Genomic DNA, 68250 nt, shown 5'->3' on the forward strand with positions numbered 1-68250 from the left:
TTACATACACCTATACTCAGGGCACGAATTGATGGGGGATGCAGGGTGATGGCTTCCCACTTGTTGAAAAAAATGACAAAAAGCATCCCCTCTGTAAAACCACCTTCTCCCTTACCATCACATTTAGATTAATAATACTGTGTAAAACTTGTCATGCACACAAAATTTTAAAATTAATTTTGTATGATACTTTACGAATTAAATAACAGCGATTGATAAATCAGAACTTAATATTGCAACAAGCTGTACATAAGCTCGAAAATGGTTCAAACACGACTTTTGACATTCTTAAAAACATGCAGAGCAGCACTGCACGGTTTTGTTTCTAAATGAATATGTTTTTAAATGAATCAAGTGAGCCAATAATTAATAATCCATTCTTAAGGGCAGTCACTTGCTTTGTTTCTAAATGAATCAGCCATTTTGAATGAATGTTTTGATGCAATGATTTAGTGTATCATTCATTAAAACAGGGACTTGCTGACACCTACTGCCAGTTTTAGTGTCACATTTATTCTTCCATGAGAGCCCTAAATCAGCCAAGGTACCAGCACAAAAACATATACAGCAAAATATTGTGTAATTAACAACAAAATTCCCTTATTTCAGGTGCCACAAAGAAAACAGCTTATAACTCACAGTACATTTAATAAAGCTTATTTTTTGTTAAATAAAAAATGTGTTTAAAATTTAGACTTATTTCAGAGACTGCCATAGACCTGCTGCGGCAGTAATAACAGCCTTTTTACAGATGTGTCCTAGTAGGATCAGCAAAGCTGAAAAAAAAAAATATTTCAAGTGTGCGACTTTGCCACTCTTTGCCCATTGTCACATACAAATCTATGGACCAATTACGAATTATCACCTCCGTTTACCTCTTTAAAGTTTGCTTATTTTTGTTCAATGATTATGTATATGTAAAATTGTAAACTGTATTACAGCACTATTACTAGGCTGGTTCAATTAAATAGAAATCAGCCAATAATGCATTCTCTTGTCCTACAGTCAAAACCCCTGACTCCCCTGACTCCATCCGCCGCTACAACATGGTGTTGGAGAAGATTAAAAAGGATCACATCAGCAAAGCTGAAGCTTATGCAAGGCTTGGGGTAGATCGAAATACCATCGTGTCTCCGATTGCGGAACTTGCAGCCACTAACCCAGATCTGTTCCACACGTTGAGGTCCACTTTTAAAAGGAAGGACAGCCTGAAAAGGTTTACTGAAACTAGCAGGGGGTTTTGTGAGCAGGAGCCTACAGCTTCAGCTATCCTAAAGAAAAAAGGCGACGGATCCTTACTGGATATTTACAAGAACTAAGCTATGTTCTGTATGCCATGCGTTTGTGTCATTTATTTATTTGTTTATTTTACTTTTGTTCAGCATTAAATATTTCATGAGGAGTCTACATCAGTAGCTTGAAGGTGGCTCCTTACCTTAAAAATACTAAGCTGTTTGTGAAGCCTTTTTTCATCTTTTTTTTTTTATTTTTTGTAACTCCTTTAACAGCTTTATGGTTTTGTGAAGTGTTTTCAGATAAAGGCACTAAACGTTCATGGTATATGTACCGAATTTCTTCTCAGCTCTTTTCAGGCATTGATGTTGATTTTACTGGGACAAGAACTGGGTTAACTGGCACTGCATGAAAAACAAAACAATAAAAAACACCTATTATACAGGGTCAAAATAGAACTTTAATTAAATATAAAGGTAAATGAATAAATAGCAATTAAATTGTATTATTTATAAATTACAGTTGTAGATCTAGACAGTTGGCTATGATTACCTATGGCTATGATTTTATTAGGCCTTATACAGTTGTCTAATTGATTTTATTATCTCAAGCATCCAGAAAACACACAAAAGAAAATTAAGCAGCTTTACTACGATAAAACCATAGTTAATTTTGGCAAGGGTTGTGATGTCCACATGTTTTTGTTGAAGAAATTATAGAAGCTGTAGCATTTCTATCACAAGATTAAATGGATATTTGAATTAAATGTTTGGTCAAATTACTACCGACGTTTAAACACGTTATTAACGTCAACAGCCATAAAAGTTTCTCAGGATTATGAACGCACCTGAAAGTGCGTTATTATTTATTATTTGCAGTCAGCCGCAAACATTAGGCTACCTGAGCAAGTGCGAGCGCGGGCGCGAATGCGGGAAAGGCGCGTTACGTGTGCTGTACTCTACTGTGTGTGTACATGTATATGTTAACATTACTATAGAAGTAATTTTTTTTTTTTGAGCAACTGGGACTGTGCCCCCCTGAGAGTTGGTGCCCTACGCAGTTTGCGTACTCTGCGCCGGTACTGCTTGTAAAAGCGTCCATTTTACTTTCACTTTTAAATTAGCGGCATTAAGGTAACGAAACGAATTTTTATTAACAAAACGAATAATAATACACCATGTTATATGCCTAATATAAATCAAAAACGTACACAAAGCTTAAATATGTATACACAACTGAAAAACATTGTGTAACCAAATAAATAAGAAACGTAGAACGTTTATTAGCAAAACGAATAAGAAAGCTTGGATATATATATATATATATATATATATATATAACACAGTTTAAATAAATAAAAAGCAGCAAACACTTTGGAACCAAATATATATGAAACTGCCATTATCACCTTAGATAAATGGCAGAAGTCAACAGGCTTTTCAAAATCCAAAGTATTTCTAAAACAGGCACTTTTGCATTTCGTTTTGAAACTCTTCCACCATAGTCTTGTCTTTCTCACCTCTCTCTTGTCAGTCAGCTCCACTCACTCTACACACTCTAAAAAGTGCTGGGTTAAAAAATAACCCAACCTTAACCCAGCTGCTGGGTAATTATGGGACAGAACACGCGTTGGGTTGTTTTGACCCAAGTGCTGGGTTTAACCATTTGACCCAGAATGCTGGGTTGTTTATTTGACCCAACCAGTGGGTCAGGTTAACTGTGTTGCTGGGTTAAACATAACCTAATCATTGGGTTATTTGTTGTCTTATTGCCTTGCTACCTTTATATTTACCAATAATAATAAATAATCACAAAAGAATGTAAAATTATTATTGCTTTTCTGTAATACAGTTAGAAAAACACACAAAAAATGCAAATGTAAACATCAATTTAATAAGTTTTATTTCTTTTTAAAACAATTTTCAAAAGGGTGCAGCTGTCAAACATTTTATCCAACCATTAAAGACACATAAAACAACAATTTTAGTAGATCAGTTACTTTAAAACACAAAACTGTGTAAACTAGGCACTGTAGATTGCGATTCTTTGTCAACATTGCAGCAGCAGAACACTCAAAAATATACTGCAAGCTGGAGAAATTCCCAGACAACAAGTCAGTGGCTTCAGTGGCACGGCCCTTAACAAAGGGCGAAGGTCTGGGATGTCGTTGTCTCATCCCCAATAGGCACAAATCCACCATGCTGGTCTGCATCTGTTAATTATACGACACTTAGTCTTGAAGACACTTAGGCCTTTAAAATATACTCATTTTAGAAGAAAATTTCAAACTACACATTTTTAGTCTTTTACATCTGAACACCTCATACAGTGGTGGCCAAAATGATTGGAACACTAGTATTTTCACCAGCTAAACAATTGTTTTAAGTCAGTGATTTCTATTTTTTGCTGTAGTGTGTCAGTAGGAAGTATCAGTTTACATTTCCAAAAATTCATTACATATATATATATATATATATATATATAAAGTAAAACATAACTTACAGGTTTGTATGTCAGTGAATGGCTTCCAGACTTCTGTGGTTGTGGTTCTGTGGACCCTTCCTCCAGAATGGGCAGGACAGAATGAGCACTCTCCCCTTTAACATCAAGACCACAAGAATAAAACAGTGCAAACTGTGAAACTTATCTCATAATCAAAACAACACAGTGAAACACTTTCATATGAAAATTTTCTATAGATTGACATATTATAGGAAATACTTTACCTGACGTCATGTCACCCAGGTCTTAATGCACCTTTCCATCTTGCAAATGTAGCCCAGTCTACAAAAAGTCTGCCTCTGGATGTAGCTTCCTGAAGTCTTGTGAAATCTGATCAAGTTTGAAAAAAATAAAATAAAATAAAAAACACACACAAATGTGGTTAAATAAGTAACTATGTATAATACCAGTAACTATGGTTATTTTAATGAAAAGATCAAATTCTAAATCAAATCATAGTTATTGAATGTTACTGAATGATATAACTTACCTTCAAAGGTTTTAACCAGGGTATCAAGCTGCCTTTCCTTCAACTTCTCTATTACAAAGCTGTCCATCCGCACCAGCAAGAATCTCACATATCTAGAATGAAATTTCAGATTTAGAAAATTAGAATTTCACAAAACTTATTTTATATAGAAAGCAGGTTAATGCGTTTGCAGCACATCAAACACAGATCAGGTGATCACGTGATTCTCCACAGTTTCTGATTAAATCGGTCGGGTTTTCTCTGTATCAGAGCCATCGCGTGTGAACAGCAGCATCTGGGTGGAGGAGCGGATGAAGCGGGCGCGGGCGCATTTAGGCGCAAATCATCAAATATATTTAAAAGGAAGCGCCACTGTTCTGACCGCATCACTGTCGTTACCGGGTGTTTTTAGGGAATATTTGTATATACTCATATGCGATTAAATTAGCTATTCATGTGGTGGACTGTCGCGATTTTGGCTAATGCAGGACATCTCGATGCGCAGCAGAGGGGATTAGAAGTGGGTACACGCAAAGCCAACTGATAAAGAAGTGGACATAAGCCGTATACCTGCGTATACCCTGCACTACACCACTGCTTATACACCACGAGAGTTAAAGTAAGGTGAATAGCGCAGCTAATGCAGCTACCTGAGGAAAAAAAGAGCGCGAAAATGCACAACATAACAATGACGGATTTAACGTTGGATTCGGCACGTCGCAAACATTGACTTGAAAAAAAAATGACCTTAAAAGATCAATTTTAGTACGAAATGACATAATTCTGACAAAACATTACAATGCCATACAGTAAGCAGACAGTAACTGAACTTACCCCGTATTTCTAACCTATGCCTGTTCTCATGAAGCGTTAAAAAAAGGGACATGTGTGTTATATATGAATAAAACTTTGCACGTGCACACACACAACTTTTATTTAACAATGAAGCGATTGTTGAGGCAAGAAAGTACCTCACTATAGGCTACTACTTAACGTTCGTTAATCATTCACAGAATAAACCCTAACCCCGCACAGCGACATATCAAATATTTCATTAAACAGTGAAATCATGTGCTTTAAACCACAACTTGTTAAAAATAAAGGTAAATAATCATATAATCAAATTATCTTACCGTATAATCCTGCTTGCTGCGAATTTCGTGACCGCCTGACGAGGAGACGAGTGAAGAATCCAGAAAGTTCGATGAAGTGGAAAAATAAACAAACCGGTTGGGTTAAAATAACCCAACCCGCGTGTTCAGTGGTGAAAGTCCATTTGACCCAGCATGATCAACCCAACTGTGTGTTTACAGTACCTCAAAAAAACCCAGAATTCTGACCCAGAACAAATAACCCAGTAATGTGTTTACAGAAATAACCCAGCACTTTTTAGAGTGCATGATAAATGAAATCTGCTCTGCGACTGTCGTTCGGCACACTGCATTGAGCAGCCGTGTTCAGTTTTAATTGTATTGTCTATTCTCTAACTAAACTAAATGATTTTTATTGCTATACAAAATTCAAAAGGACAAGTTCTTCTCCTGGTGACTGACAGATGAAGCAGCAAATACCGCCATCTACCGCGCATTTTTTAATGAATATTGAGCGACTTAAGCGATGTAGCACAGAAATTACGCCTTCGCTTCACTTTACTTTAAAATGAAACGCATGAGGAAACAATCCCTCACGAAAATGAATGCCATGATCATATGAATTTAACACTTTCTGCTCTGATTTAAGACCTTTTCAAGTCCTTAATTCACGGGAAAGTGATTTAAGAATTTTTAAGACTTTTTTAAGACCCGCGGAAACCCTGCAATAAAGCTTTGATTATGCTATTAGAGGAATTTTTACTGGGGGTGCAGTTTAAAGGTTGAATTTAACACGTTTCGACTAATTAATAGACTATAATTATAAATAATATAGTGTTTAATTGATTAATTAATAATTTGCATAGTTTAATTTGTAAATGAAAATACAGCACGCTAATTTATCGTCACATACCGGAGTAAATATAATCATAAAGTCAAAACTTTATGGGTGTAATTGTCTGGTGTTTACAGTTTTTGGACTGCTAGCATAAGTTTGCAATACTAGCATAATTAACAAAACGTTAATTAGGTAAAACATTACATGAATTGAGAGGGGAAACTTTTTTATTTCATTAGGTACCCCATTTTAAAGAGACCACAAGGGAAGGGTGGCTGGGAGGGTGGGGGGAAGTTGAATTGATGTGTGATTCTGGTTAAGTTGTAAGTAAAATTATAATAAAAAAAAAGCATATATAACTATATATATATAGCCCTAACCAGTTATTATAATAATAATATTATTAAAATATTACTATATTAAAGTTTAATAATAATAATATACATTTAATACTAATAATAATAATATAGAATTAAATTAAAAGACACGATCAGTTAATGGATTTGCAAGAACTGTGGGATGGATAAAAATGTTTTATCCGTCTCTGATAATCCCAGCTTACTATGGTCACGGAGGTTTGTTTACATATACGAGAATATACACGATATTGTTCCCTCAACATAGGATCTCGAGACCACGACTTCATATTGCGTGGCCAAGACAAAACGAAGTCCCCTCCTGGTCACTGTACATATGAGAACTCATGAATTGCTGTACAATTCAGATAACAAAATAGCTGCCTGTTATCATTACATTTGTATTATCTTGTTATGCTTCATCATGCTAGCTTGTGCTTAAGCAATGAAAACTGTGCATTGTATTTAGAGAAAATGTGTTTTCTTATATTGTATTTTTTCCACAGGATCCTCTGTTCCCAGACTCAACCATTCATCTGAAGGACTGTGAAAATGTGACAGAACCACCAGTGACAGTTTCCACAAAATAAAGAGAAAGGACATGGCAGAGAATGATAGTTCACTGAAGGGGTATTGATATTTCACTGAAATTAGCCTGCTGTACTCAGTGTTTCACACGTACATACAGTTGTGGTCAAAAGTTTACATCACATTGCAGAATATGCATAATGTTATTAAACAAAATAATATGTTTTTTTAATTAATTTATTATTATTTAGGACTGGCCTGATGAAGCAATTTCATTTAACAGATGTTTATGTTTAGTCTGCAAATCAGAATTATAGCTAATTAAAAAAAGGAGTAGTGGTTCATGTTTTTTTTTTGTGATAGTGTTTCATGAGTCCTTTGTTTGTCCTGAGCAGTTCAACTGCCTGCTGTTCTTCAGAAGAATCCTCAAAGTTCTGCACAATCTCAGGTTTTCCAGCATCTTTTGCAGATTTGAACCCTTTCCAGCAGTGACTGTATGATTTCAGATCCATCTTCACACTGAGGACAATTGAGGGACTACATAACTACATAACTATTACAAAAGGTAAACACATTTACTGATGCTCAAGAAAGCAACACAATGCATTAAGAGACACAGGGTGTAAGCTATTTGAATTGGATGATCAGGGTAAACTTATTTTGTCTGAAAAGCATACAAAAGCAAAAGTATTTTATGTAGCTTCTGAAGGGCAGTGCTAAAAGAACAAATATGATTTACTTATACTCAGCTCTTAATGTATTGTTTAATTCTGGAGCATCACTGAATGTTTTCACCTTTTATAAGTGAAAAGTTGGATCTCAAAATCATAAATCATTGTTGGACAGGGGCCAAATATGCAGAAGCTGCTGGAAATCAGGATGTATCTGGATTTTTCTGAAGAACAGAAGGCAGTTTAACTGCTCTGGGCTGCATTTCCCAAAACACTGTAAGCGTAAGTAGATTGTAGAACCTGCAACCCAGGAAAATCAGGATTTATGAAAAACTATCACAACACATAAAACAGCTGTGGGTCATCCAGGTAATGACACAGTATTAAGAATCAAGTGTATGCAAACTTTTGAAGATTTTTATAAATTACACATTTTCATATTTATAAATTCAGTTTAATTTTTACAAATTCAGTATATGTAAATATCTGTTATGTAAAATTGCTTATTCAGGACAATACTAAATAAAAATAGCATGCAATGTTTATGATCCCTCTTATTTTGTTAAACTGATTGCATATTCTACTAGGGGTATGTACATTTATGAGCATAACAGTAGCTTCTGAAGGGCAGATTTAAATGAAAAATATATGGCATGGTCCTGATGGTGCCATTAGTTGTAGAATATGTGTGCGTGACTGTCTGAGATGGAGCGATAATCACTGCCCTGACTTTGCAGTGTCCATTGTATTCATTATTGTGTTTGTTTTTGATTACATTTTTATTGTCTTTTTAAAAATACTTAAAAATAAAAAACAGTTAAATGTTGCAGTCCTTGAATAATATTTGCAATCCTGTTTAAATGTTTGCAGTCGTGCATTTGCTGAAAAAAATACAATTTTAGTTTTGTTTATACTTTGATGTGTTTGTGGCTTTCTTTACCGTTTTTATAAGTGTATATGACACATTTCTATGTAAAATGCCAGTAGCATTTAAAATATATCAAGTGCACGGTAATTTACAGACGTTAACTGAGATCAGTGGCGGTTCTACACTGAATTGCTCCCCGGGCGAGACTCCCTCCCGGCGCCACTGACATAGTTTAGCCCACCTCCTTGTCCGCTTCATTTGGGAGAGCTGAACTGTACTCTGCTTCCCTCCCCTCATCCCCTCTCCTCTCGCTCAGCTTCTGTGCGGCTCCTTCAGCAGCAGGGGCGGCACAGGTATCATAGACAATAGAAAACCGCTTAGCGGCACAGATGATTTTTTTTTTTTCCTCCAAGTTCGTGTGCCGCCCCCCACGTGTCATGAAAAAATGCCGCCCCCGGGCGGCTGCCCCGTTCGCCCATGCCTAAAACCGCCACTGACTGAGATATATGATCGGCTGTTTACGGAGATTTAATTGCTTGTACCCTGGATTTTGCGGGGATTTTACTTCTCGTGCAGAGGATATCGCGTTAGTGAGTGGACTGGAAAATTGCCGCACACGCAAAAGTCCGTTTCTGTCCGTGTCAAGGAATTAGAAACGCCAGAGCACAAACACGGAAACTGCCGTAAACATGCCGTTTACGGGTTTGTGCGCTGACGTGAACAGTCCGGAAACGCGCGTTTTCATGCAGTGTGGGTTACTGTTCAAGAATAAAGCAGAAAGTTAAGATCAAAGTCCCTTTTGTGTCCTCAGTGTATTGTGTGCAAAAGCTTAAACTTTCATGTTCATATTCATGTCATTTCACAATTATGCCAGCATTAATAACACACTGTTTTTCAGGATTTGAAAGAACCAAGTCACCACTTTAGTTGAGGGGCCACACACATGATGAACTCATGAGAAGTTAATGCTTAGTTAATGATGACTACTGTATTTGGATGTCAACGGAATATACAAGCTATGCGCTGTGATTGACCAATGTTGGGGTCTGACCATTTACTGCAGGCTACTATGAAGACATGTACGTGCTTGACAATTCATAATTAATATAAAACATTAGTTACATACTGTTTAATTGACATATACTGTTCTAGCCTGTATGCATGCATGAGGTAAGTAATCTTACATGTATGAAATAATCCTATTTTATGCATGAATTTTTGATGACAGTGAATAGTGAAGACCTTTTTTTTTGCGAACAAAAGAAAACATCATGATCACGTGTGATAAACCATAAATCATGGTGATGTACCCACCTTAGTTAATGTCGTAATTAAAGTGTTGATCATTCATGAAGTCATGATAGAAAGACTTTGAACTCATGTTAGTTCCTGATAATTCATGAGACATTAATGCATGAAGTAACACATAATTCATGCATGAATTAATCATGGAGTAACGCAAAATTGTAATGCGTTACTTTTAAATGCAACTTTCCCCAACTCTGCTCCACACAGAGTTCAATAAAAGTCACCATAAGTTGTGTTCAGTGATTTGTTTTTTTTTTTAAACAGTCAACATCTATCACAAAAACCAAGGTGACAAAATTAGTAAACATAATGCTATAATGTCATACCTTTTGGTAGATGTTTTTTTCTTACTGAAGTTCGGTCGCAGACTACGTCTCGAATGGTCACTCTTCACAGACACAGAGCTGGACACATGTGAGCCTGATCTTACACTAATGACACAAAGAACAGAGAGAAACAAAAGAAACAATATTACACAATGTACTTCAGTCTAATTTATGAAGTTTTATTGTTGTTAAAGGTAGTTAATATACAGATATAGCCATGCATTTGTTCTTCCATGCCTATAAATGTTTGGTTGCATGATCTACTCCGTTTTCCATGGTGAATTTATTCCTCGTAATGGCTGCCTGTATAATTGTATTATTGGAAAGAAGCTCCAGACAGAGTTCAATAAAAGTCACAATAAGTTGCGTTCAGTGATTATTTTTTTAAAAACAGTCAACATCTATCAGAAAAACCACAGTGACGAAATATATTAGTAAACATAACGCTATAATGTAATACCTTTTGGTAGATGACGTTTTTTTCTCACTGAAGTTCGGTGGATCATCATCTTTTGACCGGTCACTCTTCACAGACACAGAGCTGGACACATGTGAGTCTGATCTTACACTAATGACAAAGAACAGAGACAAACACTGGTTTTTCGTCCTGCACAATTTCTACTTCACTAAAAAACACAATTGGTTCAAAAACTGTGTTATAATACAACCATATTAAAACTGTTGACAAACTCTGTTGATGCCATGGACAGAAGATAAATTACTTAAACAAAAATAACTTGTATCCATGAATCTTGTATCTATAGCAATGAATATAATGAACAATGAACTGTGTACAGTGTATGAGTTTGGGAAAGAGTCAAAAATCTTTTAAATTTCCTTAATAAGTTTACACTTTAAGAGTTTGATGTATATTTTCATTTTTATTAATTTAAATTATATCTAGTTTGCCCATTATTGACATTTAATACACACTAAATATGCAACACCAAACATGTAATGCAATCAAATTTATATGGTACATTATGGATGATCTGTTGATGTCATTTCTACAGGTTCTGATATGTTAACAGTACAGATAATTCTAGCAACATACAAACATGGTGCTCTTTTTTTTTTTCAAAAAGTGTTTAAAATAATGATCTAAAAACAGACTCAGTGTTACCTCTGTTTCTGTGAGAGACTCATCTCAGACTGAGAGTCCTTTCCTTGATCTTCTGACAAACTGCAGATAAACTCCAGTGATCAGCATTGGGTTGAGAAAACAATCTGCTGTTCAGTTTGACCTGAAGATGATGATCGATAATGAGATGAATAAATATGTTGCATTAGCAGCAACAGCAACAAAAACACTATATAAAATAAAGTGAGTTACAAACAAACAAACTGCCATGTAGAATAATCAAATGGTCCTATTGACTGCGGTCACACCAGCCGTGTCTTGAAAATACATGGTTACGCCAGCCGCACTAATCGTGTACTTACGGTATGGGTGCTGGAAGCGGTCAAAATGGATGTAAAGACGCTGTCAGAACGGTATTTTCTTTATGCTTTAGCTGATATTTTCAATAGATTGCGGTTCACGAATATTACTGCACAAAAATGTAATTTAACTCTTAAAAGACCATAAAGTGACATCAAAGTAGTTACTTATTGCTATTTTCCATCAGAATGTAAAAAAATAGTAGTACAATTACATTTTTTGAACACTAATTTTAATTTTGATTGTTTTAGCATCGTCACTCCAGTCAAATGATCATTCAGAAATAATTCTAATATTTAAATTTGCTGCTCAGAAAACATTTATTAATATTATTATGTTGAAAACAGCTGAGTAGAATTTTTCAGGTTTCTTTGATGAATAGAAGTTCAGAAGAACAGCATTTATCTAAAATAGAAATCTTTTGTAACATTATAAATGTCTTTATCATCACTTTTGATAAATTTAAAGGATCCTTGTTAAATAAAAGTATTAATTTCCATAATGTCTTTCCAAAAAAAAAAAAAAAATAAATAAATATTTTTTTTTTTCAATAAATGCTGATCTTTGGATTTCTATTCATCAAAGAATCCTGAAAAAAATGTACTCAACTGTTTTAAATAAAAATAACAACAACAACAACAATAATAATTATAATACATTGTTTCTTGAGCAGCAATTCAGCTTATTAGAATGATTTCTGAAGGATCATGTGACACTGAAGACTGGAGTAATGATGCTGAAAATTCAGCTTTGATCAAAGTCATAAATTACATTTCAAAATATATTCAAATAGAAAACAGTTATTTTAAATAGTAAAAATATTTCACAATTCACAATTTTAGCTGTATGTTGGACTCTTAAAAATCTTTTCTTTATAGGTTTGCTCATTCCTTCACTTGATCCCTGTTCACAGTCACTCTGACTATTACTGTATTAATTTTCAAGTCATTTTACTGTAAAGTTTGGAGAAAATTAAAGACAAATTTACACCAACCGTAAGTGCATCCTTGCACGTAAATCATGTCCATTTTCAAATACTCATAAATTATTTTCCTTTATGGATTTGCTCATTCTTTCAATTGATTCCTGTTCACAGTCACCCTGACTATTACTGTATTCATTTTCAAGTCATTTTACTGTACAGTTTTGGAAACAATTAAAGGCAAATTCACCCAAGCATAATTTTTTTTAATCATGTCCCATTTTCAAATACTCATAAAATTCTTCCAAGCATGTGTGCTTCCTAGCACTACATGTCTCAATTTCACTATATATATATATATATTCACAGTCATTGTGGCTATTACTGTATTAATTGTCAAGTCATTAACTGTGCAGTTCTGGAAAAAAGTAAAGGGAATATCAACCCAAATATATATTCTTGCATATTTTTTTTGTATTTATTCACAAAAAAATAAAATAATAATAATAATAATAATAATAATAATAATAATAATAATAATAATAATAATAATATGCATAATTGAAATTATTCATGAAAAGTGACAGTTTACATAATCTTGCACTGTTATAGAAATGTTGCACTGTTTTCACATTGTAAGAACATAAATACATAGGGACCTGGATTTTCACTTTTTCATATATATATATATATATATATATATATATTTTTTTTTTTTTTTTTTAACAAATAAAACTTAAATAAACTGAAAAATAAATATATATTAAATAAATATATATTTTTATGAGCATTTGAATATGGGACATGATGCAAAAGAACTAGAATACAGACATGATTGGAATGAATTTTCCTATAATTTTTTTCCAAAACTATACAGTAAAATGACTTGAAAATTAATACAGTAATAGAGTGGAATCAATTGAAAGAATAAGCAAACTTATAAAGGAAAGATTTTATGAACATTTGAATATGGGACAAGATGCAGAAGTGCTACAACGCTCTTAGATGCTTGGGGTGATTTTTGCCTTTAATTTTCTCCAAAAATATACAGTAAAATGACTTAAATTTATACAGTAATAGTTAGGTTAGGGTGACCGTGAACAGTAAACAAGTGAAATAATTAGCAAACCTATAAAGGAAAGATTTTTGTGAATGTTTGAAAATGGGACATGATGTAAGAGTGCTAGAATGCAGACATGCTTGGGGTGAATTTGCCTTTCATTTTTCCCAAGACTATGCAGTAAAATGACTAGATTAATACAGTAATGGTCAGAGTGACTGTGAACAGGAATCAAAGGTCTTTTCAAAGGCGTCCTCAATATTCTTGTGGTTTTTCTTTCGAAGGCAGTCATTAATGGCATCAAGCAGTTAAAATTAAAGCCAACTATGTAGTGGGAATCAATTTGTGTCCATTTGAAGCTGGATTTTTCGTACTTCTTTGTACCAGCGAATGAAGCAGTAATCAGTGTTTGGTTACATTTTCCACCGCTTTTTGATGCGGCTGAAGAGTGGGCCTCAAAGGTGGCTGCAACTGCTGGATGATGTATTTGGATATGGCTGCAGAGATTAGTTGTCTGTGCGTCTTTCACCTGTACTTTTTTCTTGCAAAGCCTGCAGATAGCCTCCGTTGGATCTTCTAGCTCGCCATTTGCACCTGGTTTGAAACCAAAATACTGCCAAAAGATGGATGAACATTGTTTCTTAGATATTAGGCCATCCTCCTCCATTTTTATCGCGAAGAATCTGACGTCGGACATGAACGTAAATGTAGGCGTGGCAGGGCGGCGGAGAAGATATTATCGAATATCACAATATTTTTAAAGGCGATAATCAAAAAATTATTTTTGCCATATCACCCAGCCCTAGAATCAAGTGAAATAATTAGCAAACCTATAAAGGTAAGATTTTTCATAAGTATTTGAAAATGAGACAATGCAAAAGTGCTAGAATGTAGACATGCTTGGGGTGAATTTGCCTTTCATTTTTTCCTAAATTATACAGTAAAACGACTTGAAAATAAATACAGTAATAGTCAGAGGGACTGTGAACAGGAATCAATCGAAAGAATGAGCAAACCTATAAAGGATAGATTTTTATGAGCATTTGAAAATGGGACATGATTTAAAAACTGCAAGGATGCACTTTTACGTTTGGGGTGAATTTGCCTTTAAGAGCCCAACATACAGCAAAAGCAGTAATATTGTGAAATATTTTTACTATTTAAAATAACTGTTTTCTATTTGAATATATTTTAAAATTGTGACTTTGATCAAATCTAAATTTTAAGCATCATTACTCCAGTCTTCAGTTTCACATGCTCCTTCAGAAATCATTCTAATATGCTGCTCAAGAAACAATGTATTATAATTATTATTATTGTTGTTGTTGTTTGTCGTGAATCTGGTCCTGTTCGCCAGTCCGCTCGCCACCAGAGGTCGCCTTGCCATTTCACATTACAATGACTGTTGCACAACAACCCGGACTACATTCCCCATCAGCCATTGCACTGATCACCTGCGTCCAATCAGAGACTCTATTTAAGTCCTGGACTTCCTCTTGGACTGTGATTAGCACTGTCTTTGTGTTAGCTGTCATACGAAGCCCCTTTGTTATTCCTTAGCCTAGTTCAGTCGTGTTTCCTAGTCAGTTTATCCGAGTCTTGTTTTCCTGCCTGGTTATATCGTCTTCTCTGCCTTCAGCCTGCCCTGGACCTTTCGCCCGTCATGGATATTACCCTTTGCCTTGTCGTTCGGACTCTGCTCGCCCCTCGTATGAACTCAAGCCTGGCTATTTGGAATACCCGTTTGCCTCGCCCATTGGATAACATTCGCCCCTGATCGACCCTCGCCTGCCTCACGGTTTACTCTTGTGTCTTGCTCTTATATACCTGTTGGCCACTGTTCGACCCTGCCTGTTTTTTACTATGTCTCTGTCTCATTAAAATAAAAGCTCACACTTGGATCCACCCGCCCAACGTCTCCGTCTCCCCGTTACACTGTTATTATTATTTAAAATACATTTTTATAGGATTCTTTGATGAATAGAAATATCCAAAGATCAGCATTTATTTAAAAAAAAAAAAAAGTTTCTTTTTCTTTTTTTTTGGAAAGACATCATAGCAATTAATACTTTTATTTAACAAAACAAATATCCAAAGATCAGCATTTATTAATTTTTTTCTTTTCTTTTCTTTTTTTTTTTTTTGAAAGACTCTCCTCTTTTTTTTTGCTCTCCTTAACTTCTATTCATCAAAGAAACCTGACAAAATCTACTCCGCTGTTTTCAACATAATAATATTAATAAATGTTTTCTGAGCAGCAAATTAGAATATTAGAATTATTTCTGAATGATCATTTGACTGGACTAATGATGCTAAAACAATCAACTTTGATACAGAAATAAATTATATATATAATGTATTCAGAATCATTAAAATCAATTTTTAAAAAAATCTTAAATTGTACTACTATTTTTTACATTCTGATGGAAAATAGCAATAAGTAACTATTCTGATGTCACTTTATGGTCTTTTAAGGGTTAAATTACATTTTGTGCTATAATATTCATGAACAGCAATCTATTGAAAATATCAGCTAAAGCATAAAGAAAACGCCGTTCTGACAGCGTCTTTACATCCATTTTGACCGCTTCCAGCACCCATACCGTAAGTATATGGAGATAAAATAATGCCATAAAGATTTGCATGTGAAGAGTACGTGTTGTCCAAGTGTACATAAGACTGTAAGCGTAAATTAAATTTGCATGCGCAAGAGAAGCTTTGTAAAAGTGTAAAAGTGTAAAAAAAAAAATTTGCAGCATTTTACTGTTACTCGTAACTGTAATTCATGTATTGTGAAACTGCAGCTTCATGCTTTCGCAAAATAAATATTGTAACGTTCTCAGACAAGGACGAGGCATTTTTAATGCAAAGGGGTGTTTATTTGGGCTGCTGTCGGCCACAACCCACGCCGTACACACCGACTTATGAGAGAACCGCACTTGAACCAGCGAGGCACTCTTCTGGCTCCCCCTCTCTCCGTTCCCCTTACACACACACCAGGGGGTGGAGCCTCTTCTCATATCTACTAGAACATCCAATAACAGTTCCAAACGCAAAAAGGAATAAAGTGCAACTTTAACATTAAACACATTGTGATCCACAACACAATAACATTCTGAACACGTTACACTACCCCCCCTCTTACTGAAGTCCACGACCCCGAGGACAAAGTCTTTGAATCTGACTGGGGTTCTCCTCCTTTTTGGACGCCCCCTGAGGAGTGTGTGAGTTTGGCCTTCAGATGTTGATTCCTTTGAGCCCTGTGAACGATCGCACTGAGGGACATCTGGCAGCGGTGCCCCCTGCTGGCCGCTACTGGCCATATCAGCTGATTCGATTACCTCCTCTGGCCCCATAGGAGTCTCAGAGTTCTGTGAAGAAAGTACTGTGCTGCCCTGCGGTGATGCGGTGCCCCGGTAAGGGGCCAGCCTGTCCCTGTGCAGTACCACCTTGCGCCCCCAAGGAGGCAACTGCACACGATACACAACCTCCCCCGGCTTTTCCAGTATTGGGCATGGTCCAACCCAGTGGCTGTCCAGCTTCGGGCATCTCCCTCTCTTCCTCACTGGGCTGTAAACCCAAACTAGCTCTCCTATCCCAAAGTCGCGCCCCCGGGTATGCAGATCATAAGCCCTCTTTTGCCGCATCCCTGCAGAAACCAGCTGCTTCCGGGCATATGCATGGGCGCTATCCAAGCGGTCCTGGAGCTGTCTAGCATATTCAAGTCCAGCCGGAACAAGTGGAGCATCTGGGGGCCGACCAAAGGCCAACTCTGCAGGGGTCCTAATTTCCCTACCGAACATGAGCAGGGCCGGTGTGCATGATGTAGAGTCCTGAATAGCAGAGCGACATGCCATTAAGATTATCGGCAGATGTGTGTCCCAATCGTGTTGATGTGTAGACGTTAAGATGGACAACTGTTCAGCTAGCGTCCTGTTGAATCGCTCCACGAGTAGGGTTGGGTATCGTTTGGGGTTTTTTCGATACCGATGCCAAATCGATACTTTTAAAACGGTACCGGTGCCAAAACGGTGCCTGAACCGATACTTTTAAAAAAGCCACAAAGTGGTGGATGACACAAGAATATATTTTTATTGGACAAAAAAGTTCTTTAAATTGAACAATGTATTAAAAACAAAAAAAAAAAAAAAAAAAAAAAAAAAAAGTAGTACTATACATTATTAAGTCAATGCAAAACGCAACAACAATAAAACCTAAGCCACTAACCCAACTACAGTAATTTAACAGCTTAAAATTTCAGCAATTCTTTTGCAGAAATATGACTATATGTGATGAGATCTGGGAAAACCCGTCGGATGTCGCGGTGGGACATTTTCAGGAAATTCGTTTTTCATTAAGTTATTATTCTATAACATCTTGTCTATCATCTCTGAAAATATCTCTTCGAAATTCACTTGTTTAGTGCAGAAAAATAGACATTTATTGCAGCAAGCAGAAATGACTGTCTTTCTCTTATGTTAAGAACGTGCTCCGGAGGTGCTTTCCCTTAACACCACAAAAACAGTTAACCTATCAAAATAAACCACGTAACATATTTAGTAAAGGCCTATCAGTTCACATTCTCCACCAGTCCTGTGTAAAGTACGGCAAGCAAAGTTATTTATTTATGTATTTATTTATTTATTTATTTTAATATCGTGAGATGGCGGAGCACAACAACGCCGTCTAAAGTACTGCAGCTGCTCACTTAACCGATCTTACTCGTCTCAGTCTGCTCAGTTTTGGTGATGTCAGTGCCCTAAATGATGTTACGGGCTATTTCACATCCAGAGATGAAGGATCGGATGATGAAGTTACTAAAGAGGAGTCGTCCGGTGACAGTCTGTTTTATGCACAGTGCGCGAACAGTTGCGTTGCGCTCGCTTTTGCTACAAGGTAGGCTGCATTATTTACTAAACATAAAAAGGGTGATCAACGGAAAACAAAGTTAGTCTGTTTGTCTAATGATGCAGTAGCGCTCCTAACTTGACAGACAGCTCTCGTTAAACCCGTAAAGTGAAAGCTGTCTCACTTTAAAGCCGTTTTTCTCAAAATCCCATTCCTGAAAATCATCGCTATCAGCCAACCTAAGATAGCCATAACGTAGGTTATGTAAAAAATAAAAGTTTTGGAAAGGGGCCTGAACTCAGCTTTCATATGGTGTCAAAATACATAAATAAAAGGTTTAAAAAAAAAAAGGGTAAAATTTCACCATGTGTTGGGTTTTCCTAGATCGCATCACATATTTGCCTTCTCTGGCAAAATACGACACCTCTCCAGCTGATGTCTGCAAACTGTCAAACACTGTGCATCCCTCTGCTTTCAAGTTTATTCCACATACCATCAAATTTTTCATTAGGTTTGACGCGTTTTCCCCTTCACACGCAACTGCTGTAAAGCATTTGCTGCACGTCGCAGTGTCTGAATCATTTCTCGTGAAATATAGCAACACTTTAGAATGTTTAGTTTTTGGCATTTTAAGTTAGACGCGTTTAATGTAGCTAAGCTAACGGCAAACCACCTGCTGCAGTCAGAGCAAGTGTAACGATAGTTGCAGCATTCACGCGCTTCTCGGATGGTCTCATTTCCAGACGATTTGTGCTTTTAATTCGAAATGTGAAAATGGATAGTAACTACAAAGATGTCTTGGATTTCTATCATCAAATTTTTCCGACGTTCACGTGAGTTTTATCATTCAGTAAATAAATTTTCTGATCATTCTGACACCCCATGAATGCAGTATTTAAATTTAACTAGCGATCATGCATGTTGATGAATCAATGATTCTACATCCGTGTCATAGCACCAGAAGACAAATATTTCAATCGACAGTTCAGGCATTTAAGTGGCACCGAAATGAGGCACCGAAATTCGCGTTCTGATTCAGTCCGGTACATACCGGTCACATGGGTACCGGTGCCGTATTGGCACCGGGTTTCGGTACCCAACCCTATCCACGAGCCCGTCACTTTGAGGGTGAAGTGGGGTGGTGCGGGTCTTGTTGATCCCCAATTGACTACACATGCAAGAGAATACCTTGGATTCAAAGTTTCTGCCTTGATCACTATGGATACTCTGGGGAACCCCGAACCTACTAAACATTCCTTCCACCAAGGCATTGGCAACCGTCTCAACCTCCTGGTCAGGCAATGCAAAGGCCTCCGTTTAAATTGCCACAGCCCTCTACCTGTGCAGAAAGCGGTCTTGGGTCGAGCTTCTGGCGTCAGCGGCACTTGCCAGTACCCACTTCTCAAATCCAATGATGAAAACCAGCTAGAGCCAGCCACAAGGTCCAAACATTCATCCACACGCGGGAGAGGGTACGAATCTTTCCGTGTCACTGCGTTGAGCCTTCTGTAATCGACGCAAAAGGGCCACTCCCCCCCCTTCTTCGGGACCATAACTACTGGGGATGCCCAGTGACTCTCAGAAGGTTCTATTACACCGGCACGCTGCATTTTTGATAATGCCTGCTCCGCAACCTCCTGCCGTCCTAAGGGCATGCGTCTTGGCCGCTGACGTATAAGCGTTGCATCCCCTGTGTCGATATTGTGTTGCACCAGGGAAGTCTGACCCAGGTCTACTTCATTACAGGCAAAACAGTCCTGGAACTCCACTAACAGCTCCCACAACTGTTCTTGTTGCTGCATATCCAAGTCACCCGAGCTCCGCTGCATTATCTCCCACAGCTCCCCCATTATGTCTCCCGCACTCCCTGAAGCAGACCCAGGCCATGTGCGCATTAGCAGGGGCTCTTGCTGGGACACACTGGGTGGCATTGTGCATTTTGAGTCATTCCCATCTTCCAAGTGACATGCCCTGGACCCAACCGCCAGTCCATTTGTATGACGAGCTCCTGGTGGGCTCATCTTCACCACCTGGCCATTGCTGAAACTCAGCGTGGCCTTTGACAGGTCCAACCGACAGCCATAGTCCCTCAAAAAGTCCAACCCCAAGATACAGCTGTCCTGCACATTAGCTATCCACACTGGATGCTGCATGTTCACACCTGCCACAGACAGAGTCAACAGCCCCTTCCCCTTCATTGGTGCCAGCTCGCCGGTAACTGTGCGAAGCTGAACTGCTGTGTCCTCTATCTGCGTTCCCTCTGGCACCACCTCAGGATGAACCACAGTCACTGTAGACCCTGTGTCTACTAGGGCAGTGCATTCAACTCCCTCAATGCAAATCGGAATATGGCAAAAATCTGATATGGCCGTTCTTCCCACAACCACCACTCCATGTTCACCCGTTCCGCTGCTCATAGTGGGCTTATCTGCTTGTTTTTGCGATGAGCGGGACATGGACTCGGGGGTTTGCAGCGTCCCGCCTACTGCGCCCCCTTGCTGTTTCCCGAATTCTTAGCTAGTGCAGGGCATTCCTTAACCAAATGCCCTGGCTGACCACATCCCCAGCAAAGGCGGACCTGTGTATGCTGTGTCTGTCGCCTGGGTGAAGGCAGCGCCAGCCCCCGAATCATCTCTGTAATCTCCTCCAGCCATTCTGGCCTTGCTGAAGCTGTTTCACCCCCCCCCCCCAGCAGCCCTGACAGTGGGAAAGGGGTCCACAGCTGACCGCATTGCTGCCTCGACTGCCATTTCCCTCTCTAGAGCCAACTCCAAAGCCTCAGCTAAATCATGTGGGCGTGCTAGCTGTGTATGTATGCGCAGCTCTGCTGGGGACTGGGCTCTGATGAACTGATCACGGGCAAGTTCACTTTGCACCGATGGGGGAACATGGGCATAAGCTCGCCTTGCTAAGGATTCAATGTCGTTGGCCAGAGCACGCAGCGGCTCCCCTGGGATTCTCTGACGACTGTGTAATTCAGATCGCAGAAGCTCAGATCGAAAACACTGTCCAAAGCGACGTCTTAATGCACCAACCAATGCACCATAATCAGCCCTCTCACTAATGTCAAGCAGCAATAAACATGAAAGTGCATCATCTGTCAGGCAAAGAGCAAGCTGAAGGGCTTTCTGTTCCTCTGACCAAGCATAAGCATGAGCTAATAACTCAAATTGTGCATGAAAAGCCTCCCAGTCAGATCTGCTGGAGTATTTTGGCGTTTTTATTCCAACCGGCTTATTCAGTTCATGGGCGCCGCCATTATTGTTTACATTTGGTCGCATCGCTTCACACGAGATCGACGCTGCTACGTCACGTACGCCTGACGTCGACATCAACCGCAACCGCAACCCGCGGCCTCACGCGGCTCGTTTTTCACTGAATTTATTTTATACTGACTGGAAGTAGCCGCTGCATGCGCACCAAACATATGCACTGCCCCTGCACCAGCGTAATTGTCATCGTTCTCCATCTTAATACGAACTGGATTATCCATTCTCACCAGCGGAAGAAGTTGCTCGTCTCGTTCAATCAGCGACTGCACTTCCAGCTGTTACTCAGATTCTTTTTACTTCTGACACCAGTTGTAACGTTCTCAGACAAGGAAGAGGCGTTTTTAATGCAAAGGGGTGTTTATTTGGGCTGCTGTCGGCCACAACCCACGCCGTACACACCCCGACTTATGAGAGAACCGCACTTGAACCAGCGAGGCACTCTTCTGGCTCCCCCTCTCTCCGTTCCCCTTACACACACACCAGGGGGTGGAGCCTCTTCTCATATCTACTAGAACATCCAATAACAGTTCCAAACGCAAAAAGGAATAAAGTGCAACTTTAACATTAAACACATTGTGATCCACAACACAATAACATTCTGAACACGTTACAATAGGATCTGCATTCTTCCGACTTCCATTTCTCCGCGCTTACACTTTTGGCACGTTCTTTTCGCTAAAATACGGTCAAAAGCACTGCAAGCCTGTGAACAGTGATTTGCACACGAAAACAACAGTTTATAGATCTGCAAAACAGATTGACTGCGTAGAACCAATCTGTATGTGTAAAAAACAAACTGTTGCAAATGTCTAAATGACTTGTTGTGTAGGACACAAAGTTGCCGAAATAATCCGATATGTACAGCTCCGTCTTTCTTTTATCTGCGCTTACACTTTTGGCACAATTCTCTCACTCACTGAGTTTTGCAAGCGTGAGGGGGAGGGCGGGGCCACCACCTTTTCTAGCCAATCAAATGAGACTCTCGCGGACTCCGTTTACTCTTATCTGATTGGTTAAATAATAAAAGAAAATAAATAAAAAACACGATATAAGTTGAGTACCAGGCTGTGTTCATACTGAATTTCGAGCTGTGTACTTTTCCTCCTCAACAGGCAATATATGATAGTTTACTGTAATATTGTAATTTTGATGATACTTAATACTAAAACTACCACGGGGTATATGTTATGCATGGCTGTTTTTTAAATGTAGCCTACATAACAGACTTTGAATAAAACATTCAAGTCTCCCAGTCACTGACTTTTACTAAAATGGTGTAATTTACAATCCTCTAAAAATGGTTTAGATAAAACAAGATCAAAAAACGTGGCATATATATTTATATGCCTATATTTTCGCGCTGTCATTATCTTGCTACTTATGTTTTAATTGTAACTACATTGCTAGGCAGCGTCTTTTACTCACTGAATTAGCAGTTGAGATTCAAAAATAAAGTCAAAATTAGTAAAAGAAGGCAATTTATGGATGCTGAAGAGCATAGAAGCACTAAATGCCATTAGTCTGAGTCAGCATCTGAATTTGGTTGAATATAGTGAATATATATATTTTTTTTCTTCTTTTTTTCACTTTAACATGTTATAATTTAAGGGGATTTCACAATTTTTTTTCAAAATCTTCAAAAATTTCAAAGTATACAATTGAGTGTTAAATACAATAAACAGAGACATGGTCTGGAAAATCGTCAAATTCAGATGTAGCTTTATAGTAAAAAGGTTTTATCAAAAGTATAGCACTCTGATACTATTGTTGAGCATTGCCACATATAATTTTGTAATGTTTAACATCAGCTATATATTAGCCCAGCAAATACATTATAAAAACGTTTTATTCACGTTGTAAAAAGGTTGTAATTGTAATTGTTTTTAATTGTAATAACGTAATTTTTTCTGACGTATTTAATACGACAAATGTCGGGTTTTTTAAACGTTATAAATACGCTTTTTCACAACGTTGCAAAAACGTTTTTATAACGTTTTTAAAACGTTGGAAGGACACGTTGTAAAGACGTTTTTGCAACGTTGTGAAAAAACGTATTTATAACGTACTTACCAGGTCCAAACTGGTACTTTACATGCTGCCATCAAAATGTTTTCTTTACAGTGTTAAATCTGACTATTGATCCTAAAAGCACTTATTTACATTTCACCTTATCTTGTAGCATTGCTGACTTCATCGGTTTTATAAGGCTAGGATAACATATATAGGCCTAATACTTTATACTACACAAAAATGATCACTCGTCGTATTTATTCACAAAATATAAAAAGTAATGTGATATGGGTAGTTCACAAAAATAAATAAATAAGCCAATAAACAAGACAAATGCATGAATATACACCAATAAAGCATAATGGTTTCAAATAAAGTACAACATATGAAAATTATGCAATGACTGGCAAAGTTGAATATGACTACAAAGTCCAAGAAATTTCAATGCATATTTCAACAGAAAAAAGCAACATTTCATTTGTAAAATGTATTCAATTTCAGCTAGTTACCAATTATTTTATTGCAGTTATAATAATAATCACACTGCAATCTTATTACTCGTTTGCACTAAAACTAATGATTATATAGTTAGAGATTTATTAGCACAAATTACAGGTATATGGCATCCAATTTAGAACTTGTTCAAATAATATATAATACATACAGTTTATAATGGCTATTGTTGTTCAATTAATAATATTTTATAATACTGGAATACCTGAGATTTTGAAAAATGTATTTAGGTAGCGATTATACAGTGCTTTAATTGTAAGTTACATTATTATGCCACTAGGTGGCAGCAAGAGACCGTCTTAATGACTTAGTTAGAAAACCATTCTTTTAGTGCTGATTCATTCAGTTGCTGAATTCTGTGACCCACCAAATTATATGACTCTACTGCCGAGGGTAGTTTAGAAACATTTAAAATATTTTATGGTAACCACAAATTAATAATGGTTTTGCTACAAAAACATAGTTTTAACTATGGTTATACAAATGGTAATCAATATGGCAAAAAATGGTAGGACTATAGGGTTGGGTTTAGTAGTAGGTCAGATTAGCTCACTGCAGTGCCTAGGTTCACAAAATTAGGTGGGTCACAGAATTCAGTACAACCCCAAAAAGAAACAAGGCTGTAAAGAAGTGAATTATCTAAACAATGGGGTTTTCAACTCTGACTCGTGAGATCCAGTGTGAATTGGCTTATAGGTGCTTTGGGTAAAAAACAAACAAACAAAAAAAAAAAGTAAAATAATTTTAATGCTTAAGAGCAATTAACATTCATATCTGAAATATGGCACATTCCCTATTCTTGCAATATTCGTGTTCATGTTCCTGAGTAATGTCTGCATGCACTAAATTCTGAGGAGAACAAATAATTTTTGAAGTCAGTTTATAACAGGTTATATAATATAATATAATATAATATAATATAATATAATAATAGCTTTAGAAATTTTATTTATTTACTTATTTGACTACCTAACGAAAAACATACCAGAAATTGTAAACAAAGTGTAGAATAAAAGTAGGCTATCTATAGCAAAACACAATAAAAACAAACATCACTTACAATGGGAGTTTTGGCACGGTTGCATACTGTCATGACGTTTGTAAAAAATAAATATTTTTTTAACCAACCAATCATTTCTGTTCATCTGTTAATACCTCTCTCCCACCTTTCCATAGACTGGTTTACACACTGAGCTGTTAGCTCGTGATATATGAATATACGGTATTATTAAATGAGCAAAGACAACTGAAAGTAAGGATTCACATATTACTTTTAAGTCCTTTTGATATTGCACAGACTATCTGGTACTCAGTCACTAAATCGAGTTAATGTTAAAATATCACTTATTTTACTGATATTTTTACACAAACAGAACAGTTTTGCAATGTTCTATTTTGGGTACTTTTAGGACGTTTTTAAAACGTCTTATTCCAACGTGCATATTACGTTAATTTAACACCTGAATAAAACGTCCCCTGAAAGTTGTAGTTTGGTCTGGTTTCATTTTCGTAGTAGACGAACGTGATATTATTAAACGAGCAAATACAACTGAAAGTAAGGATTCACCTATTACTTTTAAATCATTTTAAATACCTTTTTCAAGTACTTTTAAGAACGTAGTTTTTGCAAGGTTGTATTTTGGGTACTTTCATGACATTTTTAAAACGTTTTATTCCAACGTGCATATTATGTTATTTTAACACCTAAATAAAACGTCCCCCGAAAGTTGTAGTTTGGTCTGGTTTCATTTTCGTAGTAGACGAACGTGATATTTACGTTTTTTGACTACTTAAAGAAAACGTTCCAGGTTGGTATTTTTACAACGTTTCTCAAACGTTTTATTTTGGTTACATATTTTTTTTATTAAAAAAAATTTTTTTAAAACGTTTTTAAAACGTTGTACTACAACATTACCTAATTGCAACCAAAATACAACGTTGTGAAAAGTTGTAAAAACGTTTTGTGTTTGCTGGGAGGGTATATTATATGATATGCATTTCAGTGTAAGGCCAAACCAATCCAATAATGTTAACACCAGCTAACAATTCAGGATGAACACATGAGAGTCTATCCTAATGGTACACAACTTATAAAGTATCATGTTTTAATTAAGTTGTTGTTTATTTATTTATTTTAATGTATGTGTACATTAAAAGTACCATTCCACCGGAAGCGAGCGGCAGCGACAACTAAATGAAAAGGTGTGTTCGACTTAATGCAGCGCTGCGCAGCTTGATCAAATTCTGACTTGAAGCAGTGCATGCCGGTTAGAAATTTTGTCCGACTTGAGGCAGCGCCGACGCTTCGTGACTGTCACGTGTGGCATTAAAGTACCGCGATAGCGATTCGAGAGCAGCGACTGACTCAGAGGGCGCAGTTTCTTCAGAGCGGCTGCAGGAGTCTGATGACCACATGGCTATTTCACGATTGGCCAGATTCACCGCATGACAACGATAACGTGTGTTTTGGGTTTATTCTAACGCCCTCAAGTCCGCTGACAAATCTGTTTTTTTAGAACAATAAAAGTGTTTTTACTATAGTCGCAATGTTATATTGAGTCAGATATATCATAAAACACTGATAAAAGCATATATAACCCCACTTTATTAGTATTTAAACAGTATATGTTTATGTTGATCATTATTTTTGTTCAGATGGCGCTGTATTAAGCAGTATATGAAACGTGTTTCTGTTGCTCATGAAAACGCTTTTGAAAAGTTTGTGTATTTGATAAATATTACATTTAATTCACTTCTACTGTGATAGAGCATGCAAACACCGCGAGAGCGCCACTGACAAGAGTAAAAAGTGTCCGTCTTGACGCCTCCGTTTTCAACTCCGCCCGACTGCTCTCGGCTACTCTCGTTGATCGCCGTCTGTAGCCATAGATGAAGTCGAACACTTTCATCTATGGCTAAAGACGGCGATCAACGAGAGCAGTCGCGGCGGCGGGAGGAGTTGAAAACGGAGGCGTCAAGTCGGACACTTTCTACTCTCGTTAGTGAAGCTCTCGCGGTGTTTGCATGCTCTATCACAGATGATGTGAATTAAATGCAATATCTTTAAAATACAAATACTTTTCAAAAGCGTTTTCATGAGCAACAGAAACATGTTTCATGTACTGCTTAATACAGCGCCATCTGAACAAGAATAATGACCAACATAAACATATACTATTTAAATACTAATAAAGTGGTGTTATTTATGCTTTTATCAGTGTTTTATGATATATCTGGTTCAATATAACATTGAGACTACAGTAAAAACACTTTTATTGTTCTAAAAACACAGATTTGTCAGCATTATCGGACTTGAGGATGTTAGAATAAACCCAAAACACACGTGATCGTTGTCATGCGGTGAATCTGGCCAATCCTGAAACAGCCATGTGGTCATCAGAGCAGTGGCGGTTCTACACTGAATTGCTCCCCGGGCGAGACTCCCTCCCGGCGCCACTGACATAGTTTAGCCCACCTCCTTGTCCGCTTCATTTGGGAGAGGTGAACTGTACTCTGCTCCCCTCCCCTCATCCCCTCTCCTCTCGCTCAGCTTCTGTGCGGCTCCTTCAGCAGCAGGGGCGGCACAGGTATCATAGACAATAGAAAACCGCTTAGCGGCACAAATGATTTTTTTTTTTTCCTCCAAGTTCGTGTGCCGCCCCCCACGTGTCATGAAAAAATGCCGCCCCGGGCGGCTGCCCCGTTCGCCCATGCCTAAAACCGCCACTGCATCAGAGCTCCTGCAGCCTCTCAGAAGAAACTGCGCCGGCTGACTCAGCATGCACTGCTTTAAGTCAGAATTTGATCGAGCTGCGCAGCGCTGCGTTAAGTCGAACACACCTGAAGTCGAACACACCTATTATAAATGTTTTGGCGTGTGATGTTTTATTGAACCAATCAGATAAGAGTAAACGGAGAGTCCGCGAGAGTCTCATTTGATTGGCTACATAAAGGTGGTGGCCCCGCCCTCCCCCTCACGCTTGCAAAACTCAGTGAGTGGGAGAATTGTGCCCAAAGTGTAAGCGCAGATAAAAGCAAGAAGGAGCTGTACACATCGGATTATTTCGGCAACTTTGTGTCTTACACAACAAGTCATTTAGACATTTGCAACAGTTTGTTTTTCACACATACAGATTGGTTCTACGCAGGTAATCTGTTTTGCAGATCTTTAAACTGTTGTTTTCGTGTGCAAATCACTGTTCACAGGCTTGCAGTGCTTTTGACCGTATTTTAGCGAAAAGAACGTGCCAAAAGTGTAAGCGCGGAGAAATGGAAGTCAGAAGAATGCAGTTTTGCCAAAGCATGAAGCTGCAGTTTCACAATACATGAATTACACTTACGAGTAACAGTAAAATGCTGCAAATCTTTTTTTCTTACGCTTGAAACGCGATTTACACTTTTACAAAGCTTCTCTTGCACATGCAAATTTAATTTACGCTTACAGTCTTATGTACACTTGCACAACACATACTCTTCACATGCAAATCTTTAAGGCATTATTTTATCTCCATATAAGTACGCGATTAGATGCGCAAGTGAAAAAAGTGCGGCTGGCGTGATCGTGTATTTTCAAGACGCTACTGGCTTGACCGCAGCTGTTTCGCATCACAAAAACAACAGCATAAAACAGAAGACAAAATACGGGAAAACCTGCAGAAACACATTTGTTTTCAATAACCCCCTTTTGAAAAACTTACCTACAGTCTTGTCCACTAAGAAGAGAATTTATTAGAAACGCTCATTTTTCTGTCCTTTAGGCCTGTAGCTTGTCAGCAATTTCTTCTCAAATCTCTCAATAGTACAGACGGATCGGATTAAATATGTAAAAACAATGTCCCCGAGTGTTAAAATGAGTAGGGTCTGTGCTAAAGTTGTATCTATAAAATGTTTTCTAGGACATAAATCCAGTGAGCAACGCTTTCTCTTGCTATCTGTGTGTTTACGCAGTTATTTTTGTTTTCGTCTTCTTCGTGGGTTTTACTGGAGGGTTTTGAACGAGTTGAACAGTTACTGCCACCTGCTGTTCTTATTTTCAGCTCTTTCTATACATATTAGGGTGTAGTATTAATACTTGTTCTTCAGTTTCTGCTTCTTTATGTTTATAGGCTTCATGTCCAACTGGTTTTTGATTCCATCATTACTTTGCCCAGCTGAGGGTTGACATTAATTGAACCATTGCATATAATAATCTTTCCACATTAAAGACAATAAAGAAAAAAAAAAAGAAAAGAATACTTATATAGTACCTAATGACTTATTCTGCATGGCCATATTCTACATCCCTTAACCCTAATATATACCCAAACATACTACAAACTACAAACAACTACCTTTCTACCACTATGCAGCAAACTGTGAGTTTATTGAGGGAAAATTCTTAATGTTTAATGTGTTCCCTGATCTAAGTGTTACCAAAAGGAACATTAATCACAAACCACAACTTCCTCATGTGTATATGCTTCTCCTCTGTTCATGATCAGTACACAGTAAAAATAGATGGGTTATTTTTTTTACCCAGTAGATGGGTTACACATATTGGGTCACTATGTTGGGTTATTTTCTAAAACGTTGGGATATTTTTTAAACATCGTTGGGGTTTTTTTTATTATTATTTTTAATAATAACCCAGCGCTGGGTTTAATTGGTTCCCGCGGTGACAGTTCAAATTTTAAGGGACGACAGTGACTGACAACAGAAGAAGCTGCTGCTGCATCAGTGTTCGGTAAGTAATAGGGATTTGATAACTCTTAGAATATTATACTTATAAGAAGAACGTGAAATGCACTTCAAAATTGAACTTTTGTTGTTGTTTGTTTGTTTTTTAACGAAGTTGTAGTTTCCTTTAGTCAGTAACATTACTGCGGATAATGAGCTGGATTGTAAATAAATAACTTAACTTTACGTTAGCTGTCATAGTTACGTCGTTAGCAGTAATAAAGTAATATATATATGGGAAATGGCTAATGTTAAATGTTCATTTGAACCGCACCACACGGACCATTAAACTTGTCGGTCCAGTATGTAACGTTATCTCAGCGGCAGCTCAGAGAGATGCACTCAAATTCTGTAATTCTCTGTTAGAAAAGTGTAAAAAGAATCCAATTCTCCCAAAAAAAAGACGTGATGGGAGAAACGAAGCTTTTCAAAGTTTCGAATCAATTAAACGAATTGCTTCGCAAAATGATTCACTGCTTCCAATCGTTCGTGACCCAACGGCGACGCCTGCTGGTCAAAACAGGGCAAGCGTCAGTTGTTTGGAAAGCGAGCACTAATTGTAATAACACTAAATGTGTTTTTACGGTTTATTTATATTGAATATTGTTATGCATATATTAGAATCACCTCTAATTACAGCAATTTCTCTTATAAAGCTATGACAGATTTGCATGTTTTTTTTAAATGTGTACTAAATGTGTTTATACTTATTTTTAGACTGGGTTCTTCAGTGAAGGAAAAACTACAACAGTGGAATCTCATACATTAAACAACCACATGCCAATTAATTGAAAAAATTCAAGGTAAGTAAACTAATAGTATCAGTGATCCATATACACTACCAGTCAAAAGTTTTTGAACAAGCAAGATTTTTAATGTTTTTAAAGAATTCTCTTCTTACTAAGCCTACATTTATTTGATCCAAAATACAGCATTTAAAATAACTGCTTTCTATTTGAATATATTTTAAAATGTAATTTATTTCTGTGATCAAAGCTGAATTTTCATTACTCCAATAATATTTATTATTATCAATATTTAAAACAGTTGAGTCTTTTTTTTTTTTCAGGATTCTTTGATAAATAAAAAGATTGAATGAAGAAAGTGAATGAAGAAAGTTTTAAGCTACTGGATGACACCGGATTGCTGCATTAATTCCAAGAACTCCTCCCAGGTTTTTAGCATTTTCAACAGTGAAGCAATGAAGCAGATGACCTTACTACAAGCAGTGGATCTGTATTTCAAACATTTTTACATGTATGACATCAACTACCCAAAGCCCTCTGCACCCATTTGCAGCACACAGTCTTTGATATTTCAAGAGTTCTTTCAACATATTACCTCTTCCTTAGAAGCTTTGTATTTGGTGATCAGTGAAAACTTTTTATGTTACTGATTATCAGTAAGTCCAGCAGCCAGCAGATTTGTTTTGTTTTATTATTATTATTACTTGTGTGTATGATTTTTTATTTTTGTTTTATTGATAAAGGTTTGTATGTTATGTTTGCTTTATTTGTGCACATTTGTGTATGTGTTGATATAAATGAATATGAATTGATACACATTTGTGACCCTGGACCACAAAACCAGTCATAAGTATCATGGGTATATTTCATTTCACATCATCACAACTGTTTTCAACTTCCTCTTCTTCTAGCTAGAGCACAACTGAAGCTGCTTTGTCTTGACTTTTTAATGACAGCTGGCAATGCAGCTGTATGTGCATTCCTGCCATTTACTGGGAGTGTAAAGCCCAGACGGAAGACAGAGAAAACAAAAATAAATCCTCCTAATTAAATCTCTCTCTCTTTCTCTCTCTCTAATTACTTACATTTATTGGTCACTTACTTCTATTAGTACTCATAACCAGTGTTGGGGAGTAGCTTGTTACATGTAACGGAATTATGTAATTTAATTACAAAATAAATGTAATTGTAATTAGCTACAGTTACTGAGAAAAAAATATGTAATTAAATTACAGTTACTTTTGAAAAATGTTAATGATTACAAAGGGGGTTACATCTGAATTTCACACAAATACACCCACATACAGATTTAATTGTCTACTTTTATAAACTGCACTGATTGCAGAATAGGACACATGCTTATTCAATAACTATTTTATTTCCTATTTGGGTTTTTGCATATACTTTAGATTTTAAGATAAATTGTTTTTTTTTCCAGGGCGTTGTTAGATGGCAGTGTTTCCTGTCATAACTATGCAAACATTTGATTTCAAAACCAGTATCACAGCTATTAAACTATTTCTTGTTATGATTTCAAATCTGAATTTAACCTTAGAATGATCTAAAATGATCTAAAAATAAGTTAATAAGAGTCAGAATTTGTGGTGGCTGTGCTTTAAATTAAATTATTACACGGCTTTACGGAATACTTGATTCTGATTGGTCAGTCATCACATTCCAAGGTATGTTATTCTTCGATAACAACTGGTAAAAGCTAATAACACAGACTCATCCGGAAAACTTACGTTGGCCTATACGCTTGATAATTTTTCTTAGTGGAAGCTTTGGATTTGGTTAGCTATTAAAATATTAAAACTCAATTCAATATTATGTGTACAATTTCTTGATGAGGTCATCCTGGTTATGTGGACTCAACAAGCAACTGTGTAATAAATGGGATAATGTACGTCCATCCAGTTGTTATTGCAAAATAAAGATGTATCCCTTACTTATTATAATCTTAATTCAAGTGATAAAGGATTTTAAAGCGCATGGTTTTCAGGTGAATGAAGCTTCGGACGTCATAGATCACGTGCTTTTCTTAAAACGAATCAAGCTCTGATGCAGTACTTCAATGTGAAATGTGTCATTTTTTGATACAAGCTTTGGAGCATCCTTGTTGAAGGTAACATCACTAGTGTTAGTTAAAGATGGTCTGTGGAACATTTCCCTGTTTAGTTGTGTTAGAATAGATGTGTGATTACTGGATGGTTTACTGCATTTGTGTGCTCGTGTTCAGTTACAGTAAATGAAGCTGATTCACTGCGCACTACAGGTTTAGCTGAGGCCTTCACCTGGTTAACTGGTTAATGATTAACTTGATTGCTTGAGGTTGAAAGTAGAGTGTGCTGTTACTCAGTCACTGAATTGCGTTAATGTTAAAAAATTACTGTTATTTTAATAATAGCAATCGCAGGCAGTTTGTGTCAAATAAAAACATTTTCTGTGTATATAAAATAACTTGAAAAAACTGCCAGCGCTTTGGTGTCAAAAATATACTTTTTTTTAAATTTTAGTATTATTATTATTATTATTATTATTAATTTTTTTTTTTTTTTTTTTGGTGAGGTTACATTATACTTGCCAGCGATCTCCAGGAGTTCGCCTCAAATACATTAAATATTTATAAACATTAACTTTAGACACCAGGCGGTTTATGTCAAATAAAACCATTTCCTTTCATATAAAATAACTTGAAAAGTGTGTCAGTGCTTTGGTGTCAAATTAATACATTTCATAATTTTGGTGAGGTTACATTATACTTGCCAGCGATCTCTAGGAGTTCGCCTCAAATACATTAAATATTAATAAAAATTAACTTATGATACTTTTCAACAATCGCAGGCAGTTTGTGTCAAATAAAAACATTTTTTGTTCATATAAAATAACTTGAAAAAAGTGTCAGGTCTTTGGTGTAAAATTAATATACATTAATTTTTCCTATATACAATAATTTTACATTAATTTCAGATACGTTTTATATTAATAAACATTAACTTCAGATACCAGTCAGCGATCGCAGGCAGTTTCTTTCAAATAGAAACATTTTTTGTTCATATAAAATAACTTGGAAAAAAAGTGTCAGGGCTTTGGTGTAAAATCAATATTTTAAATATTTTTGAAAGGTTGCCTCAGATTTGCCAGCGATCTCCTGTAATTGGCGTCAGATACATTTTATATTAATAAACATTAACATCAGATACCAGTCAGCAATCGCAGGCAGTTTCTTACAAATATAAACATTTTTGTTCATATAAAATAACTTGGAAAAAAGTGTCAGGGCTTTGGTGTAAAATTTATATTTTTCATATTTTTTAACGGATACCCCAAAACTTGCCAGCGATCTCCTGTAATTGGCGTCAGATACATTTTATATTAATAAACATTAACTTCAGATACCAGTCAGCAATCGCAGGCAGTTTCTTTCAAATAGAAATTTTTTTGTTCATATAAAATAACTTGGGGGAGAAAAAAAGTGTCAGAGCTTTGGTGTAAAATAAATATTTTAAATATTTTTTAACGGATACCCCAAAACTTGCCAGTGATCTCCTGTAATTGGCATCAGATACATTTTATATTAATAAACATTAACTTCAGATACCAGTCAGCGATCGCAGGCAGTTTCTTACAAAAAGAACCATTTTTTGTTCATATAAAATAACTTGAAAAAAGTGTCAGGGCTTTGGTGTAAAATTTATATTTTTCATATTTTTGAACGGTTACCCGAGACTTTCCAGGGATCTCCTGTATTTGGCTTTATATATTTTTTTACATGTATAAACGTTAACTTCATATACCAGTCACCAATCGCAGGCAGTTTCTTTCAAAAAGAAACATTTTTGTTTATGTAAAATAACTTGAAAAAAGTGTCAGGGCTTTGGTGTAAAATAATTATTTTTCATATTTTTGAACGGTTACCCCAAAACTTGCCAGAGATTTCCTGTAATTGGCCTCAGATACATTTTATATGAATAAACAAAAAATATTCCGTAAAATTTATGGTAAAAACTGGCAGCTGTGGTTGCCAGAATTTTACCTTAAAAAATATGGTAGCAACATTTTATGTTTTGCGGTTTTCACTTAAATTTACAGGTAAATACCGTAATTTCATTAACTAATATAATGATAATGCATCAACCTATTGAAGTACTGAAATCTGTTTTATACCTTTGTAATATACTGATAACCACCAAAAGCAGGTGGTGATGAGAAAAATCACATGATGAACCAAAGCTCATCACAAACAGCTTTTATATATTAATATATAGAAGGTGCACAGGGTCATTCACACAAACACTAAACACCATCATGGTAACACACATGAAACTGAAATAATGCATAAACATTAATTTAACAACATTAGATGTAACATAGAACCCTAATGTACAAAACTGATAAGAAAAAACTAAGGAGAAAGGGTTATTTCAACAAAAAAACATTAAAAAAAAAATGTAACCGGGAATTCTGGGAATGTCGGTTTACGGTAAATTTCACTGTTCACTGTAAATTTTACGGCCTTTTACTGTTAACCATTTAACAGATTTTTACTGTAGCATTTTTACAGTATTTTTACCGTTAAATTCACGGTCATTTTTTACAGTGTACCAGTCAGCAATCGCAGACAGTTTCTTTCGGATAGAAAAATTTTTTGTTTATATAAAATAACTTGGGGAAAAAAAGTATCAGGTCTTTGGTGTAAAATAAATATTTTTCATATTTTTGAACGGTTGCCCCAAACTTGCAAGCGATCTCCTGTAATTGGCGTCAGATACATTTTATATGAATTAACATTAACTTCAGGTACTAGTCAGCAATTGCAGGCAGTTTCTTACAAAAAGAAAAATTTTTTTTGTTCATATAAAATAACGTGAAAAAAGTGTGAAGTCTTTGGTGTAAAATAATTATTTTAAATATTTTTTAACGGTTACCCCAAAACTTGCCAGAGATTTCCTGTAATTGGCCTCAGATACATTTTATATGAATAAACATTAACTTTTAAATAGAAATATTTTTTTGTTCATATAAAATAACTTGAAAAAAGTGTGAGGTCTTTGGTGTAAAATTAATATATTTCATATTTTTGAACGGTTACCCCAAAAATTGCCAGCGATCTCCTGTAATATAAAATGTCAGATACATTTTATATTAATAAACATTAACTTCAGATACCAGTCAGCGATCGCAGGCAGTTTCTTTCAAATAGAAACATTTTTTGTTTATATAAAATATCTTGGAAAACAAGTGTCAGAGCTTTGGTGTAAAATAAATATGTAAAATATTTTTGCACGGTTGCCTCAGATTTGCCAGTGATCTCCTGTAATTGGTGTCATTATATTAATCCAAGTTATTGTATTTGTATATTTTTCACGCTATATTGTGTATTTTGTTTATACTTCGGTGGATAATGATGGTATTATTGATTAATGGCTGTACCCATGCCTCTTATATATTTAATGGGTATGAGTGTAAATATTGTGGACCGAAGTTGGTGCACTGAAGGATTGTGTATCATTTTTAATATACTGGGATTGTTTTAAAATCCACAGTTGTTGTGCACCGGTCCTCTCCTCTCTAAGGAAGTGATTGTCTTTACAGTTTAGCACTGCGCCTGATTCCCCTCCATGAGGTGTTCGCCTGCTACAGTTTAGTCCATTATATGGGCTGAGGTATGAGCATCTTTTATTAAGAGGGTTATTTAATAATTGTTGTTAAGGTACAATAATAATGTGATGTATTATGTTTTGTGGGAATATTTTAATCAGTGGTGCTATTTATAAATTGTTTATAATGTTCATTAAGTATGTAATATGTTTACTGAAGACAAAATGTTATGTTTAAATTGCAGGCTTTATGCTGATTGCTGCACTGTGCGCCACTGTTTTTTTTCCCCACCATTTTGTTTTGGTTTTTGTTTATTTGACCATTCATTGCAGTTGGTAACAGAGGTCCATTCAAGTCTATGGGTGTTCATATTAACATGATCTTATGTCTGTATGTTATTTGGGCTTAATGATTGGCCATATTATTGTAATCTTATGGTCTTGACAGGTTTTTGTTGAACTTTCCATGTACTTAAGTTTTCTTTTGTTGGTTTGCGGTGTTTTATGCTTGGGTGGAATGATTTTTGTTTAGTACATTTGATTTGTTTTTGGTTTGGGTTTTGTGTAAACCTTTTCTTCTTCTTCTTCTTCTTCTTCTTCTTCTTCTTCTTCTTCTTCTTCAGTACAGTGGTTGTTTGAATACAAGAATCTCTTGCAGTCCAGTACCATATTGGCCATTTTATTTATGTTGAAGGTTCATTTATGGACAACTGTATTCTAAGACTCTAAGTCAAACAAAAGTCATAATATTCCTCCCAGCAAGCAATAGCCGTCAGTTCACCATCTCGGTTCACTATAGACCCGATATAGTCCGGCTATGTGTGACCCCCTTCTAGCCCAAAAACCTTGAATTTGGATACATGTCATTTTTTTGGCAAAATAACTTGAGAGATGTATGATATTCCATCACGTAAGCAAAGTGAACAGCGTTTACAATGTGTTTGATTTCATTTCTTTGACATGTTCTATGTGTAGCCTGTTTGTAGCCGAGATTTAGCTCGTAGTCAGACCGGATATTTGTAGCCCACTCATAGTCAAATCTGATTCATTGTAGTTTTTGGTCAGGCAGCGCATGAGATGGTTGATATACCATCATGTTTGCAGTGTCAATAATATCTACTAAGATGTCAGTGTCATTTCATGACATGATATATATGTAGCCACGTTTTAGCTGTGAGTTGGATGGACTATGTGTTGTCTGCTTTTAGCCCAACCGGTGAAATCAAGGCAATCAGTGTCTAATTTTAAAGCTATCTGTATGTACATATTAATTTAATTTAATTTAATTCAAATACAAAGCTTAAAATTAATTGCCACTTGATATAATAATTACACTGCCACTCAAAAGTTTGGGATCAGTAAGACTTGTAATGTTTTTTTTTAAAGAAGACTCTTATGCTCATCAAGGCTGCATTTATTTGATCAAAAATACAGAAAAAAACAGTAATATTGCAAAATGTTATTACTATATAAAACAATGGTTTTTGTTTTAATGCACTTTAAAATATAATTTATTCCTGTGATGCAAAGCTGGATTTTTATCAGCTGTTACTCCAGTCTTAAGTGTCACATGATAGTTCAGAAATCATTCTAATGTGCTGATTTATTATCAATGTTGAAAACAATTGTGTTGCTTAATATTTTTTTGGAACCTGTGATACTTTTTTTCTGGATTCTTTGATTGATAAAAGGTTTAAAAGAACAGCATTTATTTAAAATAGAAAAGCTTTTCTAACAATATACACTACTGTTCAAAAGTTTGGGGTCAGTAGATTTTTTCTTCTTTCTTTTTTTTTTTTTTTTTTTGAAAGAAATTAAATCCTTTTATTCACCAAGGATGTGTTAAATTAATAAAAAGTGATAGCATAGATTTACATTGATAAAAAAAGATTTATATTTTGAAAAAATGCTGTTCTTTTTAACTTGTTGTTTATCAAAGAATCCTGAAAAAAAAAAAAAAAAAAAAAACACAGGTTCCAAAAAAGTGAAGAATCTAAAGAATGTGACACTTAAGACTGGACTAACAGCTGATGAAAATTCAGCTTTGCATCACAGGAATAAATTATATTTTAAAGTATATAAAAAAATATATTGTAATAACATTTTGAAATATTACTTTTTTTTCTGTATTTTTGATCAAATAAATGCAGCCTTGATGAGCATAAGATACTTCTTAAAAAAAAACATTACAATTCTTACTGATCACAAACTTTTGAGCAGCAGTGTATATGAATATGTTATATGAATTACAATATCAATTACAATTAATATAATCTAAATATAAAAAATAAGCAAAAGTTGGACAATTTTATTTCTAAAATTCTTTGACTGTAAACTGCTTTAATTTGGAGCTAGAGACACAGGGGAGTGGCTTCATTGCATCAGATATATGTCACTTTACTCACAGCTGATTGGTCTAGTTTGGGTTTGTGATCTCTGACCCAGAATAAAAAGTAACTGTGTAGTGTAAGTTACTATGGTGACGAAACCTGCTGAAAACCAGTCCACCTTCTTGAGCCTGAAAACTTAAGGTTTGCTCAAACTAAACGTGAACTTACCTGGGTAAACAGCTTCGTGCTACAGGCCACTGGTTAAGAGAAGAGAGTGGATGCTGAGTTATTGTTATCATTAGTATTTTTTTTTTTGTATAGCGCTTTTCAACAAATCTTTTAAAAGCGGCTTTACAGAAAATTTTAAGTTTCTACATTATTTTTCGGAGTAGGTCTGTAGTGGAACAGAAAATCATGCAGTTTGTTGCAAGTCCCGTGTTTTCTGATTTGTCATTGTTTTTTCTGACTTATTTTGGATTTTTTTAGATTTGCATTCGGGTTTGTAATTTATTTTGTTTTCAGAATTGTGATTTGTTTTGCACTTCTCGGCCACTGTAGATTTGTAAGGTAAATCATTTATAAACCCAAGCAAGAATATTTTACTTTCATTAAAGAGTGCCAAAACTGTATTTATTTTTTGAATTTCGTTATGAATTTGGCATAATTTTAAACCTGATACTTTGTTTATTAAAAGGTAACAAAGCTTTTTTTCAATAACTGGACGGCAAGTGCACTACAAATAATTTGAAGTCAGCACATTAACAGAACACAGCATATAGACTAAGATCTTCATAACAAGAAGCCATAGTATCGATTATAAATGAGAATTGTTACCAATATTGCCAATATGCACACAGCTGACAGCTTTACCTGTTGTAGTTTCTTCAAGTTGTGCACGAAATGGAGACTACTTTGCAGTTCTCATGCTTCCTTCATTTTCGATCTCTCTCATGCTGCGTTTAACAGGTTTGCATCAGCGCTGCTGTTCGGCAGAAATTGTTTGAAAGTCTTTTTCATTGAAGCTTTGATGTGCATCGAAAAAGGCATTACATACGGTTATGAGATTATGTGAATGTTCAGCTAAAGAAATGTGTCTTTAATCTAGATTTAAACAGAAGAGTGTGTCTGAATAACCTGCACAATACCAGGTTATTAAAGAGTTTTGGAGACAAATGCAAAAAAGCTCTAACAGTCCAGAAGACTTTTGTGACGTTAGGGAGCGTGATGGATTGTAGCGTTGTAGCACAGGAGCTAAAGCATTAAGGGCCTTATAGGTAATAAGTAATATTTTGTAACTGATGCAGAGCCAGTGCAGAGACTGTAAAATTGGGTTAATATGTTTATATTTTCTTGACCTTGTAAGGACTCTAGCTGGACTAACTGTAGCTTGTTTATTGAAGATGCAGGGCAAACACCTAGTAGTGCATTACAATAGTCCAGTCTAGAGATCATGATTACACGGTGCAGATGCAGCCTTGGTCTGACGCAACAAGCAAGTCATTAGTGATTTTAACAAGTGCAGTTTCTGTGCTGTGATGGGGCCTGAAACCTGATGAAATTCTTCATAAAGATCATTGTTTTGCAAGAAGGAGCACAATTGAGCAGATACAGTTTTTTTCTAAAATTTTATACATAAATGGAAGATTAGAAATGGGTCTGTAATTTGCCAGTTCACTAGGGCCTAGTTGTAGTTTCTTAATAAGAGGCTTAATAACCGGCAGTTTGAATGGTTTAGGGACGTGACCTAAAGATAATGATGAGTTAATATTGAGAAGCAGTTCTTCTACCACAGGTAACAATTCTTTCAGTAATTTAGCGGGTACAGGATCTAATAGGCATGTTGTTGGTTTAGACACAGTGATGAGTTTATTTAACTCTTCCTGTTCTATAGTTGTAAAGTACTGCAGTTTTTCTTTGAGTGTGTTGAAAGAAGCTGATGTATTAGACTCTGGAGAACCTACATTTGTTATTGCATTTCTGATGTTTTTATTTTATCAGTGAGGAAATTCATAAAGTCATTACAATTAAACTGTACGGGAATATATCAATATTAATAGGGCTATTATACTTTATATTAAATGCACCAGTTCAACTAGAATCTGGAGGTTGTACTTGTGTTGTCTTTGTGTTAAGGCAGGGGTGCCCAACCCTGTTCAACCTTCCTGCAGAGTTTAGTTTAGTCTTGGGCATTGGCTGGAGGATGGTGTGGAGTCGTGGATGTCAGTTTTAAGGTGGGGACAAATGTCTGGATCATGGCTTACAGGGAAAACTGAACTTGGAACACAAAACTCTCAATGGAAAGAAAATATACTAGAGTAAAAGAAAGAAGTGCAACAATCTCCTCATGTTTCCGTTTTAGAGGAGTGACTGGCACGCAAGCCAGGGTGTGCTCAAAGAATGCAAAAAGCAGAGACAAAAATTATGGCAAAAAGCATGCCTGAGAACCCAAACTAAAAGCAATGTTTAAAAGTAACGAAAAACAATGGCTAAGAGCATGGTTAAGACAAATAGCTAAAAGCAAAATTTTATGGTGTCCTGAGTATTTAAACTCGGCTTTTGGGCACATCACAAATAGTGTCTTGACCAGTTAGATGTCGTCTTAACTCGGGATATTGCCATGTTTCGCCTCCCAAAACATAAATCAACATGTTATCTTATCAGTCACATGGTCCGAATTTTCCTGCTCTTGCAGATATAATACATTTGACAAAGAAATGATTGATAGAAACATTTAAAGCAACTTCATACATACCAAACACAACTATAAAATAGTGGTGCAACAAATTTCAAAACTCACGGTTCGGATCACTGACGGTTTTGGAGTCATGGAACGGCAAAAAAAGGGGAGGAGTCATTGCTTTCCATTTATTACAAGAACAGTATGGCAAGAATCTTTTGGTTTTAGCTAAAAGAATTGAAGTACAATAAAATACAAAAATAAAATAAAGAAATAACCAGCTGAATAAATAAATAAAAATGTCAATATTTCAATACTTCAGTGCAACAATTGAAAAACAACCTGAGACCTCAAAACAGACCAAACTTTATAATGACAAATTTGCGGGAGGTACGGTATGGTACAGCACGGTACTTTTTTTGGTACATTACTCTCTGTGTAATAACAAACATTTATATTAAAAAATAAGTCGAAAAATCTCAATTTCAACATTTTAAACAATAGGGCACTACAATCTTTTTTTTTTTCTTTCTGTTTTAATTTTTCTGATAATCAAATACAGGCATTAAACATTTATTTATTTTTAATGAAAAGAAAATTAAACCCTTTTATTTGCTGCCAAACAAACTTTTTTTGTTGTTATTATTATAATTTCTGCATTTAATTGTTTTATTTAAAGTTGCCAGAAATAGGAATATTTAAACACGTACATGATACTGTACAAAAGTAATACAAGACTACTACATTTCTATTACATGTTAAACATAACTTTTATTTTGACAGGTTGCCGGTTAGTTGTTGTGTGTTTACACTAGGACTGTCACAATACTCAATATAATATCAAACTGTTCGGTACGACATCCACGGTTCAATACGCGCTTGTAAATTGCGGTTTTTCGGTTTTGCATTTTAAAAATGTCCTTGTTTTATTTCTCTTGAGATTTGCTGCGTGTGTGCCATGATTTTACGTGCTGAGATGAGGAAATGCCTCGTTTATATTTGAAAAAGCAACACACGCAGAGCATCTTCCATTCTGGTGAAATGCAGTGATAAGTCTTTCTAAACCTTTTGTCCAACAAAAGAGAACATTATAACTTATTTTTACTTCACAGCATCAGTCGAGTGTTTGAAATAACATTGGCTTCTCATCACAGAATGAGGCAGACAATATCTGCTATACTGTATGTTGATGGCTTACAAAATACCAAACTTACAAATACCCGAGATGGCTTGAAGAACACAGATAAACCATATATTACTGCAGACCAGTGTTTATTGTCCTTACATTTCAACATTCAGAACTTTTAACGTTATATCTTGTTTTATTCAGTTACAGCAATAGCGATGCCTTTACCAATATTAGAGAAACTGGAACAGAACATAATCAGTGCTGCTTCTTTGACACATGTGTGAATTTTGTGCTCGAGGGCGCCCTCTGGTGTCCAATATGAATGAAACACGTTCTATTTTGCGTAAAAATCGGAAAAATTATACCTCTCTCAAAAAAATATTAAGCAGACATATAATAATCCACGCTTTTTCCAGTGTACAGAGTGTACAATAGATGCAAAACCGTATTGAACCGTGGACTAACTGTATTGCTGCATCCCTATTACATACATAATACATAGTGTGTTATGCATAGAAATGATTAGTTGCTCATAAGTCCTTTTAGCATCATTTAGGTGCATAGAGTATATACATGACAAGACAGTTTTTGTGTCATTCTGTGAACAGAGAGTATGTTCTGCCTGAGACACAAAGGTCAAAAGGCTACAGAAGGAATCTCAGTCTGGTCCTTGTCTTGGGTGGGGAAAAACCACACAATTAAGTCTTTAGCTCATGATATTCATGATGGATTTACGTGTGCTGCTCATGCTGTGCATCCCTTTGACCATTAATCTGGTTACTTGCCCCAAATTTGACAATCTCCTTCCTGAGTTGAAATTATCAATCAGTGTTGTTTTGTTTTAATGCTGCAAGCTGTTTTAAGCTCCTATTTAGTTGGTTCGTATCATGGACAGATTTATGATGTCGTCTGGTTATCCTGGGCCTCTTTGTGGAATTTGGCTCTTTTCGGTTGTTTCAACTCTTTTCTAAATCGAGTCTCCAATTGTCTGATTCTCTCTGATTACTCTACATATGAGTGACATTTATGCTTTCATTTTCCAAATTCATTGTTATTTATATGTGAATGATTTTTGATTGTTCTTTTCTATATTTATTTATATTCCATACACAGATATGAGGGGGCTGTGATGAAATATAGATTGTAATGTTAACAATAGAAAGACAGACAAAACAGAAATGCATAGAATGTGTGAATTACCACATATATGAGTTCAGTGTTACTGAATGAGCATTTTTCATGGATGTGCTGTTCTGTTCTGCTGTTACTTGTAATGTAGTAATATAATGATTTACAAAGAGCCATCACTTAGGCTATGGTCTCTTCAAAGATAGAAGTTGGAGGCCAGTTGCCTCCATTAACATAAATGTTTTAATGTGTAAATTATTCAAATAAAGTTCAACAACAAACTGAGATATGCTTTTACCACACAGAAATTCATGTTTAGTGAATCTCCTCCCACTGCAGTTCAGCAATAAATGCTGGAAGATTCCCATCAGCCTACAAGTGAAGATGAGCATCAAAGCATCAAGAAGAAGTGAAATCTGCACAGACAGAGTTTATTAAAGGACAGTGAGAACATGAGAGATCCAGAACCTCCAGAAAGAAACAGGTTGGTGTTTATTCTCTATTCCTCATTGACGAGGCTAAAGAACAATATGGTTGTAAAGCTTCAAGCAGTTTTAGATTTGTTGCAGTAGGAAAAATGGTTAAAGCTGTGCAATAATTTAGTTGAAGCAGCAAATAAAAAGGAAACTTTCTATGTTAACTGTTGAAAGTTAACTGTTAACTTTCTATGTTAACTAACTGTTTTTTTTAAACAAATTTAATTTATGTTAGATAACAGTGTAGTTGATCAAACATATTTAATAGTTCTCACGACATAAACATGGGATTTGTCTCTGTAATGTTTAAATGTGTTTTATAATAATAATAATTACCATTATCAAGTTGAAGTTAAAAAGTTTACAATGAAATCTAAAGTCAAATGTATGCATATATTGAATTTAAATTCAAAATTGAGAATCAATTTTAAAAAGAATCATGACCACAAGAATCAGTTTGAATTGAATCATGAGATTCCAAAAGATTTCCACCCCCTAATGCACTGTATTAAAATAGTTGTATTAAAATATTGTCTCTTAATTTTAACTGGACAAAGGTAGGAGGAGGAGAGGAAACACCAAAAATCATGTCAAAAATATTCTAAATTGTCACAAAAACTAGCATGACTAGTGCCAGAACAGAACAGAGCTTACAGTCACATTACAATTCATTTATATATTTGTTTTATTTATTTGTGTTATTGCTTGAACTTTGTGTAATTGTTTTTATGTTATTACTATGTGTGTTCTGTTTAATGTTTGAACTTAGTTAGTTAGTCTAGTAGTTTCTGAAAGTAGGTCATCTTCAGATCCAGCATTTTCAGCTCTGACACCGCATCCTCGTCAATAAAATAATACGTCAACCAATAAAGTATATTGTGTGTTAATCAGTCATAAGCAGCCAAAACATGGGACAGAACTTAAATCTGACACAGTGAATAAAGTAGCAGTTTCATCTGTGATGTTGAATAGAGAGATCAAACTGAAGAGCAATATCTAATCATAATGAATATGTATGACTAGTAGTTTGCTTCATCTTTTTATGCAGGAAAGGTTTTTTTTTTTTTTTTTTTTTTTTTTTTTTTTTTACTTTTGTGAAACATTCTTATTTAGGAAACACTTTTAAGAGAGACTGAGACAGAATTTATTTTTAACTTCATTGTTGTTTCTAGAGAAGCCTTCTTGATTAAATATTACTTTTGTATTAATTGATATCTTTATATTTTACATTTTGCCAACAAACTTTATTGTCTGCTGATTGTATTTGCATCTGAAAATAAATAAATAAAGAACGCGTGAAAGTTAGGCAGATCTAGTCCTCCTTTATCCTTGGTCTTTTGCAGCATTTTTAAGCTAATACGCGGGGGGTTTACCTTTCCAAAGGAATTTAGAGATGGAGGAGTCCAGAGATCTAAACCAGTCAGGTGATGGTTTGCTCGGGATCATTGCAAATAAATTAAAAAAATAAATAAATAAATATAAAAATAAAAATAAAAGTCCTGGCCCTGATGACTTACAATTTGAATTTTATATAACTTTTTTTTGGAAAGATCTAAGAGATTTGATTTTCTCTGTATTTAAAGACTGTTTAAGTTCTGGTGAATTAATAGAATCTATGAAACAAGGTCTTATTACACTTTTTCCAAAACCAAATAAAGATAATCGTTATATGCAAAATTGGCGTTATTACTCTCCTCAATTCTGATTATAAATTGTTAACTTCTCTATTTGCAAAAAGATTTAAACCCTGTCTAGAAGATATTATTTTGATAACACAATCAGGCTTTATTAAGGGTAGACATATCTCTAATAATATACGTCTTGTATTGGATATGATGGACTATTCTGAGCTTATTGAAGAAGGCGCCATTATTCTATTCCTAGACTTCTATAAGGCATTTGACTCTATTGAACATGAATTTATATATACAGCCTTAGATCAATTTGGATTTGGATTAAATTTTAAGAATATGGTAAGAACTATATACAAAGGTATCAACAGTAGTGTTTCCCTCACAGAAGGTTCATCGAAGTGTTTCATGATCAGTAGGTATTCAACAGGGTTGCCCGATTTCCCCCTTGTTATTCTTAATTGCAGTAGAATTATTAAATCTTTACACTGTAAATTGTATTAATGTTGAGGGTATAAGAATAGGTGATAATATAATTTTAATATCTCAGCTAGCAGATGACACATGTATTTTTCTTAAAGATGAAAACCAGGTTCTGAGTGTTTTGAAATGTCTGGATCTTTTTTCAAAAGTTTTAGGTCTCCTGATCAACACAGACAAGAGTGAAATACTTACTGTTCATGACTCAACAAAACCATCATCAATGGAATTAAGGTCAAGCAATCAGTGAATTATCTCGAAATAACAAATAAAAAATCAGTGAAGGAAAGACTGGATAACAACTTTACCCCAAAGTTACAGAAAACAAAAACATTTTTAACAGATACTTTCAAAGGGACTGAACTATACAAGGAAGAACACTGCTCTCAAAAGCAGAAGGAATTTCAGGAATGGTTTACCCTGCTTTATCGTTATATGTGGACAAAGCTAGATTGTAATTTTAACTGTAATAAATTACCAATCAAGTTATCAGATTTTCACCAGCAAGCACTGGATTCTTGGAAACTGGCTTTTAAGCACAATTTTTCACCTCACAAATGTATTGTTTGGAATAATCAATATATTCTGTATAAAAACAGGACCATATTTAACAAAGAATGTGTAGAAAAGAATATCATCTTTATTTCAACAATATAGACACTGGTGGGACTCTGATTAGTTATGAAAAATTCATTAAAGAAAACAGTATTGATTTATTAGAATAATTAATGGCATATCACCTAAGCTTCAACAGCTTATTAAATCATCTGAAAAAAGTTTTTCAAGCAGTTCCTCATCCAATTAATAATTTGTCTTTCAATTCAGTTTACAATTTTTTGTTTTATTTTTCAAATTATATATTTTTTTTAGTTCTAAACATTGTTAAATATAAATATTTATAATTGAGAGCTCAACTAAATTTTTGTTTTGACAAATGTAAAATATCAAGGTTAAGTTAATGAACTTAAATTAAAATTATTAATTCATCTCGTGACCACGCTTCACCCACACTGGTGCTGTGTCGGTTCAAGAGTTCAAGGAGCTTTGATGAGAAGGTGGAAATTGTGTTTTAGAGAGTTCTATGGACGTTCTTTTCCGCTATTTACATTGTATCGTTCTTTCTTTCCCACGAAAAAACTGTTTGTGCTCGGCAAAAATTGTTGTTTGTTTAAATGATGGGACATTTCTCCGTTAGCTAGTTGGTTTTGTCACTGTCCTGCAGCGGACAGACCCGCGCTTGAACACCGGACCAGCGAGTAAACGTGATGTTTTTTTTCGTCTATTCCTTTTTTTCACTCGAAGTTGTTTGTGAGGAGTGTAAACTGGTTTTACTCATACCGCAGCCGCGATTTCAGCGGAGGAGAGACAATGGTGGAGTTAATACGGTGTGTGCAATGATTTACCACGTTTATTTGAGACATGGCTATTGTTTGAACGAGTACGTTTAAGTTAATTAACGGTATAAATACAAAAACGGATGAATATACTTCTGTCAGGGCTCTCAAGTCTCACGCCACACCTTGTATTTCTCACGCTGAGAAAAGGATAACTTTCCCCGCTCTATTTCTCTCACTCTGGTCTATGCATCCCTGCCTCTGCTGAATCGTTTTATCCCCTGTGGGTATAAAAACATCCCGCGAACCCCCTTCTAAGTCCCGTTCTGAATCCAATGATTCGTGATCCGACTGGAGGCTTCGAAATCATTTTGCGACGCAGTGTTTTACTGATTCGGAGTTTCAAAAAGCTCCGTTGATACTGTGTTCTTTCTTCGCTTTCTCTATATAATTTATTCGTTGTTTGAAATGAAATCATTACAATTAATAGGGCTAACAATGTTTTTTTTATTAAATTGTGATCACGTTAGTTTCCATCGTATTAAAAACATTGACATGACACTCATTATCTGGTACTTGCCTAAAAAGACGGGTATATTAATTGCGTTGTTAACAGATTACACTAACATCAGGTTACTTAGGCTATAGCTTTATTGGAGTTGGTTCAATCTCCGCCTATGTAGAGTAGAGGGTGACACGGGAGTCGATCCTCTTCCGTCCCACTCCCACAACAAAAAAAAAAAAAAAATCCCATCCCATCCCAATCCCACGAAAAAACTGGGAGAAAATCCCGTCCCGTCCCAATCCCGGAAGAATGACTCCCATTCCCTCCCACTCCCGTATTATGTTTTTTTTTTTTTGGTGGAATCTGCCAGTTACAGTAAAGAATACAGTATAGATCACAATATGCCCGTAACTTTTTTTTTTTTTACATTAGTTGAATAGTTTTTTTTTTTTTTTTTTTTTTTTTTTTTTTTATTGAACCGAAAGCCATCTTAAACAAATGCACAGTGTGCATTGCACACACTAAATTTCAGGTAAATCATTCATGCAAACGTTTCCTATTTTAATTGGTCCATTTGAAAGTAGACATTTCACTCTATAGATATATTTTTCATGTCTCTAAAGCAAGTAAACACGGAGTTTCGAAGTGACGCGCTCAAGTTCACAGAGACAGACGGCAGAAAGCGTGTCCTTTTTGCTTTAATTAGTTTACAAAAGCACAACGTTTCCTTGTTTTTCTAAGTGCACACAAATAAACGTTGAGTCTTTACAAATTCGAAAGATGCCCATCACTCTTATCTGTATGACCAAAAATGACAGTATTTTAAGAGCAAGTGAGCGCACCGGCGCCTCTGTCATGCAGTACTGCGCTACTATTCGGCTTCCACACTCGCACTGACACTTCAATAGCGCACATTTTTCTAGGGTTTTCTAAAATTTTCTACATACATCTTTCAGATGAAAAGCCATATGGTCGATGAATGATAGGTGAGCATTTGGATGTCCTGCTGTATTACCAGTCGTTAACGATTTGTCCGTCATGAACTCAATTGCTTAACCAGCCACACCAAAGCATACAGAAGGAGAGCATAAAGAGACAGGTCAACTGGAATTAAGTTCAAAATTACAATATATCGTTTATAGTTTATTTATATAAAAGGTATATTTGTGTATAAAGTTGGGTTTCATAGCGTTACGATTCCCGGTCCCGCCCACTCCCGCTGACATTTTTTCCTATACCGTCCCAATCCCGTGATTATTAGTGATTTTGTTTCCCATCCCGTGACCCGCGGGATTCCCGAAAAAATGTCACCCTCTAATGTAGAGAGAAAAAGTTTTTTTTAAGGCAATTCCCCCTCTGCTTTTTTTCACAAATCGCACCGTGGGTAAATCTGATAAAAGACAAATTTATAAAATAAATTTTATATATTTCAAAACTTCAAACGTATCAGCATTGTTGGGAGGGTTATTTTGGAAATGTAATAGGTTACAGAAGTTACTCTATTAAAAATATAATAAGTAGCATAATTATTTCAAGTGTTTTAAAAGTAATGTAACTGATTACATTTGATTACTCCTGTTCTGTGTCCTAAACTCCTGAAACATTGGTGTCTTATATTTTAGAGTCTAGACCAGTCAATGCAGTTTGGGAAATCAAATCTGTATGTGAGTGAATTGTTAACATTTTCTTAAGTAACTGTAATTTAACTGTACAATGTTTCTCACTAACTGTAACAGATTTTATTTTATTAAATTACATAATTCCATTACTACACAGTAAAAATAGATGGGTTATTTTTTTAACCCAATAGAGGGGTTACACATATTGGGTCACAATGTTGGGTTATTTTCTAAAACGTTGGGTTATTTTTTTAAACATCGTTGGGTTGTTTTTAATAATAACCCAGCGTTGGGTTTAATTTGTTCCCGCGGCGACAGTTCAAATTTTAACGGTCGACAGTGACTGACGACAGAAGAAGCTGCTGCTGCATCAGTGTGAGGTGAGTAACAGGGTTTTGATAACTCTTATAACATTATACTTATAAGAAGAACGTGAAATTCACTTTAAAACTGAACTTTTGTTGTTGTATGTTTGTTTTTTAACGAAGCTGTAATTTCCTTTAGTCAGTAACGTTACTGCGGAGAATGAGCTCCATTGTAAATGAATAACTTAACGTTAACGTTAACTTAACTTAGCTGTCCCAGTTAGGCCGCTAGCAGTAATAAAGTATACGTAATATTCTGACTACAGTTTGTTTGGTCGCACTAATGATTATCACATTACGTTATGGGAAATAGCTAATGCTAAATGTTAATTTAAACCGTTCCGCACAGACCATTAAACTTCGGTCCAGTATCAGCGGCAGCTCAGAGAGATGCGCTTAAATTCTGTAATTCTCTGTTTAGAAAAGTCTAAAAATAATCAGATTTTCCCAAAAGAAAGACGTGATGGGAGAAACGAAGCTTTTCAAAGTTTCGAATCAATTAAACGAATCGCTTCGCAAAATGATTCACTGCTTCCAATCGTTCGTGACACAACGGCGACACCTGCTGCTCAAAACAGGACAAGCGTCAGTTGTTTGAAAGCGAGCACTAATTGTAATTACACTAAAAGTGTTTTTATGGTTTATTTATATTGAATATTGTTATGCATATATTAGAATCGCCTCTAACTACAGCCATTTCTCTTATAAAGCTATGACAGATTTGCATGTTTTTTAAATGTGTACTAAATGTGTTTTTACTTATTTTTAGACATTGGGTTCTTCAGTGAAGAGAAAACTACAACAGTGGAATCTCATACATTAAACATCCACATGCCAATTAACTGAAATATTTCAAGGTAAGTAAACTATTTAGATCAGTGATCCATATACACTACCAGTCAAAAGTTTTTGGACAGCAAAATTTTCAGTGTTTTTTAATGTGATCAAAGCTTAATTTTCATTACTCCAGTCTTAAGTGTCAAATGATCTTTAAGAAATCATTCTAATATGCTGATTTGCTGCTTAAGATTTTTTTAAAATATATTATTTTTATTATTATTATCAATATTTAAAACAGTTTAGTTTTTTTTTTTTAGGATTCTTTGATAAATAAAAAGATTCAAAGATCAGCATTTATCTAAAATAAAAAAGCTTTAGTAACATTCAAAAGCTTGGAGGCAGTATTTATTTATTTATTTAGGTATCATTTGGATGCTTTAAATTGATCAAAAGTGATGATAAAGACATTTATGTTACAAAATATATCTATTTCAGATAATGCTGTTCTTCTGAACATTCTATTCACCAGAGAAACCTGAAAAAATTCTACTCAGGTGTTTTCAGTAATAATAATAATGTGTTATTTGAGTAGCAAATCAGTATATTAGAATGATTTCTGAAGGTTCATGTGACACTGAAAACTGGAGTAATGATGCTGAAAATTCAGCTTTGAAAACACTGGACAATTACTATTATTTTAAAATGTATTAAAATAGAAAGCAGTTATTTAAAATAGTAAAAATATTTTAAATTTACTGTATTTTGGATCAAATAAATGCAGGTTTAGTGAGTAGAAAAGAATTCTTTAAAAAAAATCTTACTGTTCAAAAACTTTTGATTAGTAGTGTAGGTGTTCCAACAATTATGAAAAAAAGTTTTCTAGTTTATCTGTAAAATGTTTCTTCTTCTGCTTCATCTTATCACAGAGGAAGGAGTCAATGAAGGAAGTTTTATGCGACCGGATGACACCAGCATTGCTGCACTAACTCCAACTCCTCCCAGGTTTTGAGCATTTTCAACGGTGAAGCAGTGGAACAGAAGACCTTACTACAAGCAGTGGATCTGTGTTTCAAACATTTCTACATGTATGACATCAACTACCCAAAGCTCCTCTGCACCCATCTGCAGCACAGTCTTTAATGTTCCAGTTCTTTCAACACATTACCTCTTCCTTTGTATTTGGAGATTAGTAAAAACTTTTTATGTTACCGATTATCAGTAAGTCCAGCAGCCAGCAGATTTGTTTTGTTTTATTATTATTGTTACTTGTATGATTTTTTTATTTTTGGTTTTATTGATAAAGGTTTGTATGTTATGTTTGCTTCATTTGTGCACATTTGTGTATGTGTTGATATAAATGAATATGAATTCATACACATTTGTTGGTTTTGAATTCAGTGTACATCTTGAAAATATGTCAGTTGTATGTGCATATTTGTGTTTTAAATGTAATATATTTAAACATTCTTGTACACTTATTTTGTAAACATTTGCAGTGTGAATTTATTGTACTTACTAAAACTGTATTACATTTTAAAATATATTTGTTAAAAATTTATTATTTGCATATTTAAATAAAATATGTGTTTGAATACAGAGTAGTGTTATAATGTATTTTTATTAAGTAATTTTATTTAAAAAATAAATTAATTAATAAAAAAAGAAAAAAAAAAAAAAACTGATGTAAATTAATCAAAATAATTAACCCAACTGTTGGATTACTTTTAACCCAACTGGATTTTAACCCAATTCATTGGGTTAAAATAACCCACAGATGGGAAGGTGCTATACCAACCCATAGTTGGGTTACTAGTTGGGTTATTTTTAACCCAACATTTTTTAGTGAGTAGTTAGTGTAGTTAAGTTTGAGCCCCTACCACTGTCATTAAGACATCAAAATGTGCAAAAAACATTTGCGATACAAAATGTTATTCGTAAGTTTAAATGTATAGGCCTACTCTCTCTCTCTCACACACACACACACAGCTTGTCATAGGCTACATGCTCAGGGCAAGTTCTGCAATCCTATTGTATGTGTACAGTATGTACATTGAGCACTGCTGTTAAGTTGGCTTGTTTGGGGCTAACTTTCTTTTTATTTTTTAATACATTTGCATTTTTTAAATAAATAAAACATTTCATTTTATTTGTATCTCTGGAAGTGTAAGTATGATCCACAGAACTGTTGTAAGAGAGCACAGCTGTGTTAAACATTTTACCCCCGTTTTCACAGACAAGACTTAAGGCTAGTCTCAGACTAAAATGCATGTTCAAGCAGTCTTAACTGAAAATATCTTTACTGACGCATCTTAAAATATGTCAGTGCCATTGTCGTCTCAAGATGCACACCAGTAAAGTTTTTAAGGCCTTTTTATAAAAGTTATTTAAATATCCTAATTTAACTAAGGCATAGTCCTGACTTAAGCTAAGAACTTATACAAGAATGGAACAATTTCCTTGTTTACATCAGACATATACATACATTTAAGTCACTTTATGCACAAAAACTGTAGACTTACGCCACCTTCATACCAAAACTTCAGATCAGCTGTATGTCGTGGATTGACTGAGACCTGGGGGCTGTTTCATGAAACAGGTTTACCAAATAAGCCAGGCTTATTTCAGTTAGTCTGACTTATTGTCACTTGATTTGGTTTCAGAAAGCAAATTTACCAGAGCTCAAGCTCAGTAACTCTGGGAAACTAACCTGGTCCAGAACAGGCTAACTGTCAGGCTAAGATAAGCCCTTTGTCTCTCACATACAATTATTTCACTTTATTACCAGTTCAGAAATAAAAGTATACAAAAAATGCAACTGAAATAAATCCAATAAATAAAAATATAGGCTACAACCGACTGTATTCAGTGTATTGTGTGTCATGTCCGCTATGCACTGGGGAAAACACCATGTCTTAAATGCATTAAACAACACAAATATATTCGCTGTTTGCCTCGGTGTATCGATTTGATCTATGATCGACATAAGGGCTGACATTATTTTGACTCACTGAATCTGGATCAATTTAGTGAGATTGTGTGAGCTTAAATTGTCGTTTATAAAACCGCTTTAGTCCTGATCGATTTGTTAGGTTATTTCAAGTCAGGTTTTGGACATTTATCCCTGCTTTTCTTAGCGTCTTTTATGAAACAGCCCCCTGTTCTGATTCTGAGGATGATCACTTTATTGACTAGCACACTGCACAATTAAATGCAAACCATTAAGTCAGATGCCCTTATAAAGACTAACTTGCTCTTTTACGAACTTTTGCTCTTCACAGAAAAGTTGTCATTGACAAGCCTGACATCACCCAGATGATAATTCAAAGGCCAGCTCTTTTTACAGTAAACCAGGTATGTAAGTGCATTCATCCCATGTTGTAATCACCATAATTACAAGATTCTAACTTGGGAAAAGCGTTCATGTCCTTGTAGAACTCATAATTATTCATAATGTCTTTGTCAATCTGTTTCCTCCTCTGTTAGGATGCAGCTGACAAGACAGACTCCAGTACGAATCCTCAGCGTTGATCAAGAAAGTCCACAGCTCAAAACCCATCTAGAGTGAAAATCATCTTGGAAGATAATTTTGTAATGGATGGACTGACCGATCTCAGGCCTTCTGTGTCCATTGTTTTCAGACTGATTTATGCCCTGCACCTGGACTGTGTATGAAAAGCACTTTATATTTTATTCAGCATGTAATGCTCAACCTCAGAAAAGGTGAGTTAGCACCTAAAATTTAGTACTGCCAATATTGTGAACTGAGAGTGGAATAAAACCATAAAAAGTTTGTTAAACTAATGTTTTCATGTTTTATGTGGAAACATTTTCAGAAATTAAAAATGTTTTTAAATTAACATTTGGAATTGAATTAAAATAAAACAGAATATTGCATATCGCTTTTTGTTTTTCTTAATTTTATAGTTTAACAAACTGTAATAGTAAAACAACTGATGTAGATGTAGTAAAAATGTTTTAATTCAAATAATTAAAAATTTTAGGGTAATGGTTCACAAAATTTTAGCCAATAAAAATAAATTTTTCTAAACAATATTTTCTATGTCTATGAAAACTATAATATAAAGCTTGGCACAAACAATATTATTTTGATCTAAACAAAAAAATAATTTAAATTAATTGGCTTTGTTCAACAAGAAAAATATACTTTGTGTCAAGTTTTATAAAATGGTTTTCATAGACGTAGAAAATATTGTTTAGGGCAAGTTATTTATTTTTCATTGGCTAAAATGATAAAATATAGATGTGAACCATTATCCTAAAAAATTTTATTTATGTGAATGAAAACATTTTTACAGTGTATTTCTGTACGGTTCCATCATACTTATTAGCAATCTTGTGGATTTGGTGTCAGATACATTTTATATTAATAAACATGAACTTCAGATACCAGTCAGCAATCGCAAGCAATTTGTGTCAAATAAAAACATTTTCTGTTCATATAAAGTAACTTGAAAAATGTGTCAGGGCTTCTGTGTCAAATAAATACATTTAATATTTTTGTATATTTCAGTTCCATTGTAATTGTCTGCAATCTAGTGGATTTCGTGTCAGATATATTTTATATTAATATACATTAACTTCAGATACCAGTCAGCAATAGCAAGCAGTTTGTGTCAAATAAAAACATTTTCTGTTCATATAAAATGACTTGAAAAAAGCGTCACGTCTTTGGTGTCCAATAAATAAATTTAATATTTTTGTATATTTCAGTACGGTTCCATCATACTTGTTATCTATCTCGTGGATTTGGCGTCAGATATATTTTATATTAATAAACATTAACTTCAGATACCAGTCAGCAATCACAAGCAGTTTTTGTCAAATAAAAACGTTTTCTGTTCATATAAACTTGAAAAAAGTGTCAGGGCTTTGGTGACAAATAAATAGATTTCATATTTTTGTAGGGTTATGTCATACTTGTCTGCGATCTCTTGGATTTGGCGTCAGATACATTTTATACTAATAAACATTAACTTCAGATACCAGTCAGCAATCTATGGGATGATCTACCCGGTGATTCTCAGAGTACAGCACGATGGCGTGAAACTCTTGAAGCAGCCTGAGGAGGTAAAGGCTTTCCTGGACAGCTTGTCTAAATCAACCCCTACCACCTCACCCGGCCCAAATTACCCTAGGGAGACTGAATGACAATGTGGCTAAGTCGTTTATGTCTATAGGGACATATTTTCATGGGTTTTTGGCACATGAAAGAGCACATCTGGACTTTACATATGGGATAATCATGTTTTATTTGCGACACTTTTTCGTTCTGAGTCTGATTGAGTTGATGAATAGAGAGAAAAAAATATATATAACTGTGATATTGCTTATAATGGTTATGAGTATAAGCTTATAGTAGAAGGCTGTTGCCGCAGCAGACTGTTGATGTAGAAAACCATACCAAAACTTTCTGATTTTGCTATTTCCTTTTTAATAACTACAAAACTAGAACTTGTTCTTTGCAAGTTCCGGTCATCTTATGTTTCCAACGAGACAAGAGTAGCTTTCACTGTTGACCTGAAATGTGAAACCGACCTGCGTCAGCCCTCCGTTTTATACACACAAAATGTCTGTAAGGTGTTAAGTGTAAATAGTTCTGCACTTATCTTCGATATGCAAGGTAAGACAATTTTATTTTTTTATTATTTTATTTTCTTTAATCCCAATACTGTATTTTGTGTTGCTTTAAATCTACAAATTTTCCTTTTTTTTTTTTTTTTTGGTACATTCTCCATGGGAATCGAAATTGGCAAATTAATAAGACATATAGTGAATTGTGTAAGGGCATCTCACATACACGAGGGCAGCTGGCATAATAAATCTTCTGACCGATATATAATATATTAAAATATTTAAAAGATTTATAATATAAACCTGTTTATCAGAAAAAGAGGGGTTTTGAAAACAAAGTAAAATATCATGAAAATCTAAATTAAGGGGTTTGCTTAAATTCTTTGTCTATTTTAAAGTCAGTCCAGAATGAAATAACATAAGGGCAATAGAAAAATAAATGTTCAATATCTTCTACATATATATTACAAAAAGTACATTTATCACAAACACTATTAATATATCTGCTGATGGCTGCATTTATAGGGTAACATCTGTGAACAATTTTGTACAGTACTACTTTTACTTTATTTGAAATTACATATTTATATGGTAATGTCCAAATGCTGAGCTAAGATAGATCATGAGGTTTAAGCCATTTGGATTTACAACGAGGGTTGGATCCAACATTAAAGGAGCTTCTCATAAAACTGTTATCAAAACGTCTATCAAATAAGGAAAGACCATTTACAAAAAGTTGGGGATTTTGTAGGGTTGTAATATTAGTATTTGTATTTGAGAATTTGGTTAAAGTTTTTATTGGGAATAGCCTTAATTACTTTAAATTCTTTTTCATTTACAAAAAAAGCCATATTTTGTAATACAATTAGAATAAGTGTACAATTGCCCATTCTTGTCAATAAGTTGGTTTATAATTAATATGTTATGCCGAACCCAATTCTCCATGTCTAATGACTTGTTATTATGAGTGATATTACCATTGTTCCATATAAAACACCTGCTAGGAGAAACATTGTGTTTGTATAGAAGTGACCAGTAAAGTAATGCTTGTTTGTGATAATTGGCCAAAGCAATAGGACGTTTGCCAGTTATATAAGGATACTGCAACAAAAAATGTAATCCCCCAAGATTTTTAAATAAATAATATGGGACAATATTGAAAATACTTGTTTGATTCTTTAAAAAAAAAAAATTAAGCCAATTAATTGTTAAAATTTGGTTGAAAATCGTAAAATTAAGAACATTTAGCCCACCATCAGATATTTTATTAACGAGAACACTTTTCTTTATTTTATGAGGTTTGTTTTTGAAATTATCCAAATGAAATTAAAGAGTATTTTATCCATTTGTGAGCAGATATCGTTTGGGGCACGAAGTGAAGAAAGGAGGTAGCTGCTCTCGAGAGACCTTCTGCCTTACTTAATAAAATTCTTCCTTGAATAGAAAGATCTCTCGCCAACAATGAGTTATACCTCTTTTTCATTTTTTCGATAACCGGTATAAAATTGGAGTTAACCATCACATCAGTATTTTTAGAGATTTTTATGCCCAAATAGTTTACCATATTTTTAACAGAAATATTACACACAGTGGATAGATTATTATTTTTAAACTGTAGGATTTCACATTTAGACACATTCATACTCAATCCTGAGAATTTTGAAAAATGATCAATGACATTCAAAGCCAAAAGTACCTCAGAACCATCTCCAAGAAGAATTGTTGTGTCATCAGCAAGTTGCGATATTTTAATTTGTCTTTCATGGATTGAAATAGCTTTGAAGGAGTGTTGATTTCTCATGTTACTTAAAACTTGAGCTACAACCAAGAAAAGGAATGCAGAAATTGGACAAATTGTCGGATGCCTCGATTTATTTCAAATCTAGGAGATGTTCCATTGGCAAGTTTACTTGCTGTTAACTATTGCTACCACTATACATGGTTCTTACACTTTTGATGAAATATTGTCCAAAACCAAAGAATTTTAATGAATAAAATATAAAATTATGGCTTACTGTATCAAAAGCTTTTCTAAAATCAAGAAAAAGTATTAAAGGGTCTCCATTTAATAAATATGTTGTACTAAATCAATAACTAAACGAATATTAGAGGAAATGTGGCGACCTTTCATGAATCCACACTGAGTTTCATTAATTATCTCATTTAATGCATTTTTCATACGTTTTGCAAAAATTGATGGCATGATTTTATAATCATTATTTAATAATGAAACAGGTTGCTAATTTTCCAATAATAGGATATCTTTTTGATGTTTGGGGATCAAGGTGATAACCTTGTCTAAGTGATGTAGGTAAGGATTCTTTATTGATCTGCATAAAATTTATAGACAAATTTAGAAATCATTCCTAGATCTTCAGTAACAATGCTGTTAACTTTTAATTTTCTAATTAAATTTAATTCTGCATTCCTTTTCTCAAGACTAAAAAAGTATTTGCTGTTTCTTTCACCTTCTTCCAACCACTTCCTTCTAGATCTTACGAAGGCACCTTTGGCTTTTTCCTGATAAATATGGTCTAATTCTTTCTGCAAATTTTCTAAAACATCACTATTGGATGGGTAGGTATGTGATTGAGTTAAATTTGAAATCTCTTTAATTGTCATAAATACGTGTTCTTTTTTTTCATGGCCAGGTTTTTCCCAAATTGAATGCTAAATTTTCTTATTTCAAACTTTAGTAGTTCCCAAGCTGTGCTGTATTCCTTCCTAATACATCCCTGTATCCAGTATTTATTTATTAATGTTTGGATATGCTCCACATAATCTTGATTGTGCAAAAAATAATTATTTGGTTTCCAATAGCCTAAGTTTCTGCAATTACACGGGATATCTTCAAATTTAATTGTTAAAGTTAAAACTTTGTGATCAGTGAGAATAGCAGGGGAAATTGAAGGTTTCCAAAACCTTTTCTTTTAATTCTGAGGAAATGAGCCAAAAGTTAATTCTCAGTTGCTGAGTCATTTGCTTATTGCTCCATGTAAATTGTCTAATAGAAGGGGTTCTATATCTCCAAATGTCTATAAGATCTAAATTATTACCTCTGCCATTGGAAATTTAGTTAAGAGAATGTTTACATTTCCCTTCACAGTATCGAACACATTATGATTTAAAACACAAGAATTATACCCATAAACATTACATAATATAAATATATTGCTGCCAATTCCAATAACTAAAAATACCCAATGCCCTTTAACATCACACTGATTATAAAGAATTTTCCCTCTAAAGCTGCCTTTCAAGGTGATCACACCAGCTGAATGGTTATTTCCATGTGCTAACCAGTTCTTTACCCCACTGGTTCTTCCAAAACAAAACGTCCTCTGCACTGGAATGGGATTCTTGTAAAAAAAAAAAAAAAAATAAATAAAATCTGCCTTCATTTCTTTGCAGAACAAAAATATTGCTTTTCTTTTTACAATATCTCGAATGCCCTTTACATTAAGAGAGATAAGTAATAACTCCATTATGAAGTAACAACAGGAGAGAACAGAAGTATGTAGAGGGTTTGAATCCTCTGCTTAAAGTAGTAGAACAGATTTCACATTATAACTCTTGAAACAGGTTCAAACAAATGTAACTAGCCTACAATATATTTGACTTAAATTTGACCAAAATGGAACAAACTGATTTGTTTGTAGGCATGTCTCTAAGGGGTCTGCAGATCAATGCAGCCGTATAGCTCAGTTCATCTTTTGGCCTTCCGCATTGAGCTTGATCTCTGTACCTTCAGTGAAAGCCTTGCATCCGATATAGTAGGCTTTCTTGTTGTCATCACGCGCTTTCTTGCCACAGAAGTGATCGTTTGTCCTTTTCTTCTTTGGTCAGATCTTCCATGAAGCGAAGTTTGTGTTGTTTCAGTAACAGTTGTTTTTGCATTCCTCCATACAGCATCTCGCACAGAATGCAAAGAGAACAGAATAATGAAGGCACGAATCCTGCCCGGCTGCGGCTTGCCAAGTCGGTGAGCAATGTCAATGACATCAAACACTTTCTGACAAGACTCAGGAGCAAGGACGTTGCAAATTTTAAGAACTTCAGCTTTCACGTCTTTGTTTGGTTGTTCCGAGAGGCCGTAGAGACATAGGCACCAGCGTTGTTTATATCTTTCAGCATCAGCGATTCGTTCTTCCAGGTTGACAAGCGATTTTTGTTGTTGCGAAAACTTCTCAGCAAGCTTGGTTTTGTCATTTTTAAGATCCTGAATCTCAACGTACAGGTGATTTAAGGATGTTTTGAGATCCTCAATTGTGATGGAGTTGGTAATTATCATTTGCTCGAGTGAGTCTGCCCTTTGATTAATTTTCAAAGTGAGGGCAGTGATAATATTTTCCTGTAGCTCAGACAGGGAAGGCTCACCTTTGTTTCTCTTCGGCATGGGGCCGCTCAGTGGAGTGTCAGGAGCGGGAGGGAGAATTATTGGTAGGTCTCCTGAAGACGAATCAGTTGAAGGTGAGTCTGTGGCAGCAGATGAGCAGTCGTGATCAAAACTCACTTTCTTTTGTCTTTCTTCTGTCTTTGGTGCTCATCATTGGTTGGCTTGTTAAAGCAAGATGGTTACGGCTGACGACAGTGTATTTTTAGTGCTTCTTACAGAATAAGTTGAAAAAAAATCTTTAACGGTGATGCCAAATTGTTTCAAGACTGCTTCCTTAAGAAATTAACAAATGACAAATGTTTTCAAAGAAGATAGAAATAAAACCCTACAGAGCATTTCAACATACGTCTGCTTTGGCCGCCATCTTGTTTCGACCTTCAGTTTACCAAGTATTGTGGAGTTGTAAAGTGGAGAACTGTGTTTGTTGCGTTTAGTGCTCTCCTAGTGCTAGCAACTGTTACATAGTCGTCCCTGAGTTTCCTAGTTCCTGAGTTTCCTAGTTTCCTAGTTTAGCTTTCTCGCCTGGCCATCTCGTTTTTGTGTCTCGCCGCCTGCCTCTTGGACTGCACACTCGTTGTACGGATTACCCCTCTGTTTTCGCTCTATGGATTATGTTCGCCGCTGATCGACCCAGGCCTGCTTCACGGACTACTCTTGTGCCTTTCCCCAACATACCTGTTTGTTATTGTTTCGACCCTGCCTGTTTTCATCATGTCTTTGTCTTGTCCTATGAACAAAGCTTTGCGGATGGATCCCCTCGCCTCTCGTCTCCCTCTCCACGTTACAACTGTCATCATGATAATAAAATAATTAATACGATTTTCAGGGCATTTTACAAGAGGCTTTACTTATCTCACTCCGATCTCACTTCAGGTGACAATATGAATAAATTCCTTGCAAAACTATATATACTGGAATTAGCTGAAGAGCAAAGACAGATGCTAAACAAACCAGCTGAACTTGTGAAATTCTAAATTGCATTAATAGTCTCCCTAAAGGAAAAGCGCCAGGACCCGATGGGTTTACGGTGGAATTTCAAAAAATTTAAAGAGTTGTTTGCACATCTAATGCATGAGATGATACAATATTCATATAATTCTAGTGAACTGCCTAGCTCTATGTTAGAGGTCAATATTTGTGTTTTTTTTTTTTTTTTTTTTTTTTTTTTTTTTTTTAGAAAAAGGCAAATGTTCTGAGGAATGCAGGTCCTATCTTCCTACTTAACATGGATACCAAAATCTTAGCTAAAATATTAGCCATCCGACTTGAATTAGTACTTCCCATGATAATTAATATTGACCAGACAGGCTTTGTTAAAGGTAGATCATCAGCTCATAATGTCAGAAGGCTTCTTAATATAAGTCAATATTCAAATCAGTGTGCAAAAAAAAAAGGTAGTTATCTCCTTAGATGCGGAGAAAGCCTTCAACAGGGTCGAATGGCCATATTTATTTTCTGTTCTTTCCAAATTTAATTTAGGAGACTCATGTATTAAACAGGTTAAAATTGTTTGCTCTCTTCCTACAGCAAATGTCATTACTAATGGTCTCAAATCCTCCAAGTTTGCTCTATCATGTGGCACAAGACAAGGATGCCCAGTGTCACTGCTTCTGTTTGCATTGGCCATTGAGCCACTAGCAGTGGCCATTAGACATGACCCCCTTATTGAGGGGCTTTGTCTAGAAAAGAAAACCCACAAGATTTTTCTTTATGTGGATGACATCTTATTATTCCTTGATTCTCCACAACAATCTATCCCACACTTAATTGACCTGATTTCTCTGGGAATAATATGTATATATATATATATATATATATATATATATATATATATATATATATATATATATATATATATATATATATATATACTGTAAGGCCTCTATCGAACCAGTCACCAAAAGAGAGACAGCATCACAACATTCCAGGAGAATCTAAAGCTGCCCCCTCCAACCAGCATGAATAATAAACTTCATTTACAGCCATCCCTGCAAACTCTCAAGAGAGTATTGGAATCTTCTGATCCCTACAATGACACCTCCTTGTCTGGATCAATCCTGCGTTATCTCCCCAGGGGACAAAACACCCCCGTACAAACCACATGGTTAATGGTGCTCCTTGACTGGTCTGCTGATATAAGAAGAGACACAGGAAGAGAAAGTGATCAGCCAGACCCCACACGAGTACTAAAGGAACGATAAAATAGTGATAAGAGGAATATCCCCCTCTCTTCTGAGGCCATCTCAAAACAGATGGCCGGGGCAACTGCTGACCAACAATACATAAATTGGCAATCGAACAAACATGAAAGACAGATTTACATTGACGCGTCCCACCCGCAGGGTACGCGGGTCACTACAACATGACACTTAGCATTCCTTTCTTCCCCTCTCAGATACGGCAAATGTTCTTTCCCTCCAACAAAGAATACGCAAACTTATACCCACGATCCTAAAGACAATCATTTATCTCTACTACCAGTAGTGCAAATAATCCACACTTATATGTTGTCTATGTTTCTTATATGCTTGGTGTGTTTATTATAGCCTACGCAGCTAATCAATGTGTGTATATCCAGTTAGCTAGACAAAGTTATTAGTGTGTATGCAAGATGCCCGATGTTTGGTATTAAATGAAAGCTCATTTTATTTCCAAGATGTCGACGTGAATGAAAGGTTGATATTATGTAAAAGGTTCGCATTTCAACACTTATTAAAGAGACCAACAAACTCTTGCAGGAAAGTTGCCTCCATGTGACAGAAAGACATTATGCTAAAATATGCACGAATGAGCAACAGTATGGGCGGAGCCCCGCCTTACAACCCAAATGATTGGAACGCAACTTCATGGGACGGACTTCGTCGGCCCGGTTAAATTCAAATGTCCAGCATAACACAGCGCCTTTCGCCTGTTGCATCTCGCCTTTCGCCTGTTGCATCAGCCTTTCACCTGTTGCATCTGCCCAGCTTGATCACAGCGTGACTGTGCCATCCAGAACTCTACAGAACCAGCTAAAGCTTCGCGAAACTCTCAAAGTCCTTGCGACCCGCAACGATGACTTGCAAAGAACTTCCAGCTCATCACGCTTGATAACCAGACATTCAACCGAAGCTCGAACTGACCAAACTGCGTGAAACACCGAACAGCGGAAGCAGCTTGAAACACCTCGCCAGCGCTCACCTGAGCTCCGAGAGCATCCTCCGTGTAACCAAGCAACCAACCGAAGCTTCATCCAGCCTCTCCAACTGACCAATCACCACCGAAGGCTTCCCCAAAGACGTCATCCAAAGAACTAAGCAACCAATCAGAAGTGGCGTGATTCCCTCCGCTAAGACGAGCCCACCAAGGAAAACCCGAACGCAAGTAAAACAAGGTCTCCGTAATCTCTTGCTGAACTGGTGCTAAATTTCCTTAAGCAGCTAAAAGATAAATCTCTGCTTTTATGGCTTCTCAAGTTGCAATTTAAGAACTAGTAGCAGATACTAGTAGTTTTGGGATTCCCTTCAAATCCATAGACTCTCATTCAGTGAACCGTATGCCTGTGTGTGTGTGTGTGCCTGTGTGTGTGTGTGTGTGTGTGTGTATGTGTGTTTAATTGTTAGTAGTTTAGTTCATGTATCTTAGAGTAGTTAAATAAATTCTTGTTTCATTGAAAAGAACATTGTCTTGTTTTTCTGTTCATCACGCTATTGCCTGTGCCCTAGATGTTGCTACCTAGCTCATAACGAACGTATATTTTGGTTTATATTATAATCCGATGGCCACGGGAATAATATAAACATCCAGAGTTGGTAAAATATCCTAGTTGAACGTTCGCTGGATGAACAGTTGATAAAGTGTAAATTACTAACTTTAAATCAGTTAATCAAGTTAAATCCGAATCCTTTGGATTAGATTCTCAATTGAATCACTTGAATTTGACCTAAAACCCTACAATACATATATATTATATACCAAATACCATATATATATATATATATATATATATACCAAAATTAGATAACTTGTATAAAAAAACAATTTTGCCCCAGTTATTAAGAGCATTAAATCTGATCTAGATAGATGGTGTAACCAACCTCTATCTTTATTAGGTTGAATTCATCTTAAGATTGTCAGGAACAGAGAGACTGACAGATTAGGGTTAAGGGGTATTTAATAAACAGAAAGGCAAAAATACAACAAAACCCAGTTCAAAGGACTTTTGGACTTAAAAAATGCAAAATAACACAAACAATATTTAAGGGGCAGAGAGACAAAAAGGCACAACACAAAACAAGGCTTAACTGAAGGCGAACTGAGTCTCTCAGGCAACAGGCAGGTTGGAACAGGAACAGGCTGACAAGGGCATGTGATAGAGTCCGGTAGGGAGCAAGTAGATCGGACGGTGACTGGGTGAAAGTGAGCTGTATTTATAGCAGGGAGTGAACAGGTGGTGGCAATCAGAACTCTGGTGAGCGGGAACGTGCAGGTGTGGCCGATGATGGTAATGATGCTGACGGGGCAGGTGGAGTCCTGACAGTACCCCGTCCTCCACGGGCAGCTCCCGATGCCCGTAAGCGACGGCGAGGACGGCCTCTTGGGCGTGGAGCAGGTCGATCAGGATGGGCAAGATGGAAGTCAGCAAGAAGGGTTGGATCAAGAACGTCGTCCCTTGGGACCCACGACCTCTCCTCAGGGCCGTATCCCTCCCAATTGACCAGGTACTCGAGTCGACCACCCCACCGCCTGGAGTCGAGGATGTCATTGACTCTATACACGGAGGGGTCTGCGATGATCTCTGGCGGAGGAGGAGGTACGTCGGCCCCGTCAGGATCTGCAGAGGAAGGGAGAAGAGGTTGAGTGTATGGTTTGAGAAGGGAGACATGAAAGGTAGGGTGAATGCGGAAGTGTGAGGGTAGTTCTAGGCGGTAGGTGACTGGGTTGACTTGGTGGAGGATGGTGAATGGTCCAATGAATCGGGGACGGATGTCCCATGTCGACAACCACAACTTATCTCCAGGGTGGTATGTTAGAGCGGGAGCACGACGGGTGTCGGCGAAGGCCTTGTGTCTCCGGACTGCCTGTTGTAGGTGGATGTGGGCTGAGTCCCAAACCCTCTCGCTTTCCCGGAACCAGTGGTCCACGGCTGGAACGTTGGCGGGTTCTTCAGACCAGGGGAAGAGAGGTGGCTGGTAGCCGAGCACGCATTGGAACTGTGTCAGTCCGGTAGTGGACTGTCTCAGGGAGTTCTGAGCGTACTCGGCCCAGGGGAGGTAACGACTCCAGCCGTGCTGAGTGGTGGAGCAGTAAGACCAGAGGTAACGTCCGAGCTCCTGGATCTTCCGCTCAGTCTGGCCATTGGTCTGGGAATGATACCCAGAAGATAGGTTAATGGAAATGTTAAGTTTGAAGAAAGCTTTCCATACCCTGGACACAAACTGGGGTCCGATCGGATACAATCTCCTCTGGTAGTCCAAAGTGGCGGAAGATCTGGGGGAAGAGGGCTTCCGCGGTCTCCAGGGCAGTGGGTAGGCCTTTGAGTGGAATGAATTTACAGGATTTAGAAAAATTATCTACTACGATTAGGATACAAGTGAAGGACTCAGATGAGGGTAGATCCGCGATAAAGTCTACGCCTATATGTGTCCAGGGCCTGGTGGGAACCGGAAGGGGCAGGAGCTTTCCCTGGGACAACTGTCTGGGTGTGTTGGCCATGGCACAGACTGAGCAGCTGCGGACGTGGCGGGATACCTCCTGGGCCATCTTGGGCCACCAGTACCGGGATCTGAGGAGCGAGAGGGTTATCATGCTGCCTGGGTGTCCAGAGCCCGGGGACGAATGGACAGAGTCCAGAAGGGAGTGCCGGAGCGATGGTGGTACATAAGTCTTCCCTTCTGGGCCTCCCAGCAGAACAGACTCAAGAGCTGTGGTCTCCTGGATCTGCTGGTCGATCTCCCAAATTATGGGGCTGACGATTAGGTTGGGAGGAAGGATTGGGTCAGAGGATGAAGGGAGGTCTGGTTGGTGGAGTCTGGAAAGGGCGTCCGCTTTGACGTTTTTAGATCCGGGTCGATAAGTCATAGTGAAATTGAATCTTGAGAAGAGAAGTGCCCAGCGGGCCTGCCGGGGATTCAGACATTTGGCCTCTCTGATGTACTCGAGATTCCGGTGATCAGCGATAACCTGGAACGGATGAGTGGCGCCCTCGAGCCAGTGCCTCCACTCCTCCAAGGCCAGCTTGACGGCCAGCAGTTCTCGATTCCCTATGTCATAGTTCTGTTCCGCTGGGGAGAGTTTCTTGGAGAAGAAGGCGCATGGATGTAGGGAAGGAGGCTCTCCAGAGTACTGTGAGAGTACGGCCCCTGCACTCACAGTAGAAGCATCGACCTCGACCGTGAAGGGCTTCGACGGGTCTGGTAGGACAAGAGTGGGTGCTTCACTAAAGGCCCGCTTGAGGGCCGCAAATGCCTCAGAGGCCTCCAGAGTCCAGGTGAGGGTTTTGGGTTGACCACGAAGGAGGGTGGTTAGAGGAGCAGTGAGATGGCTGAAGTTATGGATGAACCTCCTGTAAAAGTTGGCGAATCCAAAGAAGCGTTGGAGTTCCTTCACAGTCGAGGGTTGGGGCCAGTCCCTCACAGCATCCACCTTGCCGAGGTCCATCTGGATCCCTGCAGGGCTAATGACATATCCGAGGAACTGGATGGTTGACTGGTGGAACTCGTACTTCTCCTTTTTGAGGAAGAGTTGGTGTTTCCTGAGGCATTGAAGGACCTGCGTCACGTGGCGACGATGTTCTACCAGGTCCCGGGAGTAGATGAGGATGTCATCGATGTATATAATGACGAAGCGGTGGAGGAACTCCCAGAACACCTCGTTCATGAAGTTCTGGAAGATTGAGGGTGAGTTCGCGAGGCCATACGGCATCACCCGATACTCGTAGTGCCCCACGGGTGTGATGAAAGCGGTCTTCCACTCGTCCCCTCGCCGGATTCTGACGAGGTTGTAGGCACTCCGCAGGTCCAGCTTGGAGAAGATGCGAGCTCCACACAGTTCCTCAAGCGCTGCCGGGACCAGGGGAAGAGGGTATGGAAATTTGACTGTCTGAGAGTTGAGACAGCAATAATCTATGCAGGGTCGAAGGCCGCCATCCTTCTTCCCTACAAAGAAGAAGCTGGAAGCAGCGGGTGATGTGGATGGACGAATGAATTCCATTGGAGAGCCTCTTTGATGTAATCATCCATGGCCTTCTGTTCCGGGATGGACAAGGGTTAAATCCTTCCTTTGGGTAGGGTAGCCCCAGGCAGCAAGTCAATGGCGCAGTCCCATGGCCTGTGAGGAGGGAGTTGCTTAGCAGCCTTCTTGCTGAATACATCCTGGAATGCCCGGTATTCCTCCGGAATGAAGGTAGACTTCGTAGTTTCAGGGCTCTCGACTAGGGTAGATTGAAGGTGGAGGTCATCAGGGGGTCTAGGTAGACGATGAAGGCAGGTCTGGAAACAGGTTGGACTCCAT

The 68250-nt window shown here is 36.3% G+C and overlaps 3 long non-coding RNA genes across 3 annotated transcripts; 1 reads left to right on the forward strand and 2 right to left on the reverse strand.

Annotated features, from left to right (window-relative positions):
* Positions 1-3164: 3164 nt before the first annotated feature.
* Positions 3165-6417, reverse strand: LOC127160614 (uncharacterized). The gene is made up of 4 exons (XR_007826802.1): positions 4226-6417; positions 3960-4065; positions 3736-3830; positions 3165-3445 (listed from the first exon to the last, which is right to left on the reverse strand). It is a non-coding gene; the product is annotated as an uncharacterized LOC127160614 (long non-coding RNA).
* Positions 6418-7555: 1138 nt separating this feature from the next.
* On the reverse strand, positions 7556-29223 carry LOC127160613 (uncharacterized). Its single transcript, XR_007826801.1, has 4 exons — positions 28954-29223; positions 11314-11434; positions 10651-10758; positions 7556-10295 (listed from the first exon to the last, which is right to left on the reverse strand). It is a non-coding gene; the product is annotated as an uncharacterized LOC127160613 (long non-coding RNA).
* A 3562-nt stretch (positions 29224-32785) lies between these two features.
* LOC127160615 (uncharacterized) lies at positions 32786-54662 on the forward strand. The gene is made up of 3 exons (XR_007826803.1): positions 32786-32842; positions 54050-54122; positions 54255-54662. It is a non-coding gene; the product is annotated as an uncharacterized LOC127160615 (long non-coding RNA).
* Positions 54663-68250: the final 13588 nt, after the last annotated feature.

The sequence above is a fragment of the Labeo rohita genome, unplaced genomic scaffold (genome assembly GCF_022985175.1).
Source record: "Labeo rohita strain BAU-BD-2019 unplaced genomic scaffold, IGBB_LRoh.1.0 scaffold_402, whole genome shotgun sequence".
NCBI classification, from domain to species: domain Eukaryota; kingdom Metazoa; phylum Chordata; class Actinopteri; order Cypriniformes; family Cyprinidae; genus Labeo; species Labeo rohita.